At 36.2% G+C, this 72,089-nt stretch overlaps 1 long non-coding RNA gene across 1 annotated transcript; it reads left to right on the top strand.

Annotated features, from left to right (window-relative positions):
* The first annotated feature begins 14,913 nt into the window (after positions 1-14,913).
* Positions 14,914-32,641, top strand: LOC141414045 (uncharacterized). The gene is made up of 5 exons (XR_012439148.1): positions 14,914-15,089; positions 15,318-15,489; positions 21,880-21,955; positions 24,463-24,737; positions 32,293-32,641. It is a non-coding gene; the product is annotated as an uncharacterized lncRNA (long non-coding RNA).
* The last annotated feature ends 39,448 nt before the right edge of the window (positions 32,642-72,089 follow it).

Below are 72,089 nucleotides of genomic sequence, written 5' to 3'. Positions count from 1 at the left end.
TGTAAGCTATGTTGACACAAATTATGCCCTTGAGGAAGTGCATAACAGACTTAAAATATCATTTCAAATTTGGTTTTTGAAGTATTTTGCCAACTTTAAGGCTTTTTATCAATGTACAGTTTAGTATGGTTTCATTGATTAATCACTAGCTCCTATCCTGCTAGCAGCCCTCTCTTGATTTCACTTGGTTCATGTTGGGTTAGAAAATACCTCGAAATAAGAGAAATGGATGTACATGCTAGCTTGGAACAAGTCTGGCTTTCAGCACTCATACTTCACACGTGTGATTCTTTCAATTAGTGCTGAAAGTCTTGGCCCAGGAGTCAAAAGACCCATCCTGAGTCTTGCCTTCATCACTGCATGCTCTGAGATCTTAGGCAACTTTTTCTTAAATGTTCTGAGCCTTGGTTTACTCACTCATAGAAGTTAGAAAATTCCTGCACTGCCTAACTCATAAGTTTTCAGGGACTTTAATAGCATGAATGATAAAGTACTTAGTAAATTAGAGAGAAAGCACTATATAACTGTGAGGAATTACAGTATTTCTATTTTAATCAGTAACTTATCTCCCTCTAGTAATGATTGCTTATTCTCTTTTGGTTGTTGATATTGCAATGTTACTAAATATGAAGATGACTTAGAACGGTGGGGGAGGTGTATCTATATGTAAATAAGATTTATAGTACTCCTTGATTTTCTAATAAGTACAGCCTGAGACAGTTGTGGTTTTCCTAGTGGCATCTTTATATGACTTGACTGACTCTTTTGCCAAGATTTATATCTGCTGGAGCAGGCTCCCTGAACCACAATCATAGCCCTCATAAATCTGTAGCATATTTGCTGTGACAGTAGTCATGTCCCCTGTCTCCTTAAGAGACTGAAGAAGGGTCTCCTAGATGCTGTTTAAAGATTTCTTAAAATTTTGCTGTGTTTGCAGGGAAGCCCAAAGTTTTTGGAGAAAACCTAATAGCACTGAATTTAGGTCAATCCCAGTGGACATGCTGTTAAAAGCCAGATGGTTTTTCATGATGATTCTTTACTCAGTTGAGACTTGAAAAAGTCAGAGGGTGTAAGATGATGAGTGCTTCCTCTCCTTTCTGCGACTTAGGGTCCCTAATGCAAAATTAAAGGATAAAAGTCATTCCCCATTTCCTGCATGAAGATTTTAGCCCCAGCAGCAAATATTGAACCAAGGAAACCTGTTCACTGTATGGAAACATAACTGCTAAATCAGTAAAATACCCAATGTTTGACCTATGCTTTGGCGGAAAAAAACTCCCACAAATGGGCTTTTCTTGCCTTTTATGACTGACAGGTGAGCCCAGAGAGAAACTGTGACATCTCATTCTCTGTAAATATTTGTTCACTATGTAGGGAATGGATTCTAAATTTGTTAACATTGTGCTCTCAATCCCCCTTTCCAGTCTAATTTTTAGCCACGTGGTACACACCCATTGTATATTGGCAGCAAACAATTGCTTGAAACTTTATAAACGTGAAATTTCTTGTTTCCACCCTTTGTTTACATGCTTTTCTGCCTACTGAGAATTATGTTTCCTCCTTGTCCACCTTCAGTATTCTTTTTCACTTTAAAAATCCAGCTCATCTATTGTATTAATAAGCTTTTGTGTCTTAAAAAAAACCCTCCAACCTCCATGGTGGTTGCAGCTCCACAGGCATTTATTCTTATGCTCACGGTTCTGCTGTTTGACTGTCCAGACTAATATGAAGCTTTACTTAGGCCTCCTAGGCAGTGTTAATGATCCTGCCTTTGGTGTTAACTACATTTTATAATGCATCATATTGAATGTTTTTTATTTAAAAAATGTCTCTTCCAAATGTAGTAAATTATAGTCTTCTAATTTTTATTTTATCAGCATATGGAACCATACTTTTTTTATAATGGAGGATCAGTATGTTTGTTAGAATAGATGAATGAATGATCCATACAACAAACTCACGTATTAATCCTTCCCCTCAGAGTCCTTCTAATATTTCAGACAGATTTTACTCTTTGTACATATATAGCTGCTCCTCATGAGGTTATGTCCTGATTAACCCACTGTGAGTTGAAAATGTGCTAAGTTAAAAAAAAAAATCCTGCATTTAATATACATAAGCTACTGAACAATGTAGCTTAGCCTAGCTTGTCTTAAATGTGCTCAGAATACTTACATTTGCCTATGACTGAGTAAAAATCATCTACTTCACAATACAGTGTTGAATTTCTCATGTAATTTATTGAATACCTGTATCCAAAAAAACTGACACCAGTACACTGTGGAGTACCAGCTGTTTACCATCCTGGTCACATGGCTGCCTGGGAGTTGTGTCTTGTGCTGCTGCTCATATCAAGAGAGAGCATTGTACCATATATGTCTAGCTCAGTGAAAGATCAAAATTCAAAATTTGAAATATGGTTTCTAATAAATATATACTGCCTTTCCATAACTCTAACTTTAAAAATTTGCATATTAAGCCATTTTAAGTTGGGGATTGTGTATAAAAGAAATCCAAATGTAGAAAATCTCATTTTGTACTAGTTTTCTTTTTGTACAGTAAGTTTCTGATCTCACAATGAACAACTAAGTCCATAGAGTCTGGGGTCATTTCAAGTGGGAATGGGTGACATTGTCTCAAGCCCAGCTATAAATACTCTGAGCAGTAAGTTAGTTTATTGCTGCAGTCTACTAGGTGTGTGGTTCTGGTTGTCAGTATAGTAGTTTGAAAGATTAATATTTATCCATACACTCCTTGTCTGAATCCATAAAATAAAATATTCACGGGTTGGTGTTAAGCCAATGAGAAATGCTATCATGAAATGAGAATTCTCTTTCTATTGTAATTTAAAACAAATTAACAGTGACAGTAATGCTATTTTGGTTGTCAAAATACTTCTTCATCCTTTTTGTCAACAGTTTTCTTAGATTTTGTAGTTTAAACTGATTTTTGAGTCTTTTATAAAGGGAAGAAAGTGGATAAATTCATTTTTCATTCTTATATTTTCAACTTTAGTGGAAGAACAAAAGAAACATTTACATTTCATTTAAAAATTCAACTTTTACAAAAATCTACCAATGAAAAATGACAGGATATATATTATGTCTATATTAAAACCAGAACTATTTGTTTTCAGAAAAGCAAGGAAACTAATTTACAATGGAAATCTGCTTCTAATCCCTTTGGAGGAAGAATCTTGGAATAACAGACTCTAATTCATGGTTTTCTAACAAGATTAGACAAAGCTAAAAAGCAAAGCATCTGCCATACTAATTAATCTGATGTTGGGAATTACTATTACAATATGGGTTTTGTGAAAGCAAATCTCTGATGCAATTTTAAAGTTACAAGCAATCTCAATTCAGGCTTTGCTTAAAATGGAAAAGGGTTAACAATATGAGTAAGATATTCTACTTCCCCACCCCAAACTCCCCTCTAACTCTACTCATTCTTCTTTGTTCATACGGCATCTGTACTTCTTTCTTCCTCATCTAATCTGCAACCGTATTTGTTTCCTAGTTCTGAACATTTATCCATTACTTTGATAATTAGATTTTTTTTGCCTGAAAACTCATTTTCCACTCCAGCACAAATGCTTCCAACAGCTGGGCATGGTGGTTCACTTCTGTAATACCAATACTGGGAAGGCTGAGGCAGGAGGATCTCGAATCTGATGTCACCCTGAGATAAATAATGAGACCCTGTTTCAATGAGCAAACAAACAATCCCCAATGTCCCCAATAAAGCACAAATGCTCCCAACCACAATTCCAACTCTACAGAGTAGATTTATTTACTCTGCTTTCTCTTCCCATTGGCTTTTACCTTTATATGCACTTTCACCTAGAAGTTAGGGCAAGGTGTTTCCATAGCCTCTCTGCATGCCTATCACACCAAATAGATGTGTTTTTGGTGGTGGTGGGGTTTGAACTTGGCCTCATGCTTGTTAAGCAGACGTTCTACCACTTGAGCCACCTCTGCAGCCCCCAAATATACATCAAGTAAGGACTCAATATCTAGCCCATAAAAGAACTCAGTAAAAAAGTTTGAGTAAAGAGTTATTGGAAAAACATAGTACATTATTCCTAGGATGAATTTCATATCCCTAGGAATGTCTCATGGTTGCAGCAGTCTAAATAGAAAAGCCTGTGACGTCAGCCAGTTGTTTTTTCTCCTATTTCTCTCTCAGTGCTTTTCAAATGGTGAATTTTCTCTATTCTATTCACCAGCTTGAAAAATAGAATCTGTGCTGTAGCCTTCACTTGTCTTTAGTTAAGCATGGTGAGATTCTCAGTAATTAGTGCTTGTAAAACACTGCAAGGTTTTCAGATGAATTAAAGTGTGAAATCTTATTACCAGCTGTATATTGCTGGAGTAACAAACAGACATGGCAAATTACACCATTTCCTAGTCTCTATTGCTTTTAAGGAACAATGCAATTCATAATTATCCATAGGTATTGACACAGTTGCCTCCTGCTATCTCCACTGCCAGGTTAGCTCTCCTCCCTGCACTTGGTTGGTTTTAGGCTTTGTAAGAAAGTGTTTTTTCTTTCAAATACTGTTTTATTTGGCTACCTCAGATGTTCATGTCTGTAAAGAAAGCTTTCTGCACAAGCACAAAGAAATTATTGTGTCCACTGGAGACAGAATAGTTTAAGATAATACAGAATCTCCTTAGTTACCATTAGCGAGCCGTTATAGTTCACAAAGTAATAGATATTTTAGGTTGCCTCCTCACCTCCAAAGAGAGGGCTAATTTTTGCTTCTAAAAAGCAGTTTGCCATATTAAAACTAGAGCATCCAAACACTATGCAAGATAGTAACAGAAAAGTGAGTTATGCACAAAGTGTTATTATTACACTGGGTTGGCGGGGGTGGGGACTGGAAAGTCTAGTAAATCCATGTGTCCCTGCTTAGCAACCAGCTCAAATGCTGAAGCCATAGATCTACAAAGAGTTAATTGGTATTTCATCCTGAGGTGTGGGAAAGAAAAGTAACATCTAAACCCCAGCAATAATAGATAATTTAGTAATTACTATAAAGCACATGAAGCTTTAAATGATTTATAGTCATAAAGGCTTTTGTACAAATAACTATGTCAACAAATCTAGTAGCAGCTATTTTATCAACAAATGGAGTTTCTAGGATTTCTTCTGCTTTTTTGGACTCCCAGTAGTCATCATTAATATAATAAAACCCCCATTATAAAATCATTAGTGTAAATGCAAATAAGGTCTTGCATTGTTAATGCCCTCACCAGGCTCTTCGTCACTTGAAATGTCACACTGCATTAAGTACAACATCAGTGTCACACTGCATTAAGTACAACATCGGTTACATATGATAAAAACATGCCATACAAAAAATATTAAAGTGGTCTTTTCAAGCTATTATTTAGCACTGAAGGGTTTTAAAAATTAATTTCTTCTTGGAACTTTGAACTTTTTGGAGGCTAAAGATCTCATTAATTTATCAGTAAAAGCTTTGAGTCCCAAAAAAGACCTTTTGGTCTTTTCTCATTTTTCTACTTTTGTCTCAAAGCTTGCCTATTCACTCTTCTGTCCTTTTAAAATGTTTTCCATATTGAATGGTAACTGGGTGGAGGAAACTTTCTACAACATTTTAAGCACACAAAAATAGTTTAACTTTGAAAGCATAATTCAAATACCTTAATGTTTGATATTCTGAGAGGTTTTTGTTTGTTTTTTTTAGGAGGGGATGGATGAAGGAGTGTTTCAGATATTAGGATGATTGCAGAAAATATAAAAATTTGATCATAATACTTTTTGTGTAGTGAGGGATTTGTTGAGTATGATAAAGCAACTAATATGCTACACTAACAACAATGGTTTAAGATTATAAAGCCTATTAGAATTCATACAGCACTTCAGTCTATATTATCAGATTTGAACACCACTGAGGTAAATCAAAACACTCCTCACTTAAACTTTAGTTACTGAAATTTTTTAGTAGTAATTTAAAGTTGTTTACTCTGTCAGGGAAAAACTTAAAAATGATAAAATAGGTCAAAAAGAAGAAAGAAAGAGCAAAAAAAAGAAAGGAAGAAAGAAAGAAAGAAAAAGAAAATTTATTACCTACTGTCCTATTCTGAGCACTCTTCTATATGATAACCACCTTTCTTTTTGTTTCAGATAATTTGCAATTCTGTAAAAGTAGAAAACTTAAATTAAGATATAGAATTCTGATCCATGGACGTACAATTAATTGTGCCTGGTGAAATGCAATTGATTGATCTCTTCATTTAATTTAATTCTATTTTAAGTTCATTTCAGCATTACTTTTATGACTGTGTATACTGTACTTTGAATTCTCCTTTGAACTTATTCTAAAACCTCACTGTTCACTTATTAATTAATTAGTTAAGTGAATGCATGATATTAATTCATTTTATGTTTGTATGAGTGTCATGATTACATCATTAAAAAGCAATCCTTTAACACTGCATGCTAGTGAGCATGCCTATGAAATATCCTAATGGAATTTAAGAGGATTTAAATTCTTATCCTATACCTCATCTGTCCTCATATTCTTTTGTGTTTTACCAGGGCCTCCATAGAAAATGTGGTATCTATACACAATGGAATTTTATGCAGCCATGAAGAAGAACGAAATGTTATCATTCGCTGGTAAATGGATGGAATTGGAGAACATCATTCTGAGTGAGGTTAGCCTGGCCCAAAAGACCAAAAATTGCATGTTCTCCCTCATATGTGGACATTAGATCAAGGGCAAACACAACAATGGGATTGGACTTTGAGCACATGATAAAAGCGAGAGCACACAAGGGAGGGGTGAGGATAGGTAAGACACCTAAAAAATTAGCTAGCATTTGTTGCCCTTAATGCAGAGAAACTAAAGCAGATACCTTAAAAGCAACTGAGGCCAATAGGAAAAGGGGAACAGGAACTAGAGAAAAGGTTAGATCAAAAAGAATTAACCTAGAAGGTAACATCCACGCACAGGAAATCAATGTGAGTCAATGCCCTGTATAGCTATCCTTATCTCAACCAGCAAAAACCATTGTTCCTTCCTATTATGGCTTATACTCTCTCTACAACAAAATTAGAAATAAGGGCAAAATAGTTTCTGCTGGGTATTGAGGGGGTGGGGGGGAGAGGGAGGGGGTGGAGTGGGTGGTAAGAGAGGGGGTGGGGGCAGGGGGGTGAAATGACCCAAGCCTTGTATGCACATATGAATAATAAAAGAAAAAAAAAAAGAAAGCCTGCATGGTCAGAGAATTTCATCCCTTGACACTCCCTTGGCATTTCCATGTTTATAAGTCAGTGGACACTAGGTAACTCAAAAAAATATTAGAATATCATGGTGGAGCTGCCATCTGGAATTTAGAGATTTGCTATCAAGGATTTAAAGATTCTGCCCACCTAAAAAGCTTGTTGCTTGCCTTTCTATACCTTTAGTAATCAGATATGTGTTTGTGCTTTTCCGGGGCTCAACGACTTTGGAAGCAGTGATAACAGAACACCAAAAAGCAGATTTGAATGACATTCTGCTTGGCTGTCCATTTTACTTTATAGAATTTAAGTCTGCCATTTGGCCTAGTATTATCTAAAATTCTTGTAGCTCTTCTGCAGAAGTTACAAAGCCAGGAGCACAGAACAAACAAAACTCACTTCCTTCAAATATGGGAAGAAACAATTTTCAATCAATTTTTTAAGAAAATCAAACATGCTAGACAGGAATCTTCAATTTCCTTTTAGGAAATATTCTTAGATTGGTCTTTTGTACATAGAAGCCTTTGTAAGGAAAGTACAACTATTGTATGGCATAAGTTAAGAAGTTATTGCATAAATATAAGCTACATTCAGACATTGGCAAATTATAGATATTCTACTGGCAACAAGGTCAGATTTCAATATCTACTAGACAAAAATTGTAGGTGAGGTAGGCACAGTGGTTCAGCCTATAATTTTAGCTTCTTGTGAGACAGAGATCTGGAGGATTGCAGTTCAAAACCACCCTGGGCAAAATGTTCTCAAGACCCCCCCCATCTCAACCAATGGCTGAGTACAGAGGTGTGAGCCTGTCATCTTAGCTACATGAGGAAGTTCAAATAGAAGGACTGCAATTCAGGCCAGCCCAAGCATAAAGTGAGACCCTATCTCAAAAATAACCAAAGCAAAAAGGGCTAGTGCAGTGGCTCAAGTGGTAGAGTGCCTGTCTAGCTAACCCTGAGTTCAAGTCCCCAGTGGTACAAAAGTAAAAGAAAATAATAAAAGAAGTACAGATGAGGAAAAGGGAATGTGGTACTTTTCTTCGCCCATCATAAAAGGTCATGGCTAACAACCCTATAACAAAACACAGGTCAACAACAGAAAAGTACAACAAAATTATTTTATTGTTTTGCTGGGGTACATTGTGGCATTTACAAAAGTTCTTACAATATATCAAATATATCATACTTGAATTCACCCACTCCATTCTTGGGATAGTTTTGACATGTCTCATTTTTCCATTTACATACATGTGTACACATTATTTACACTATATTCACCCTCCTACACCCTTTCTCCACATTCTTTCCCCTCCCACTGGTACCACCCCCACCGCAAGACCTGTTCCATGCTTTACTTAGCATGGGAGCCTTCAAATTGAATACCCAAAAGCTCAGGGTAAACTCTCCCTTTTATCCTTAGGTTCAGTGAAGCTCAAACAGTCATGTAGAGATGTGATTGGACAACATAGGTATGAAGTCAAGGAAAAAGTCTGAGTGGGAGAGCCCAAGTCATCCTGTGTGTCCAAAATCTTCTTGGATTGGACATGGGGCAGAACCCATCTGGAATAGGGGTCTTAACTTTTTATGGTCAGCTGTTAACAGAAGGGAGAAAAAATTCTGAGTGATATTTTTAAGTTATGTGGCTGCCTTTGAGTAGCAAGAGTCTGGTTGCTATGACCTGCCTCAGGAAGGAGGAATTCTGATTTTTATGGCTTGTCCCTGAGAAAAATGGGGGTCAAAAGATAGGAAGGCAGGAGAAGGAGGGAGAGAAACTTTGCTTCTAAGTTCCTCTTGAGCTCTTCACTTTGGAGTGTAATTTTCTGAGCCTCAACAGAACAATCTCAAAGGAGACTTTATTCCTTTTAGTACTCATTTCACAAAGATGCTTGACTCTCAGATTGAGAATTCAGAACCAAATTGTTGATGGGTAAGAAAACCTTATTCTCTTGTTTTCAGTTCTTTTGTTCTTTCTTTCTTTTTCTTTTTTTTAGTGCAGTACTGGGGTTTGAACTCAGGGTCTTCGCCTTGAGTCACTCCACCAGTCCTTTTTTTGTGAAGGGTTTTTCAAGATAGGGACTTGCAAACTGTTTGCTTAAGTTGGCTTCGAACCATGATCCTCCTGATCTCTGCCTCCTCAGAAGCTAGAATTACAGGCACAAGCCACCCGTGCCTGGCTTGTGTTCAGTTCTTGACTGACAAGAGACCAAAGTGTTTAAGAGTATCTTCTGGAGGTAAGATACAAGGTATAGGAAGTTGGCCAATAAATACATAAGCGACAACCTAGGAGGACTGTTTCCTAGAAAACAGCAGAATCCTGTAATTTGTAAGTCAAGTGTTTAGAGTTCTTGGAGTCATTGTGTTTATTTCACTTTTGCTATCCCTTTGTGTTTAGAGAAGTCTTTTAGGAAACTCCAGTCTGTATTAACTACACTAAGAGGAATCAAAAGAGATTTGGTTCAGGTTCAATCAAAGTCTTAAAGGGATTCAAGCAAACCCTGAGGCCAATATGAAATGGCAGCAGCAGAGTGACACAGAAAAATCTCAAGGGAAGGAAAGGATCAAGATGATAAATGCCTGTTCATTAGTCATTTCTTCATACTAATATTTTCTCCTACTTGTTAGAATATCTGAATTTAATGTATTAAGAATGCTCATATTAAGTACAGCATTTCTGTCAGAATAAAAAAGTGGGGATAGGTTGACAAAGGACTCTATCATGGTCTAGAATGTATAGTACATTTGTACCATAATTTTTTTTGATGGTACTGAGGTTTGAACTCAGGACTTCATACTTGTTAGTCAGGCACTCTACTGTTTGAGTCATGCCTCCTGCCCTTTTTGCTCAAAACTTTGGAAATAGGGTCTGGCATTCTGCCCAGGTTGGCCTGGACTGTGGTCCTCCTGTTTTAGGCTGCCAGCCATAACTGGGATAACAGACAAATGTCACCATGACAGATTTTGTTGTTGTTGAGGTAGAGACTCATGAAATTTTTTGGCTGGGCTGATCTGGAACCGTGAAGCTCTTGATCTCAGGCTCCCAAGTAGCTAGTAGTGTGAGCCTCTAGTGCACGGCTCACAACATTTTTTAAAAGAAAAAATTTAAAAAGAACACTTTAATCTACATTGAGCATTTAACCTTTGCAACATACATGAGATAAAATCATCAGATAAATAAATTGATCTTGGTGGCTTCTGGTTAGTAGATATTTGTGTTAGAACATGGGATGCCATTGACAATCTGAATTTCTAGATGTGAGGATGCATCTTTAAGCACACAAGTAGTGCTCTGAAGAGCAGCTTCCTCTTCAAGAGAAAGAGAAAGAGATGGAGAGGAAGAAGGGATGGGAGGGAGGGGGGGATCAACAGAAAGGAGGTTGTAGGGAAGGAAAGAAAGAAGGGAGAAAAATTGTGCTATGAGAAAGAATATATAAAGTGGAATTTCCTTTCAACTTTGAGATTCTGTGATGAGGGAACAGGTTGCACAGTAGCATGGAAAACAAAGGACACACCTGAGAATTATGCCTGAATAGCAGAGTTTCCTGTGAGTGCTAAAAAAATTTGCAAGTGGAGCAATTTCATCAAGTACTCAATAATCAAATTTTGAAAGACATCTCAACTTTTTAGCAATATCAGCAAGGTGATGAGAAAACAAAAAAAAAAGCCTAGAAAGCTCAGAAATTTCCAGCTTTTATGTTTCTCTTACAAAGTTATTATTTTATCTAGCTACTTTTCAATAATGTTTTATTTACTCTAAACAAAACATTTGAACAAAACACACCAATACCATGTATCAAATGCTACTTCCTTTTTTTCGGGGATCACAGTCATAAAGCAGATGAAAATATCTGTTAGATATACTTTTCTAGCTTTATAATTGTTTAAAGCAAGATGGCTTAAACTATTTCTTGCTATTGTCTAGACACATTTTGTTATTAAGAATAGAGTGTGTGATGATTATTGGAGCATACTAATAAATACCATCATTTACTATTGGGTATTAATATTTCAATTTTTCTATTCCAAATATAGATGAGAATAGTTTTGAAGCAGTTAGTTAATAGTAACGGTAGAACATCTTCCAAAGATAGTGTGTTGCTCTTTTATTTTGCAGCAGAATTTTAATTTATATAGTTTCCTAGTTTGTGGGTGAGGAAAGAGAGGGTGGGAAGCTAATACCTTAATTACTGAATATTAGGTATAATTAAGGAATCAGGGAAAAATTGCAAAAGCAGCTCTGCTAGCTGATAGAAATCATTTAGACCACAGCTTAATTGTTTATTAGCCATGAAATTACACTTCATTTCTCTGAGCCTCAGTTTCTGTGTAATATAGATGAATAACACTTGCATCATGTAGTTGTTTTGAGGTTTACTTAAGAAGTTATATTTATAAAGAATTCTTAAAAATATTTTAAAATTCTGGTTTTCTTGCATTGGTTTGATTGAAGAATCATTGAAATTTGTGAAAGATTTATTAAACTTCATACATGCCATTTCTTTCAAGGCACAGAATTTAAGAAAGAGAAACATGTTTCCATACAGCATTTCAGAAAATCATAAATTTTTCTTTTCCTCAACATATTCCTTTTTCAAAAGTGACCCTTATTTAGCATCTCTGAAGGTTATTCTCCATTTGACTTCTCCCATCCATTCCCTATGCTTCTCTTCCTGTTCTGACTCCAGAGAGGTGAGTCCTCTAAGATAGAACACTCAGGTTCCTTGCTGGCTATTTCAGTTTAGATTTGGACAATGAGAGAAATCGTCAAGAGATTGTAGGACAAGGATCAAAAGGAGGTGAGAGACTTTCTGTGTTTCTGGTTTAGCTCCTATTTTCCTTTGATGTATCCTTCTGCTGGCCTGGTCTATTGCCATGCCCCACTTCCCTCTCCATAGCTCCAGCTCTCAGCTCTCCTAAACATAAGACTCTCTTCCATTTGTTTCTTTGGGCCTATAGGTGGCAAAGTTTCCTAGCTGCAGGTGAGTCTACATGGTTCCTCCAACCTTGAGCATGCACATTTCAAAGTACCTTTGTGAAATTCTCTTTGGATGTTTTGGAACTTGACTGTATTTCCTGTGGACACTGTAAGAAAATATTGCAAATTTGGTGGTTGAAACTACAGAAATTTATTATCTTTCAGTTCTGGAGGCCAAAAGTTCAAAATCAAGGTGTTGGTAGGGCTATGATCTCTCCAAAGACCCTAGGAAAAATCTTTCCCTGCCTCTTCCAGCCCCAGGTAGCTCCTGGGCATTACTTGGCTTGTGGCTGTATCACTCCAGTCTCTGTTCTATGTTCCTCATGTGTTCTCTATATCTTTCTCTCTTCTATCTCCTATAAGGACACTTGTCACTGGATTTTGAATTTACCAGGATGATCTCATTTCAAGGCACTTAATTCAATTATGCTGTAAAGACACTTTTTCCAAATAGGTCACATTTACCATTTCTAAGAAACAATCATATCACTTTTTGGGGTGAGGGAGGAAACCACTATCCTTTCTGCTGCACTAACTCATGCAAGCTCTTAATATCTCAGGCAGGTAATAACTAACCTGTTCCTCTATGGAAGGAGGGTAATTGGGCAACATCAACTGAGCTTTCCTTCACCATTATTTGTGATGTGTAAGCAAATAGAAGTCAAAAGACCAGAGGTTACTTACCTAGTGCCACAAACCTAGTAAGTAGGACTTTTAGGCAGCATACTTCCTTAGGAAACCTTTTCACGCCTCTTATTTGAGAGGCTGAGTGCCTAATCATATGGTCAATATCACTTGGTGCTAGTGAGACACTAAATTAAGCATTGATGGCAAGGTTAATTCTTGCTTTCCATGTGTTTTCTATTTAGTAGAAAGAACTATTATGATTATTGCCTCTTTAGTTATTTCTAAAGTCACAACTAAGGTAAAGAAATATGGCAGATTTCCTTGAGCTGAATTACTGTCAAATAAAGAGTGTTAAATGTATTAGTTTCCCCCTCACAGTTCTGTAAATTAAAGGAAATTGAAGTAAAGAATGTCAAAGCAACTTCTAAATTTGTTTTGGCAACAGACATCAGGACATTCTAAAGTTACATGGAAGAAATACCTTCTCCTTGTTTGATGGAGTGATTCTTAACATATGGTGTTTGCTATTTCCACTGGGATTTCCAAAACTAAAAATCAGAGAGAGCAGCAGTTTTTTAGATTGTCAAGTTGGCTCAGGTATGAAAAGGAATTGTCTCCACAGCTGGTATAATGTGTCTGAAGCAGGGAGGGGATGGGAAGCTGGGAAATTCTTAGTCTCTCCTTAGTATGGATTGCAGTAGTGTCACTTGTGGTTTTTCTATCTCAAAATGTTTGAATTAACTTTCTGGATCATGGTCTACTAATCCAGGCAAAAACAAATATGCTTGTTTACTCTCAGGAATTGTCTAAAAGCATGAACGACACTCCTAGGATTTCATATCCTCTTCATTATGTTTCAAAGTCTGCTAGGCTAGTGTCTCTTGATCTTCAGTGCCCCAGTTTTGTTTTTTGAATGCACTTTGGCTGAATAGCACATTCTATCAGGCAGTGCAGATGGAAGCGCCTATTTAAAATATCCAGAAGAGAAGAGAGAAGCAAGCCTAAAATAGCACTTTCCAAGCAACCTTTAAAATGCTAAGAATAAAATTTCTTTGTATTTTTGCTCCTGATAATTTTATATGGGATTTATGGGGCAAGATACCAACTTTTATTGAAGGCACTAGTTATTGTTTCTTTAGTACTTCATCTAATTTATTCATCTCACAAAGAATTATTGAGACTATATAAAACAAACCATGTTCTTGGTTCTCTGATTGATGGGGTATTCTAGACAGAGAGACTCCTGTTCTCATGAAAATTACTCTCTGGAAATAATAACAAGAAAATAAACAAGCAAAATATTTAAGAGAGAGGAAATTAGTCAAGTATGGTGGTCCAAGCCTGTAATCTTAGCTCTCAGGAGGCTGAGGCAGGAGGATTGAAAGTTTCTACGTAGCAAATCTCTATCTCAAAAATGAAAGAAAGAAGAGAGAGAAAAAGTAAAGCGAGACAGTCGTATGTGTGTGTGTGTGTGTGTGTGTGTGTGTGTGTGTGTGTGAGAGAGAGAGAGAGAGAGAGAGAGAGAAAGAGAAAGAGAGAGAGAGGAGATAAACAAGATATAAAACAAAACAGATTAGATTATTTTTGCATTGGTGGTAAAAGTCAGGACTGTATACATCAGTACCTTAAAATTAGGAATATGAAAATCTTCAAATCTTCAGGATTGGGTCAGGCCACCAATGCATGATGTTACATCTGTTTCACCGGGTATAAAATCTTAATCTTCCCCCAACCACAAAAGGAAGGTCCCAGTTTCTCTGGGATCCACCAGGCTGTAGGGACAAAAGATTATGTGACATATATAATCTTCCATAAATGGAAACCACAGGATTATTATCTTGTATCATTTTCTTCCTCACCAGATTTTAGGAGTATTAGGAAAGAATCTTTAAATCTTTAAAGCTTGTTTTTCTTTTTTTTCTCATCCATAGATGATGAGTCTATATTTTATTCTCTGAGCAAATGAGTCTTTAAATTTCTTGCTAGAAGCTTACTTACATCTTTGCCTGGACAGATTTTGTTTTCTTAGTGCAATTCAAAAATAGAAAGTTTTTCCTTACCGTGCTGAGCCTGAAAACACCCCCCTGTGAAACAGCTCCCTGCCTCCCAGGCACTCACTGGGCAGCCCCTGCACGCAGCCCACAGGGCCACATGGCTGCAGAGAGGGTGACACCTGGATTCCAAGTGAGAACTAGAGGACGGGTACAAGTTCTCAGAGAACCCACCAGGCCTCTGTGAGTAGCACTTCCCCAGCTAAGCTCGTCCTGTTCTCCCTAGTGGGTATAGGTGGTGCCTCTTGTGGGCCACCCCCAGCAAGGGAGGAGGGTACAGCAACTAGGAAAGGAAGGGGTTATCCTTTTCTGTATGACAGAGAACCAGGATTCTTCTATTATAATTATCATTGTTGAGAAGAGGAAACCTAAGCACTGGCAGAGGGGGCCTTCTGAACTTTTATCTTTCAGGTTTGATTCCTGGCACTGGCTATGAAACTTGGAATTTTGAGGTTCAGAGCATTCAGAGAATTTGGTGGCCCAGTGTGTCAGGAAAAAGGGAAGTCTGGTAGCTTGACCCTGCCTGATGTGTTTCTGGAAGTGGATGGACAGTTGACTGGACCTTGGGCTGTTGCTGAGAATGGTGAGAACGATTCTCATCTTGGTTGAACATCTGTCAAAAATTCTATCCCCTGAAAAAGAAAGATTATGATGGGTTGGGGGTGTAACTCAGTGGTAGAGTGCATGCTAGCATGCATGAGGCCCTAGGTGTGATCCCAGCACCAAAAAAGAAAAAAGATTATGATAAAGAATTATTTGGAATAAATCACAAGAATAAGTTTAGGAAGTGTTGGATTTCAGATGAATGTGGCTTTCATCTGAAAGCCCCACCCCGAACTGTAGCACCAGTCTGACGAACGATGAATGCATTGCGAGCAACGGTAGCATGCATATCAAACATACGCTGAGGAAAAGCAAGGTCTGGTGTGGGAAAAGATTAAATATTTCTGCTTTCTGAAAAGGGTTATTTTATGTTTTGTTTTCTATTAAAATGTATTTAGTTTCAAAAAGAAAAAAAATAAAGTTTTTCCTTAACAGGTCTAATATACCTGTGCATTTTAAGAAGGAGCAGCCTAAAACAATTACAGCAATTGAGCTGATGCAATCACCTGGTCCTGTAAATGTACATCTCCACATTGATGAATGCTCTCCATTTAATTAAAATATATTGATCATGGCACATTTGTCTTTATCAGAGTGGCCATGCGTGGCCTTTTGAGGAATTATTGTTTATTGCTCTGAGAAACTAACAGGCAGCTTAAAAAGAATATGTAGGCATTCAAATTTATTTTCTGTCTTCCAACATGTTACATATTGCTCTTAGTTAAAATATGCAGTCTTGACTGCTTAAAGCATCCCTTGGAAGATATGTAGGCTGCAATAAACACAATTAATTTGTGTGACCATTCAGCAAACTGCTTTGGAAGAATCCAATGATTTGCCTTACAAATATCAGCTCTTTAGTGGAATGTCTGATGGGAAGTGATTACAGATTTATAAAGGATATACACATAAACCAAAGTTATTAAGTCTCTTGTGATCAATTCACCCAATGCCACAGGAAAACCATTGAAGGGGAAGCTGTCCTAAATTAATATGTTAGTAGAGGTCACACTTACTGAAATTTGCAGTTGTGCTTGGGGATATAGTTCATTCTTTAAGCGGAAATTGGCTAATAAAAAGAAAATTATAATTTACTTTTAGAAATAATTCAGAAAAATATATATACCTAGCTCATTTTATGAACAAATTAGCATCCACTTTGTAAGTCCAAATCTCTAATGAAATGTGCAATATCTAAGCTACGTAGAATAAACAATATTTTAGGACATATTGACATGCATAGAGAACTGTTAAACAAAACTAAATCCTTAAGTCATGACCAATTCTTAGTGTCTGCCCCAAAGTACTATCTGAGAAATACCCCAAAAATTTAAGATATTCTTCTTAAATAAGTATAAATTTTAATCTGTGATAAGGACTAAAGAAAGCAATCCAGACTCTTGTTAGAACAGTTGAGGGATCACCTAAGGGGTCAAGGAAGGTTTCCCTAAGGATGTGACCTTTGTTTTGAGAGATGATACCTTTTGCCTCTGCAGGTAATTCTCCATTTTAGGCTTGTGCATCTTGTACTGGTTAGTGGCACCCCAAAGCCATTTAGAACCACTTCTGTCTATTTGCCTCTTCTTTCACTGAGTGGTCCATGTAGCTTAGACCTAACCTATGAGACAACAAAAATCTGGCAACATTTGCTTTTCTGATCAAGATAGAAGGAAAGAGCTGGGAAAGCCCTCTCTCCTTCTAACAGCTTCCTAGTTTTTACCTGGTGTCCAGGACAGCTGTCATGTTATCCTCAGAAACATAGAGAATATGGCCAAGGCCATATAGGTTTATCAAACAAAAACAACCATGGTAACAGCTGCAACTGCCTACCTCTGAACTTTATGTTATTGATGTTTCTTTTTTTGTTTATTTAAGTGTTGTGTTGGATTTTTTGTTACTTGAAGCAGGAAGCATTATTAAGTTTTACAAATGTAAACTCTGTTTAAGTAACAGTGTGATTAGCTCTGACATTTCAATACCATGTTAGGTTACGTTAGTAGAAATAGAAATGATGACAGATACTAATATGCTAATAGTTACTTATCAGTTTTCCGGCTCAACATTGGGGAAAGGGAAAAAGCCAGTAATATGTGAGTGTTAAGGGAAGGGAGGCAGAAATAGGAAGGTGATAAAGCCATTATTTGAGTTTTTGGAGCTTTCTTGTGAAAGTATTTTTAGAATGAGATTTTATGTTGGAAAATTGCAAGTGTAAAACATATTTTATAAGTAAAGTTTGTAAATTTTGTCTCTAGAGTTCAGTTACATTTGGGTATTATGACATTTCTGCTTCAGGTCAATCTGGATTCAATTAATGATTTCATCACTAATTGTATAACTTACAACAAATTAACTTTTTTGTGTTTTTAGCATTCTTGTTTGTAAAGTCATTCTCATTTATTAAAATAAGCATATATCACTGTATCTATTGTGTGAGGGGTACCTGAGATTTATTTATAAGAATGTCTACCACACTGTAAATGTTCAGGTGGTGTCAGCTGTGACAACGAATGACTGGCAGGTACTCTCTTGCTTGTGCAGGTGGAAATGTTGTGGTAGCCATGTTTGTTCCTTGGCCAGTCAGTTGCTATTTCTGGCTCCTATATTTCTACTTTTCTAGATTTATATCTTTTTTAAGATAACGAGATTAATGAAAAGAATGTTAAGGTTCAAAATACTCTGTCGCATGTTTATCTCCTTTTAGAAAAATAAATTAGAAGTTTATTAATCTTTACTCCCAAAGTTTTTTTATTTCTTCTTTTTCAAATTTCTTCATCCTGTTTACTGAACTCATATTATTCAAATGCAACTTCTAGACTCTCTTGGGTACAGATATATAAAAGATACAGCCCCTGTCCCCTGGAATTTATAGGTAGTAAGAGACATAAGATAGCTAGAATAATGATTATAGTATAAATAAAAACACCGTATGCTGCTTACCCTCAAAAAAGTGCTGTAGGAAGCCAGAATAAAGACAAAATTTATACCAGCTAAACTGGTCTTGGAAAATTTCACAGAGAAAGTAATTACAATAGAATCATATGTGGTGATTGGGGCTTTCATACACGCACACACATACACACACACACACAAGGAAAAAAGTGTTTCAAGAAGATGAGAAGAGCAGAATAACAAGAGAATGTAGTCAATGTTGTAGCAGAAATTAATATTCTCTCCTGAGATTTCCTGAAGCCTTATTTGGTATTTGGAGGAGAGCAGGTGTTCCCCCCCCAAGACATCTAAATTTTGCCGGAGCAGATAAATTTTTCAGTGATCTTACTGTATACTAATTTATGTCTTTTTTCCTATTCAGATTTCTTCCCCCATTGCACTTTGCCATTGTAAAGAAGAGAAAGTTGATGAGGCCATTTAGCTTGTCAAAAATCTATCTAAAAAGTAGATAATGAAAACACATCTGCAGAAAATGCAAATGGAAAGTATTTAATTAAGGCAAATTATTTTGAGATGAATCCTTTACATTTGGGGGAAGAAAGTTTCTAATATTGAGCTTGGCTCTGTCTCAACATGACTTACCTACAGATTTAACTTCTTATTTTTACAGCATGCCTTTTTCTTCTGTGAGCATTCATCAATTTACTACCTAATGCATAATACACAGACATTGTTGACACATGGATAATTAAAAGTGACACTCTAACTAGGTGCCAGTGGCTCACACATGTAATCCTAGCTACTTGTTCAAGGCCATCCCAAGCAAATAGCTCACAAGACCCCACCTCCAAAATAACCAGAGCAAAATGGACTGGAAGTGTGGCTTAGGTGGTAGAGCATCTGCTTTGCAAGTGCAAAGCCCAGAGTTCAAACCCCAGCACCACCACTAGAAAAGAAAAATGTGACACCTTTAGGAAGCTCACCACCAAGAGGAAAAACTAAAATAATGCCCTCTTATATTTTCAAGAATGAACATATTAAAGGATGAATATCTAGCATTACATCTTTCTTGAAGGTGAGGAGGGGTGATAGACTTGAGCATCTTCAAAACTGCCTTGAAAGGTGCTGGTTGAACAAAGTGTTGAAAAATGAGAGTGTTTTCCAGACAGTGGAGGATACGAGAATGAGGTTGAGCATTCATAAACAAATTTAAGGAGACAGTAAATTGCAATAGCTGTTTAGGAAACCATAAATAGGTCAGAGCTGAGAAAACACAGTGAATGAGGCTACAGAAGTATGCAGAAGCCTCAAGAGCAAGCGGGCAGGTTCATGGGCAGATCTTCTATAGACTCCAGATGGTAGCTCCATGAATGCAACTCTATTGAGCTCTGGAGTAGGTGATGTGGGTCTGAGTTCTTGATTATTTAAGCACAAATGAGTTTAAAGGATATAAGTGTTTGTGACTTTTTATTTTGCCTCATTTAGGAATGAATCCTGAAAAAGCCATACATCTGCATCAACAATTTTCTTTTTCATTTTTTTACTATAATTTTTTTATTATTGTTGTATTGGGGGTACATTGTCACATTTACAAAAGTTCTTACAATATTCCATAGTTGAATTCACTCCTTCCATCATTATTCTTTATCTCCCCTCCCCCCATTCCTGGAATAGTTTCAACTGGTCTCATTTTTTCCATTTACATACATGTGTAACATTTTTCAGTATGAATAACCACTGCCAGGTATTCTGCTGTGTGGATGTAGCATAATTTATTTAAGTAGTCCTCCACCATAGGATATGAAGATTGTTGGAATTGTGTTAGTATAGATAATGATTTGATGTGTTTACCCATTTGTATAATTTTTCAAGGATACATTTAAAAAGTAGATTTGTATGATAGTACAAGATTTTTGTAATATTGATAAGTTGTGATTAATATATGTAATGTATAAACTTACATGCCTACCAACAATATAGCTAATAGAATTTATGGAATTTCTTTTCTCTTTCCAAGTTGAATTATTGCCTTATCTATTAACTGACAAATAGGTTGTCATAATTTATTATCTTACTAAGCAACCATCTTTCCCATAAAATCTACAGGTAAAGAAAATGTTATTAAAATATCATTTATTTATTAAAATTGTTATTGTCATAAATTAATTGTACAAAGGGATTTCATTTTGTTATTTTCATATATGCATGTAATCTACTTTGATCAAATTCACCCATCTATTGCTCTTTCTTAATCCTCTTTCTCCCCTCCCCCTTTTAATAATTATTGGTAGATTTCATTATGCTGTTTTCTTACATATGTAATGTACTTTGATCATATTTATCTCCAATCATCCCCCTTCCCCTCCCACTGTTTCCCTACCAACTGTACCCCTTTTCTAATAATAATAATATTATTATTATTTTAAATTTAGGCCTAGATTCTGCATATGAGTGAAAACATGCAATTTTCTGTATGGTAATCTCATCCCACCAATTTCCCTACAAATTATATAATTTAATTCTTCTTTATGGCTGAATAATACTCCATTATGTATATGGCAGTATTTTATGGAATTTGAACTTAGGACCTTGCTCTTGCTCCTTAGGCACTCTACCACTGAGCCATGCCTCCAACCCTGTTTTCCTTTAGTTATTTTTCAGGGAGGGTCTAATGCTTTTTGCCTAGGTGACGTAGGTAGGTGCTATGCCTCATGTGTAGCTGAGATTATAGTCATGCATGACCACCACACTTACCTTGTTCTTTAGTCCTCTTTTTTTTTTTTTTTTTGCCACACTGGAGTTTAAACTCAGGGCCTCCTGCTTATTAGGCAATGTGCTTTTACTACTTGAGCCACTCTGCCAACCTTCTACTTGCCTTGTTCTTTGAGATAGGGTATCACTAAATTTTGCCCAGGCTGGTGTCAAATCATGAACCTCTTATCTCTATGTATCATGTAGCTAGGATTACAGTTGTGAGCCACTGAACCCCAAAAGAACACTTAAACTGTGTCCCTCTTAAAGATCCAACAGAATTTCATAGCAGAAAAAGGAATAAAAATATTCAATGGCAACTTTACCTTGGAGAATGCAACTAAAATTATTCTAAAAGGTCAATATCTTTGAATTTACATGTAACTAAAATATGTCCAATTACTAGACTGAACAAAATACTAACCTTTTGGTGTTTAAAAATATAGTAGAAATGTGATTTTGCAACAAATTTATTTGCAATACAAAATACTCATACATAACCATTCTTCTCAAGGCATTTGTCCCTTTTGTTATTCAATTTTATTTCTCTTATCAAATGCATGTCTTGTAAAAATTCTCAATAAGTGTCTGTGTTCTGCTCTATTTTCCTAGATTCTTACTTATTCAGAATGCTGCAGGCAATTCCAGTTCTTTATCACTTTCTTTGCTTTCATGAAATCGTATGTCCTTGACTATACATATTTTATTTGGTTACCTTTTGATATTGCAGATATAATAACCAGTAATCAGCAAGGAACATTCCCAGAGAGATGTGCAGTGATTTGGCGGGAACAGACATTGGAAAGGTGGGTGGAGTATTACAGTGGAAACAAGGGACCAATTAACTCACTGACCAATTTCTTTGGAAGCATTTTTGTCTAAAGAAAACTTTGTTTCTCTGCAAAATAGAGAGACTCCTAGGCCATATGCATCTTCGGACAGTTCAGTTTTAGGGGAGCACAGTCCCCAAACTTACCTCATAACATAACCTGTTGATCATACATGACGCCAAGCTATTGGATAAATTCCAAAATCTCTTTATGGTTATAATAACAAATTACAAGGAACTGGATGGACAATTCAGCCAACAAAAATAATAATGAGGGTACTAATAGCAAAATTTTCAAATCAGTCTGGGAAAAATGTACAATGTAGTCTATTGCAAATTGATAAAATGCTTAGCTCACTAAAAATCACTTTAACCAACAAGGCAGGCAGTCCTGATAGTGAAGTAGCCTGAATATTTCTGACAGAAAGAAGTCTCTTTAAACATTTTAATTTTATTTTTGATTTATCATACATTAATAATATGTTAGATATTTATTGTAATAATTCCATATATGCATACAGTGAACCTTAAACAAGTTTAATCCCTCAGTTACATGTCCACTTCCCCTCTCTCTCCTTCCCCACCCTTTTCAATTTTTGGTGGGTTACATTATGCTGTCTTCAAATGTACATATGTGGTGAACTTCCATCTTCATCCCTCAGTACCCTTTTCTTTCCCACTCACTCTACTGCTGATTCCCCTCTAGAGAGTCCCCTATGCACATTCATGTCCCACTATTACTATTATTGTTGTCATGTCATCATTTTAGGTCTAGATTCCACAATGAGTGAGAACACTCAATATTGGCTTTTTGAACTTGGCTTATCTCACTCAGCTTTATGATCTCCAGTTCCATCCTTTTTTTTTGTAAATGACATAATTTTGTTTTCTTTATGACTAAATAATATTCAATGGTGTATATAAGATGACATATAAAACATACTTTCTCTGCCCAGTATGCCTGCTTTTATTCAGAAGTATAAATAAGTCCTTTTATTTTCCATGGAAAATATCTCTTTTCTATTCACCTTCAAATTCCTGCCTTCAATCAAATTGAAATCAAAGTCATCCCTAGAATGAGCCTTTGCTTGTTCCCTGATGTGATTTTTTTCTCTGTGTTGAACTTAGGTAGTTTTTAGGTCATTTACTTACTCATTTCAGTACTTATCACAATTCTTCCTTATATTAAAATCATAACTGTATGTCATCCCCTTTCTACAAAGGGTAATGAGGATATTTTGCTTAGCTTAATAATGTTTTCCACATTTTTTCTACTTTTTTATTTAGGAAGGTTAAATTAGTATTGAAAAAAATGAGTAAAAATTGTAAGTGAAATGGACTAATGACATCTTGTACTTAAATTATTTCTCTTTGATAGGTAAAACTTGTCCATAACACAATATTCAAAAGTGGGAAAAGTGTATAATATGACTCAGTCTCTTGCTTACATTTGTCACCTCATGCAGACCATTTCCTTCCCAAATGGCACTAGTATTACTGTAATCACACATTATTCCAGAAATTTTTTTTAAAGAAAATGTATATATATAGTATAAGATATACACACATATGTTATATATGTATATATTTAAAACATATAGTATATATAAATACAATAATGTATGTACAATACAATAAATAAATATAATATATAATATGTACAATTTGCTATTAGTATCCTCATTGTTATTTTTATTAATTGAATTATCCAGTTACTTGCTTATTGTTCATAACCATAAAGTGAAATTTTGGAATAGTATTAATAGCTTGGCCACCACGGATAATTAACAGGTTATTATATATACATATAAATATATATATATAGTCATTTGCTTTATAAAATAATGTATGTTCTTTGTATACTATGTACACATATATGCTACCATTTTGAACTCATATTGTTAACATTGTCCCATGCCTTGTTTTACTCTATTAGAATATATCTTGGCAATCTTTCTATAGCACTATCCAACTGTTTTATCTTTCTTTTTTTAAATCAACACTATACTTGAAGACATCTAAGATATTCTGAATAGGAAGAGTCCTATTAAAATGTGCTATAATGAATATCCCTGTAGATATCCTGCACCTGTGCCAGTGTATTGGTAAAGATCCCAAGAGACAGAATATCTGGGTGGGGAAGTATGCACTGAATTGCCCTTCCTAACAACTGTAACACTTCACACTTTTTCACTTCCATTCCCAAACCAGTATGTTATCTTTTTGCCACTCTCAATGTCATCACAATATTCTGTTTGTATTATTTATAGAAGAAATGAGCATCTTTCCAACCATTTCTCTTAACTTTCTATTTAGCTCCTCTGCTCATTTATGTTTTGGGTTGCTGATTCATATTAGCTTTTAAGAACAATTTATATATTAAAGACAAAAAATCCTTTTTCTCTGATAAAAACTTCAACTATTTTTTCTCATCTTGTAATTTGCTTTCCTACTGTTTATAAATGTTTTTCCTTTTCAAACTAGGTTCCTAAGACATAGCTACACTACCATGTTACCTGCAGTGTCATCGCTACATTCCCTCATACAGTGTTTTCTCTGAAGCTGAAACCAGCTCTGAAGTAAATGATGCTGATCTGAGCAAGATTGCAACTTCTGAAGTTCAGCTGATTGGAAATTCTTCATGATTCATGTGACTTGGCCTTTCTTACCATTCAAATCAACACCACCACCAAATCACACACACACACACACACACACACACAACCAACCAACTTGAACAATGTGCTTTTGAAATTAAGGTATCTAAGCAATGCTTTGATATTTATACAGCATTGATCTGTCCCTTTTTTGTTTTGTGCTAATTAGCTGATTTAGATACCAAAACACTTCTAAGAAAAATATGTGACTAGAAATCAAAGGAAAGAAAATGGTTCAAACATTTCATGGGTTTCTTCACCTCAGAAAATATGAATCAAATCAATATCTTGAGAAGAACACACACAGATAAGCATGTACTCATGTAAGCTTGTACATTTCTTTAAAAAATACATTAAAAAGTTACCAGCATTACTTTAAGATAGTAGATACATTCATACTTTAACATTTATATTAAAATCAGAAATAGCTCAGAAATAACTGATGAGGGATAATCTTACTACTGATTTTATGACTCAGTTCTAGGTGCTCCTACAATTTTGCACAAATATAAGAAAAACCATTATTTTCTATATAGTATCTGTTTAAACATTAAGCATAATCACAAATGCACAAGGCTGCTAGATTCCTAAAAAAAGTAATGAGTGAAAAATATGGAAATGGGGATAATGATTCAGTGGAAAGAAGGGATGGCAGACATCATAATAGAACAAAGACAAAACAGATGGTCAGTAAGAGTTGTTTTGGCAAAGAAACTGAAGCAAGTATAATTGGAAGTTGACTCTCCAGTGGGGAAATTGGTTGTATGTAGTAGTTTCTTATGTAAAGAGAATTCTCTGTACAGCACAAACCAAAAGAGCTTAGTACCATGACTATACACTTACAAAAGCCAGAAGAACCTGCGATAGTCCAAGGGTTTGTATATACTTGCTTCTGAGAGCATAGATAATAGATAGCAGGAAGGACCTTTTATGGTGATGGAAATGCTTTTCTTTCTTCATGGACCAATGCCACCAATGCTGTTTACCAAATGACTAATCCATTCTCTGATACAGGTCATACATCTTTTTATTTTACTATTGCATTTTTTTTATCATTTTATTATTCATATGTGCATACAATGCTTGAGTCATTTCTCCCCCCCACCCCCTCAATACCCGGCAGAAACTATATTGCCCTTATCTCTAATTTTGTTGAAGAGAGAGTATAAGCAATAATAGGAAGGAACAAGGGGTTTTGCTGGTTGAGATAAGGATAGCTATACAGGGAGTTGACTCACATTAATTTCCTGTGCATGTGTGTTACCTTCTCGGTTAATTCTTTTTGATTTAACCTTTTCTCTAGTTCCTGGTCCCCTTCTCCTATTGGCCTCAGTTGCTTTTAAGGTATCTGCTTTAGTTTCTCTGCTTTAAGGGTAACAAATGCTAGCTAATTTTTTAGGTGTCTTACCTATCCTCACCCCTCCCTTGTGTGCTCTCGCTTTTATTGTGTGCTCAAAGCCCAATCCCCTTGTTGTGTTTGCCCTTGATGTAATGTCCGCATATGAGGAGAATATATGATTTTTGATCTTTTGGGCCAGGCTAACCTCACTCGGAATGATGTTCTCCAATTCCATCCACTTACCAGTGAATGATAACATTTCATTCTTCTTCATGGCTGCATAAAATTCCATTGTGTATAGATACCACATTTTCTTGATCCACTCATCAGTAGTGGGGTATCTTGGCTGTTTCCATAACTTGGCTATTATGAATAGCGGTGCAATAAACATGGGTGGGCAGGTGCCTCTGGAGTAACCTGTGTCACACTATTGCATTTTTATTTCTTTGCAATCTTTTTTATGTAGTGTAGTTTCTTATCTCACTTCATACTTGATGAATAGCAAGAAACCATTGAATTTAAGGAAAAATGTTTTAATATTAAAATCCTATTAAGGGATATAATCTTCCTCCTGTTCATAAGAATATTGAGGATTTGCCTCTTCTTCTAGTAATTCTTCACAAGACTAATACTGAAGAGTAGCTTGTTTACCATCAATTATCTTTTTAGACTTAATGGTCAGCATTTGAAAGAGTTCATGAAGGTTTAACTTCCTAAAGTAATCAAGAGAAAGTAAATATAAATACAAATAAATCACAGAAAAGTGTCATTGCAATACCCGTCAAACTGACACAAATATTTAAAGGCTGGCGATGGTTAGTAAGAGATGTTCTGTTAAAGAGTGTGGAATCTTAATGAGGATATGGAGTGATGGAAATGCTCTGGTATTTCTAGTGGAGTATAAAGTGGTATATTTTATTATGAAGTAAGTTTTCTGATAATATTGACTACATAATCAAGAATTTGGTAATCATATTCTCAAATACAGAGACATTTATGTACCTTGACATTAGAATATGAGCAAAACAATATTTATGGCCACAATATTCATAACAATCTCACATTTGAAACAACCCAATTGTCCTTTAACAGGGGAATAGATGAAAATGCCAAAATGTGTTCATATTATAAAATAAATATAATGAAATAAAATATACCTACAAACAACAAATGGCTCAGTAGTAGAACAATTGCCTGACACATGCAAGGCCTTTGTTTTAATTCCAAGCACTACAAAAAATGTTATTTATGTCCTAAAGCAATGAATAAGTAAATAATTCAAAAATTAAGAGATCTTCACAAATTAGTTTTATTACACAAGTTAAAAACGTCAGATGCAAAATACTTAATGTACTAGAAAACAGTAAAAGTGGAATAAAGACCAAAAAGATTTGAGCCAAGTGGTTACTAGGGGCCAGAGACACTGTAGGCAGAATGGATGGGGAAAGTTTGGTTGACAGGTACTGCCTTGCAGTAAGAGAGAAGCAAGGCCCTGGGATGCTATTGCATAGTATCATTCTTTGGCATTCTCGAATAGATATGTCAGGTATTCTGTAGTCTGTCCTTCCATCTGGGCTCTGTTTTCTCATGACTTGAAATACATATCCTTCTCAAGGTACTCAGTCTTTAACAACACACTGGGCTCCCCTCCCATATGAACCCTCTCACTGCTTGATGTGAAGTCCAAGGGGCTTCCTTTCTCACCTGGTTTGCACTCTGTCCTCCAACACTAAGTTTCCCTGAGAGGATGGTCTCATCTTACTGACTAGGCCAGGTGGCTCTCTCTGCCAGTGTTCCTCATACCCCTGATTGGGCCCACAGTGCTCCTCCACACTCAGAGTAAATGTCTGCCTTGCCTTGCTCTATCTATCAAATGAAGGATGCAATTTTTTAGGAGGAAAGGAAAAGAGCAATATGTTCAAGAAAGAGGAAGAAGAATGTAACATTCAAGAAAGAAGAAGAAGAAAAATGTCTGCAGAATGTTCTGGAATTTTTTGAGTAATTTAATAGAGAGTTATCTACATATTCTTTATAAACTGAATCAATTATCATAGGGCATGCTATCTAGAAACCAGAGAAATCAGAATGATATCCACCATACTCTGCCTCCTCTCTGAAAGAAGACTATATTAAACACTGGTCAGCATGGGTCCAGAGCTATCTTCTTGGGCCATATAAGCTTCTTTAGCAGAAAGTGATTCTGAATTTGTCCCTATGGTTTTTCCTATTTCTACTCCAAAATTCTACAGATGTTTCCCAAAGTGCTCTTTATCCGCAGGCAGTGTTTTGCTTTCATTTTTACTTTATCTCTGGATGTGATTATTTACTTAACTTCACTATTTCTACCCATCTCATCTAAACATATATACAGTAGAACTTTGTGATTTTTTTTTTGGACAACATGTAAATACTGTTGTATATTACACAGGGCTTGCTGTTACTGGAAGCATCTCCCTGGAGTCAGCTTTGTGCATGTTCCCAGTAAGCCTGCCATTGACCCTCTCATTTCAGAGCCTCAAAGTGAGGAAATTGTCTTGCTCTGGCTCTTCTTCAAACCAGTACAAGAATAAAGCTAAATATGTTATTGCATGCATTTTCAGTAATAGTCCCAACTTTCTTTGGTCCTAGCTGACCTACATTATGCTTCAACACGGAGAAGGTAAGGGTAGAGGTAGAAGTCAGACAGATAGAGGAGCCCAGCTATTAACATTCCTTTTCTGCAAGGTTAACAGTGTTCTCGTTTGCAGACTGAAGAAAAAGAGACTGGAGTTTTGTCTCTTATTTTGCTGGATTCACAGAGAAGTTGCATTACTGTGTTTTGTGAGAGTATAATCATCTCCATGGTAACAGAGCTGTATCTGTGATGGTGATTTCACTATTGCATCAAAAAGATACATATAATTTTTATTCATATTTTAGAAGGTGAGAGATCCTTATTCCAATATTCTGTAGTGATATCAGGTAAAAGATAAAATGCAAAAGTTTGTGATCAGGGAACAGACCTTTAAACCCAATGTTCTTTCTTAATAGTCAGACCCAATGAGACTGTGTCTGTCTTTTTAGCTTTAATTTTGAAGCTTTCTTTTTCTCACATTCACATGTGGTAAATGGCTGTCTTCTATTTCTATCAGACTGACACAATCAGTCATCCTTCAGATCCCAAACATGTTTGCAAACCATCTGTTACATTTACTAACAGAGTGAAACAAAATATCTGGCACTTGACAGTGTTTCAGATATTAACTTTGTAGCCTCATGAATTTGCTTAAATTTGCTGGTATGCTATACTCAACGATCCATATTCCAGAAACTTATACAGAACCTCTACCCAAAGCCTTGTTATTACTTTTCTAAATGCCATCATTAGAATGCAGAAGGCAGTCTGTAACCAACACATCGCCTTTCACAGACAATTCTGTATTACTCTTGGAAAGAGAACTAGATTTGTAAATATATTATCATATTCTTCTTGAACATAAACATGCAATTATTCAAATCCACCATCTCTGCTTGTACACTTGACCTATGCTATTTGCCAGAGATCCATAAAGTGATGTCAGATGAATAGAATTAGAAGATTAGAGGGTAAACAGCATTTAGCAGTAATTTGGGGGTAGATGATACTTTGTGCTTAGCTAATGGGTTCGCTAGAGTATGGCAAAAAATATTGTTGTGGTTGGAAGGAGATGAGCTACTGGGCAAAGCTTTTCATCATTTTATGGCTGTTTTTTTGCTAGAAAGTCCCATCGAGTAGGGCATAGGACAAAAATATTGTAGCTTGGCACAGTCATGAGTTGTGATGGTTCTAAATCCATACATTAATATGGAGCTTTACTGTTTATAAACTATTCCATCTACATTATTCTACTTATCATTTTCAATGAACCTGTGAAAGAGAGAGAGATCACTCTCTTTGCTACAGATGAAGATCCAGGTTTATACAAGTGATGAATTTGACTCAACATCCCAAAGTTAACAATAAGAGGGAAAGCTGGATGTAGGGTGACCAAAAGTCTTTTGGCTTTTCTGGGACTAATAGAGGTTCTTGGGATATGGGAAAGTGAGGAGTTTCCTGGAATATGAGAATTTCGTTGCTATAATCAGGAAAGTCCTAGATGAACCAAGAAAGTGTGGTCAGCCTGGCAGGAGGAACATGAAGCAAAAAATTATGACCTCAATTCTCTTTCTACAATACCTTGAACTTTCACTGCTTACTTTCAGTGATTCTCAATATACCTTTAGTCTTTCAGTCTGGGAACCAGAGATTTGCCATGGGTTTTATAGGTTTACTTCTTTTAGAGTGTGCACAACAAACCAACATTCATTCTTTGTGCTTCCAATAGCTTTCTTCTTTCATATAAAACCACGGGAGATGTGCCTGGAGGAACACTGAATCTCTGAACTTACAATAAAATTCTGCAAAGAAGTGATTTGTAATGTGCACCTTGCATTTGGAAGCAAACCACATTAACCACATAATGCTAGGTCTCAATGAAATATTTTGTACTGCTGTAAAGCTAGCATACTGATAGTTCATACTGTGAACAGCAAATTAATTCCAGCAGCCAGCCTGATGTCCAGACTCTCATTTTTTACTGTCATGTATACTTTTGTATCAAAGCTTTGCATCTGAACCCTACTTTCCATAAGAATGCTGTGCTAGCACAAGGTAACATAATCAGGATCCTTGAAAGGTAGGAAGGTCTGGCTTGGCATATAAGTTGTTGTGCTCAGAATATTATATATTACAAAGACTTTGGACTCCACTAATGCTACCAGAAGGCACCCTCTGATGAGAAACAACAGAAAAGGAAAGGAATAAACCTTGCCAAACTCAGTTAATTTGCAGTTTCTCTGATTTCATTAGTGATTTTGGCAAATTTTAATATGTTCTGCTGGGAAGTTATTTCTAACTTGTAAACAGATGATTTTCTAAAATAATCAACAAAAAGTTTAACTAATGAATGCTGAACTCATAGAAGCATAGACAAGAATTATTATATTTTTGTCTCCTCAGTAAAGACATAAATTTTCTTTGCACTCTATTTTTTAAAAGTTCAATGTAAATATACACAAAAATAAGATGTCAAAATGTACAAAGTGCTGATAAGAGAGGGCAAAGATATAAATACAAGTATAGAAAATGAAGTGTTCAAGAGAAGGCTCCATATAATAAAATTATCAATCATCTCCAAATTTATGTATAAATTTAGTATAATTTCCATAAATATCCCCACAAGATTTTTGTAGTTATGAAGACTTTTCTAAAATTTATGTGGAAATACAGAGGACTAAGAGTAGCTAAGATCATTTTGAAAAAGAATGAAGTGAGAGCTGGAGTCATGGCTCAACTGGTAGAAAGTCTGTCTAGCAAGCTCAAGGTCCTGAGTTCAAACACCAGTACCGCCAAATATTTAAAAAAAAGAAATGAAGTGAGAGAAATCACTCTGATTTCAAGACTTATTATGTAGCTACAGTAATCAAGAATACATAAAGAACTCTAGAAACTAAATAGAAAAAAAATCACACAATTTCAATTTCAAAATGGGCAAAAGATTTAAGGAGATATTCCAATGAAGAAGGTATACAAATATAAATAAAGCACAGGAAGAGATTGAACACTGTTTGTGATTAAATGCAATACTAATTAAAACCAGGATGAGATATTACTATAATTCTACCAATAAATTAAATAAAGGCTGGTGATAGCACTCAGTGCTGTGACAGACACAGAGAAATTGGGTCTCTCAGACCTTTCTGTAAGGAATGTAAAACTGTATTAAGTTTCTCGGGGAAGCACTGTTTTAGCAAGCCAGATATGCCATGACCACTTGGCCCAGCAACTGGATGTCTTGGCATTTATCTCAGAGAAGGAAAAGCTTATCTTCACACAAATACATGTACACAAATATTTATATCACTTTTATAGAGAATACAGGAAGTGAAAATAACTCACAAATCCTTTAGCAAGTGAATGGTTAAGCAAGCTCTGGTATCTTGTACAAAGAATATTGGTTACCAATAAAAAAGAATAAACAATTAATATAAATAGCTTAGATTAATCTCTAGAGATTTATGCTGCCCAAGAAAATGTCAATACAAAAAGTTTACATAACATGATTCCACATATATAACATTCATAAATGACAAAATTTAAATAAAAAAACAGATGAGTGCTTGTTGGGATAAGTAGGAGATGGGGGAAGAGGGGAAATAAGTGTGTTTATAGAGGGAAAACATGGATGATCCTGTGGTGATAGAAATGCCCTGTATCTTGATTGTATAAATATCAATATATTGGTTATTCTGTTGTACTAGATATCTGCAAGATGTGACCATTTCACAAAAGAAGAGGAGGAACAAGTCCAGTCAAAGGCTTGCAAATGTTCCTTCACACCAAGGTGATGAATAACTCAGGTAATTTTCATCACCTAGAATACTCCAGGAAAGTGCTTTATTTTTGGAGGTTGTGCTTGTTTCTAGATGGAGATAAGAAAGGAGGATTGGGGCCTATTGAAAGCTATGATATCTAGTATTTGTTAATTTGGACAGGCTATGGTGCCCAGTTGCTCAAACACCAGTCTAGATACTGTGGTGAAGTATTTAATAGACATAATGTTTATATTAGTAGACGTTCAGTAAAGTAAATTACTGTACTTGATGTGAGTGGGACTCATCTGATAGCTGAGGCCTGAGGCCATCTGGACCTGAGGTCCCATGCTGAGGTCCCATGAGAAAGGAAGTTCATATCTAGATGGGCTTCGAATTCAAGACTAACACATCAACTCTCTTCAGGCTGCTGGAACTATTCCTCACAACTGCATGAACCAATTCCTTACATATTCTCCATTCTGGGTTGTGCTCTGTCTCTCTCTCACACACATATGCATGCACCCTATTGGTTCTGGTTCTGTAGAAAAGTCTAACTAATACAAAAGCCTGAGGGGAACTTTTTGAGAAATTAAATTCCTTGAATCCCCTCAAAATACCACTGTGGTCACAGTGTTTACTGTTTCTTCCCAGGTTATCTATTTTCCTAACCAAAGTTCCCACTAGTGAGAAACTTCACTTGGGTCTAAGAACAGTCCTCTCTAAGGATTTGATCACATGAATAATGGAGACATAGAGAAGGCTTGTTAGTCTGAAGAATTATTAATCTTTTCGACAGTCTTTTCTAAACAGCTTTCTGAGTTGAGTGAATTTTCTTTAGGGAGGGAGTAAATACTGTAAATAGTCAAAGTTTCAGAGATGAGTAATTTGGAGGAAGCAAGCCAGTGAGGTAGAATGGGGAACCACAGCTGCAAAGCAACAGAGACAGAGGAAAGCCACCATATGTGCTGTTCTTTTAAGACATATGCACATGAATATCCACACAAGCTGTGTTCTCATATCAACAAACGGTGGTGGGGCCTCAGGAGGAGACTTCTTACAATTAGCTACAGCCCCCAAAGAAGACCTATTGTTAAAGTGAAGGACACTCGCTTCCTGAAAGAATGAAAGCCACATAGGACTGGAAATTGAAAACCAAGAACTCCAGTAAGTACACATCATTGAAATGCTGAGGATCTCTCTTCTCTAGTAGGTGGCAGTAAAGGTTATGTTTTCATCCATATAAACAAAATGTTGCTAAGAAACATCTTGTTTCCAGAACATCTTGCCAGTTGGTTCTGAAAGGGGAAAAAAAAAGTCAGGCAGCTCTGGAAAAGTGGGCAAGAGAACAAAAGCAATAGGAATTTTGCCCATGAAGTAATGTGAAATTTATAAATACCCATTGTAGAATTTACACACCCAAATGAATATTATCCTTCAAGTGGACTACTTTGTGCAAGGCTGTGAGGGATGGAAAAGTACATTGTGGTTATACAAAATGTACTTTGGTTCTTCTTTGGAAGTCACAGCTGGAAGCAGTGTGGAAACCACACAAAGGTGGTGGTCACATTATTTACTCTATCACATACTAAAAAGAACACAATCTTTGGAAATTATTTAGCCTTTTGGGTGTTTGTTTCCTCATCTGTAAAATTGATCTCATACTAGGCTGAAAATGTCATTGTGATAATCATGAATAATGATAAAAACTACTGTCCTTAAGGGCGTACAACAAGCACAATTCTCAGCACTCTAATACATAGCTAGTTGAACCTCACAACAGCCCTGTGAAACAAGTGCTATTAAAAATTTCCATTTAAGAACCCAAGAAATTGGCTGGGTGGAGTGGGGGTGGGACAAGAATGTTATCGAAGGTCATAATATGGTAATTGGCAGAACCAAGAGATGGTTCCCCTTATCTCTGACTGCTAAGTCAATATTCTTTACCATTTTGTAATACCTCTCAATAGTTAAAATAAGCAAAAAATCTGTTATGCTGTGTGTATATATGCACATATGCATATATATTAGTTTTTAAAAGTTAATTCATAACATACTACCATCTGTCCCCTCTTTTAAAAGCTTAATGATGGCTGTGTTGATTTGCAATGTTTCTATTTAAATGTAAAAATGCCTGGATGGATGATGAACTTTCAGCAAATTTATAAGTGATTGCTCTGGAAACAAGGTTCTCAGACAATTGAGTTCATCTCATCTCAACAGCACACAAGTAAACATAGGCAGGCAAATCAACTTGGATTCCATCTACCTGCCATTGCAATGAAGCCAAAAAATTTCCTCTCTTTTTAGTTTCTCTCACAGGAGTTTGTCAAGTGTAAAATAGGTCACTACTCTCATGGGTTAGTCTACCTTCTGGAACATTTAATTGGTTGCCTTAGTGCATTAATCTGGTTTCTGGTATTGTGCATTTGTAATATTTCTCTGAATAGAGAGAAGGAAGATCCTGAAGTTATATCTTTCAGAAACTGAAGGCATATTTCACCTGTGATAGAACATGGTAGTGGGTGGTATTTATATTTTAGAATCTGAATTGATTCCATTATTAGTCAAAGACATTGCAAGAATAAATGGTGGGATAGTTTAATGACTTGCATAGGAAATTAGATTATGTCATCTAGTAATTGATGCCTCATCACTTGAAAAAGACATCAGGCTATGGTAAAACCCTATTCTCCTTCCCTGTAGATCTAAGAGTCAACAGGTAACTTGGAGTTGGCTATACCAATCACCTGACTGGTTACTACCTGATCCTTACCAGCTTTTAAGCATTTTTCATATGCATAAATACTGATGGTGCTTCTATAGCCAAAAGTAGAATTAAACCCAGATAAAAGTGGGTTACTGGTGATGAAAAAGTTGTTGAGCTGGAAAATGTGAGGGCTTTGGAGAGGGTGATGATTCCATGTGACCTGCTATTTTCACTTCAATTCCACTAAAGGAATTTCCTTAGGTCAGGAAAATAACTCCCTTCACTTATTCTCATAGCAGAGAAACAGCTATTGTTACTTATGGTCAAATACAAAAAGACATCAATTCAAGAAACATTTAATGGCAGTAGGTTATCTGGCCACCAGCAGAGTGGAGGCCAACCTGGGACTCTCTGAGGAAGACACTGGATAAACCTAAGAATCATATAATTCTCATGCATGCAAACAGTGATGGCTGCAATTTTTCACCAAGAAAAGCATTATAGTACTACATCATTCAGGGAATTTTTAAAATGTATATGTTGCATCATAGATAATATTTATAACATTTTTATTATAATAAATTTTTTTTCTAAGCCAATATGGTTTAAATTGGGATGGTATAAGTATATTCACTTGGTGAATATACTATGGTGGTTTTAGAGTATTTGGGTAGATATTAGACTCAATAAAACATGTGATCTCATAAAGTAACCTGGAACATAGTCATATTAGATGCAAGGGATCTATATTCTACCAAAAGCCTGCATTGAAAGCCAGTCCAAACCACTTAAAATCTATGAGTTACATGACAAAAATAAAATAAGATTGATATGTCATGCTCCACCTCAGAATCTACCAAGATAATAAATGATTTTTCTAGTGAATCTTTTCTCCCTCTTTTCTTTTTCTTTCTTATTTCAATCCCATGGATACCTTTTTGTGCGTATCTGTGGATAATTGTTTCCCTTTCATCCCCGTAACAGTTACCTAAGATCTCATTTGGAAAAACACTAAATCATTTACTAGATGCTACATACTAAAAATTGTGCTAAATGACCTTCAATGGTGTCTATAGAGGCAGTTTAGAGTAATGGAGACTATGGACTCTGGAGTCAGGTAGACCTGGCTCCATCAGATGGACTAACAGTGTTCTATTTGTAAGTTGTAAATGAAACTGTTAGGCTGTTTTGAAGATGAAATGAGACCATACATGCATGTGAGGCTCAGGTAACAGGGTCTGGTACATAGTGGGTCATTAACAAATGTGATCTATTTAAAGGTGGTGTAGCTTATTGAAAAAATCATGAAATGTTCATTCCATTTTAGTTTTTTGAGATTATTATTGATGTTTTAGCATGTCACTTTATATCCCTAAGGTTAATTTCCTCCTCTGTAAAAATGTGGTTCATCTGGCCAGTTTCAAGTCTTATAATTCTAGTGACAATGACTATGAACTATTTCCCTCTGGGAAATATGCACTCAATATCAGAAGGGGCTTGGCTCAGAGAGTTTTCTGAGATGATTGGCGGAACCTAGAGATGGAACCAAGCAAGAGTTGTTTTTTGAAGTCCAATAATGGAAAACATTGGCACAAATGTGCTTGTGGTAAAAAGCTGAACCAAGAAGACAATGGGGAATAACAAGATTTCATGCAAGATCAATCTCTTATTGTTTTCCTGACTCCCTGCTTCCTACTTGTAACCTTGATTTGATTGTCATGATTTCTAGCTATAGTACTAAACAAATTCCCTAACAAGGTGTAATCACAGCAAAAGCAAATAAAAGCAAAATGAAATACCAACAAACAAATGTAAGAAAAAAACTGCAGAGAAAAAAAGTAAGTTCTGCTGGGAGCTTACAGTGCTTACTGAGAAATCATAAGATAAACAGATACTGTCTTCATTCCACAAATATGAATGAATAAATATATACTGATCAATTACTGTGCCCAACACTATGCCAAGTGCTGAGGAAATTGTAATAAATCAGATAACTATTGAGTCTTGGTACTATTTTGGAAAGAGGGGAGCCTACAAACAGCTATAATACAATGAAAGAAATGCCATGAAAAGAGAAATCAAGCATGACAGATGAATCTGAAGGAAAAACATATTGTCTAGATCTGTAGTTCTCAGTTAGGAGTGATTTCTCTTCCCCAAGATCATTTAATGACACATAGAGACATATTTGGGTATCACAACTTGATACCTAAATTCCAGTGACTACTGGAATTTAGTGGGTAGAGGCCACAGTACAGTCCATACATCAAAGAACTATCCATTGCAAAATGTGAGTAGTGCCACAGTAGAGAAACCCTTATCTAGATGTAAAGGCTTAAAAGAAGACTTCCTGGGGGAAATGATGATTAATCTGAGAGCTGATAAGTAGGGGTTAATAATCTATTATTTATCAAGATCTACATAGGAGAGACAGCTTTAAGTGGCAGAAAAAGAAGGGAGTACCTAATGGGTCCAGTGGAAGATTGAGCCTTAAGGCAACAGGAAATTGAGGGAATCAGTAGCAAATATCTATTATTTAGCAAGATGGAGGTTGTTAGTGTCCTTGGTAAGGAAATGCTTTGAGCAGTGAGTAGGGAGTAGAATGTGAAGAAACAGAAATGACCCTTTAATAAAGCTTAACTGGGAAGGACACAGTGCAGAAGCTGGAGTGGAATGGGATGATGCTAGTGGATAAGTACATTTTGCTCTGGTTTTAAAGATAGACAGGATTTGAATATACAAATGCTGACCAGAGAGAATAAATGAAACAGATATGAGCAATACAAGAGAAGCAGAGAGGAAACCAATCCAGTGAGACCTCCACCTACTATATAAATCCATAATGAAATGTCTCAAGCAGGCAACTCTACAGATACCAAAACCAGATGAGTGGCTTTGTAAGATTGGAGGCAGAAGGTGGATTGGGGTGATAAGGAGTAACTGCTGATTGGTATTTTTTGGCAGGGAGTGATGAGTGAACATTTTCCTAATATTTCTTCTGGTGATGGTTGAAAAGTGTGTGAATATACTAAAACCTACCACATTTAATAGGTTGATTGCATTATATGTGAATTATATTGTGATAAAGCAGTTATTTAAAAAATAGAGTGAGAAGGTGGGGACAGAAAGAGAATGTGATATATCAGAGGAGAAGCATGATTTAGGAGTAAGAGGAAAGACAGCTTTTAAGAGACAGTAAAGGAAGGGAGTACCTGATGGATCTAGTTGAAGATTGAGCCTTAAGGCAACAGGAAGTTGAAAGAGTCTGATGACGTTTTTATGTTGTTGTTCATGAAGTAAATGTACAGAAGAATGATCAGTTGAGAGTGGGTGTGTAGGCGGTGAGGTAGGAGATTTGAGATGAGTGCAAGGGTTTATAAATAGTCTCTGCCACATAGTGGCAAGTGATGAAGAAGGGATCAAGGGTCTTACTTGGCATCACCAAGAGAAGCTTCTAATTTGAAGACCATTACTGTATAGAGGCTGTAATCTGGCAGGCTGTTACTTCCAGCAGCACCATTTGCAGACTGAATATTCAAAGAACAAACAGTAAGAGTGAATGACTCATGCTCAGTTTCCTTCAGGCCAGAACCATGAAAGGACCAGGGAGGGGCAGGCTTTCTGAAGAGTGAGGAGAAGTGATAGTCCACTAATATAACCTATGCAGGATAAGAAATGAGTTGTGAGTGCTGAAATTCCATTTGTAGAGTATGACATATGGCATATTCTTAGGACATATTGTGTATCTATTGTATTATCTATAATCTTAATAATTGAGATTTATCTGACATTACAGTGCTAGAATAGCTTTGCATACTTTATTTAAGCTTATTTTAATAATCATGTCTTAGCCCACTTGAACTGCTATAAGAAAATAGCACAAAATATGTAGCCTATAAACAGCATAAATTTATTTTTCTTGGGATTTCAAGACCAAGGCTCTGACAGATTTATCATCTTTTGAGGGCCTGTTTCCTGAATCATTTAATGGGTACTTCCTGAAGGGTTCTTGTATGGTGGTAGAGGTGATTCAGACTTCTGAGGTCTCTTTGATAAAGGCCCTAATTCCATTCGTGAGAGTTCTGTCCTCATGACCTAATCACCTTCCAATGGCTCCACTTCTAACTCTTGACAGATAAGAGGATTTCAACATATGAATGTGGGGGCACAAAAATATTCAGACCATGCCACGTGATGGCTGTTATATTTTATGTATGCCATAATGTATGCACAGAACCATTATAAACTATAGGAAAGGACTCTATCCTTTTAGGAATAAGAATCCCTCCTTCTAACACATACACATACAGTCTTGTACACAGTAGGCATTTCATAAATGATGTATCACAGTTTTGCTAAGTATAGATGACTTAAGCTCAGAATTGGGTACCAAGTTGTCCATATTCATGAAGTTACATCTCTTCCAGTTTAATTGTATGGATTAGGGAAAGTTATTTAATCACTCTTGACCCTGATTCTTTAATCTTTAAAACAAAACAAACTATCCTGACTTTCATTTTTCCTTGGGGGTGTGGGGGGGTGTTTCCTGGAAGAATTGCTGTTCAGAAGCAAGGGCTACTCTCTCTTCATTCTCCTTAGCTGCTGCCTTACCATGTAGGGTGAATCTCAATTTTTGTACATAGTATTTCATTTTCTTCTTCATACTATTTTTGAGCAAAAGTAATGCTCTGATTACCTGTTACTTAATCTAAAGAAACTAAAAGAGATGAATTATTTTTAACTAAAAATTGGATTACTATGCAGTATTAAGACACATATCAAATGAACAAGTCTCTCTGAGCACTTGTTAGATTATCTGACTCCCTCCAAAGTCTTGCTCTCCCTGTGGTCATTGATGCTCAGCTGTCCTTGGCTCAAGACCAGGTTTCCAGCATGCAGCCAAGAAAAGGAAATCAAAAGCTAGGGCCTTGTTGATGAGGTGATGTATTAAGCTATATATCCTGGTCTCCATTTCTTTGGCCTGTTTCATTGTAGCAATTTAATAACATCTTCAGAATTTGAAAGCATTCCTTTAGCATGGAGCAGGGGCTTCATTGTTGAGTTCAAGCAGGTAACATCATTGCTCTTTCAATCAAGGGAAAGCAAGATATTGCTGGTGAATTCAGCTATGGGCAGGACGTTGGAAGCAAAGCATGGAAGCAGCTATAGGGATATTGTTCAGCATTGAATGCAGACAAGTTTAGTCTCTAACTGGGAGCCAAAAATATATGGAACAACCTATCAGAGCAGAGTGCATAAAAATATTCTGCTAGTTCTTGTCTTTTATTGAGGCTGCTTTTCAAAAGCCTTTGCACTGAAATCAAGGATTATTTCCCCAGCTACATAAACATTATTGGGGCAATAGGGTACATTTTCCTAAGCATTAGAAAGACTAATGATATTTGTTGTCTGCCAATGGATATATTTATGCCTTAGAAAGAGTGCTCATGGAATAAAGTATGTGAAATCCTTTTGCAAAGGGCAAAGCATTGTTGCCAGGCATCAGTGGCTCATGCCTGTCATCCTAGCTACTTGGGAGGCTCAGATCTGGAGGATAGCTGTTTGAGACCAGACCAGGTAAATAGTTATTGAGACCCCCATCTCAAAAACACCAGAGAAAAATGGAGTGGAGGTGTGGCTCAAGTGGTAAAAGTGCCTGCTTTGCAAGTGTGAGACCCTGAGTCCAATCTCCAGTGCCAAAAAAAAAAAAAAGGGTAAAGCATTGTAAACCTGTAAAGAATTATTGTTTTTTAATTGAATTGACTCTTCTGCATATCTTCCCTTGTCCCTATGCTTAGCTAATTGTCATAATCTTCTCTAATGTGTTAACTAGTAATAGCTTGAGGGGTAATCCCTTCTTGGGGTGTCTGGTTGTATATTCTCATATTTATTTAATTATAATTATTTTCATAAAATAATGAAAGTAATATGTGCTCATTATAAAAATTGGATAATACATAAAATAATAAAGAAAATAAAATTATCTGTAACCCCTCTACATTAAGACGATCATTTTTATGTCATTGCTTTCAGCTCTTTTATTGCAGACACTAGGATATAAAATATATTTCACACATTGTGATCACCCTGCCTATTAGTTTTGAATATTGCTTTTTCATTAAAGATTGTATGCAGAGAATTTTATCTTGTGATTAAATGTTCAAAAACTACTTTCATGGCTTCATAAGAACTCATTATGTGAACACAACTTATTTTAAAACTAATAATCATATCCATGAATATTTTATCATTCTTAATTTTCAATCTAATTAACATATTTAATTATAAAGTTTTTGTCTTATTTTGTTGTCTTAAATTTCTATTGATGTTTTGACAGTCATGCTTCAAAATGGTATTATTATCTGTTGGGACCTCAATGTGTGTGCATATTTTTGTAGTATACTACAAGATACAAATGAGTTAATTTGGTATGAAAAACTTTAGACATTTTGGTAAGAGCATGATGGAGAGACTGTGTAGCAGTGAGAGCCTCACATATGGATCTTATCACATTTTACCCATCAAAGGAGGTACATTATATAACCTTAGCATAAACCAAGAATGTAGGAATATTTTATGTGTTCTTTAGTGACTTTATATTTCCTTGGTATAGCTTCCAGTCTTCTCAACCTGCAAGCTCATTTAGGATAAATTATTATGAGTACCTGACTTATATATCAACAGACAAATTGTACCTTCTTCTCCTTCTACTTCTGGGAGTATATGAACTTGCATTATTTACAATTTATTGCTTGAGCTACTTTCAGACTTGTGGTATCTAAAGGTGATGGAATGTGTCACTTGTTTATTATAATTGTCTCTGGCTAGATTTAGAAGCTACATATCAGTGAGTAAATACTATTTGAAAGTATCCCTTTGAGCATTCCATCTGTATTTTGATATTATCTTGAAGCTCTTCAGTAGTCCAAGGTTAAAGAGCTTAACCAATACCCTCCCCACCATGAACTCTTGAACCACACATCTTTCCTACATACACACCGTTTGCTATAATATAAACCTAAGTAAATGAGGGTGAAGAAATGAGAGAATATTGGCATTCTGGACCTGATATTTAACCACACCACTAGGGTGTGGTTAAAAATTGTCCTTCTCTTACACTGGTTCTGCTATTCACTCAGCAAGTTCATCATGCTTTACTAATCTATGCATAAGTAAAAAATGATCAATTGATTGATGGAGTCAGGAGATGCATACCTACAACATGATAGTAGTGATGGCTTTTCTATGGGATATATTGCAGCTAAGTACAAATTTTAGTATTGTTTCTCTATTATCTCAGCTAAACCCCTGACTTATGCTTCCCAATTTACTTATCTCATTATGTGTACCTTTAACAATTCCATATTGTTTTAATCAGTTACAGTGCCTTTTTCTTGATAAACTTTTGGATTGTTGCAAGAGGATGTTAATTGTATGAAACTGGGACAACAAAGAGCCCAAAATTGATAGTAGCTCATTCTCATTTATGAGTATAGAGCAAACTTCATTTGTGTTTGCTTGGACATTTAAATTCTGATATTTGCTGGTCTCTCCAAATTTAATTCTGTGATCTAGAGTTTTTATTCCTGTTCTTATTGTGATAACTCAATCCCTACTTGTTTTTTCTTGTCTCAATCCCCAGAATATCACAGAATCACAAACATCAGTCCTGCTGAGACTGGAGAGGCATGTCTGATGTGTGGCATGAGGGTGCGAGTCCAGGTTAGTAACAGAAGGATGATGGAGCAGCACAAAAGTCTCACCCATAGGATGGAACAAAGTTGGAATTGGGCTACAGTCAGATATTAAATCAAAGGGCAAATGGTGACAACTTTGATTAAGTCTATGCAAGAGAAGAAGAATGTTCTTGGGTAAAATTGAAGTCTAAGCCTTTATTTGACAATCTAAAATCAGGGCATTCAATAGCACATTTAATCCACTCTTCTTGGACTGTTCCTGGCTTTGGTGCAAGGATTTGTGAATTTTGACTTCCTTTACCTTGTGAAGTTCCCAGCTGGTCTTTAAAGCACATCATTTTGAAACCAGTGCTTGTCCAGTCTAAAATTTTTACTTTGACCTAATAGCAGGATGAAACCAATCACATGTTTTGAATAAAAAATAGAAGTCTGTAGTGGCCTTCATCTTACAAACTGGTCTAAAACACTGCTCTCCAGTGTTTCAGCTCTCTAATTTAATGGAGATGATGAAAACAAACCAAACAAAGACAAACAGAGGCTACTTATAGTTAAAGACTATTTCTGCATTGGTTGTTACAGATGTTGTGGGTCAGACATCTATTGTCATACATTGTTTGCCCATTGTCTATTTGTATATTAAGTTTCTCAAAATACACAGTTTCTTGTCAGGCAATTTTAGTGAATTCATATCTCAGTATGAATTAATTTCATGTAACCTAACTATCTTAGTGCTAGGGCTATCCCCAGCACTCTCTTCAAAGAGATTATAATTCAATGACAATTGAATAAATAAGCATTTCTTGGTAAATTACCCCAAACAAAATGCTCTATGAATCCATGTATGAGCTGCTATGTGTAATTTTTCAAGAGGATAAATTGATGTTAGCCTTTCAAAATATGTGAAAAACTCTTTAAAATGGGATAGGGAAAGAGGGTGAGGGAGATGGCCCTAGGGTTGAGAGCAGTAGAGTATAGAAGTAGGAGCCCTAAGATAAATTTACTGACTTTCCCAGTCTGTATTGATCTGAGTAACTGTGTTTTGAATTCTCTTATTGATTCTTTACTCCTAGACTGCAAGTCTTTGTTCCTGATTCCTTTCCCACTTCATGTTGTTCAGCTCTGATTTCAACCAGTACCTGCTAATTTTTCTATGAAAGTATACTAAATGGCACAGCTTCAAAACATAAAACATTGCTTAGGTCTGTTTTTACTCAACTCTTCCCAGAAAGAACATGGAGGAAAGGTTTTCAAAGTATTCCACTAATGCAAGGGTTAGGATAATTCTTTGAAAATGGTCCAGATTATGACTGTGTTTGGCTTTGGTGCCATTTTAGCCCAAACACAATGCGTGAATAGGAAAAGATTTTGCCCCGTGGAGGACTTGAATTTGGCCCACAGCCTAGGTTATCATTTGCTGACCCCTTTATCAGTGAATGGAAATTTTCTGGGAGAAACTGGTTTTGTTAAAGCAGACATAAGAATTGAGAGAATGCCGTGACTTTGAAGACATTCCAGAAAGATCTTGAATAATGTTTCAATTGCCCTCATGCAATCTTATCTTTAGATTTCCTTTTATGAACAAAATAAATAGTTCCTTACTAAGAGAAACAAAAGCTTAGTATAGTTTTCTCTTTAGAAACACAATTATATTTAACAGTTGTTTCCTGGGGCTCTACTACTATTGTGAACACCAAGAAGAATAAGATACAATCCTGCCTTTAACAAATCATAGAGAATAATAATAAAAGTGTAAACACAATTTAGGGATATTTAAAGTAAGGAGACGTTACTCAGATAAACCCCACAATTATTTTCCTTCATGAGTATTTGAAATGGAATTTGAAATCTAGCTATTAATGAGTAAAAACAGGAATATTAAAGACAGTGCTGACTCAAGTGGTATAGCACCTGACTAGCAAGCTCAAGACTGTAAGTTCAAACCTCAGTACTAAAAATAAATAAATAAAAAGAACACTACACTAAAGAAAGACAGACTTAGATAAGAAATTTAGGGCATGTGAGAAATAATGTGTGATTTACATTCCTCTTAGGTCTCTAAATCTGTCAGGCTTCAAACATTCCTCTTGATAGTCCCATTGGCCTCATTTCTGATGTTTTAACAATAATTCTGATATTATTTAGATATATTCTTAACAGACTATCTTCTACTATCACATCAGTGGCTCAAACTATGAAGCCTATTATTTCTATTTTTCTCAGCTCACCATTTTTTCCCTGCATCTAAAATATGTTTTTAATTCTACTTTCTCCACCTGTACTTCTAAGTCTCTTGATCCCAGACACAGTAATCTCATGCTTAGACTATCAAATGACCACCTAGTGATTCTCACTACTTCAATTCTTGCCCAGTTCTGAGCTCTTCTTCATACAGTGTCAGAATAATATTTTTAAAATCACAAAATGGACTATTTAAATGACTTACTTGAAACCCTTTAGGAACTATTATGTTCAGGAATATAGCCAAACTTTTAGTTCTTTAAGCCTGTAGCAGTCTTCCCTGCCCAAGAACCTTCAAATGTGCTCTGCCATCTCTGTGGAACACTTTCATTCACATTCTTTGCATGTTCTTTTCTTTTATGTCTTTCAAGTCTCAATTTTTAATTCTTCTGGAACTCCTTCCCTTAGGTCCCTATTGTGGAATACAGTTGTTCATTGGTTTCATAACAGTATTCCTCTATGGCTTGAGAGTCTCCAAAGGCAGAACTTGGCTGTTTGACTCATGGTGGATTTTCAGAACTTAATGCTGTGTCTGAAATTTATAAGTTTTAATTCAAATAGCTATTCCATAACAATTTCTTGAAAATATCCAAGACAGTTACAGATATAATTTGGGAGTGTGAGATGTTGAAGGGAAGGGTGATAGGTGTAAATTTGGCAGTCACTCACATATAGGTGATTGATAATTGAGACAATAAAAGTGGATATTATTATCAAAGGAGATAAGGAAAAGGTTGCAAAAAGAACTTTTGTGCTTTGGGTAACTGTGAGAAAGGTATTTAACTGTCTTGTTTTTCTATTTCTTTGTCTCAAACATAGGTATACTATTATAGACTTTGAAGGCTTGAATTAAAAGTAATGTTATGGTATCTGACATATGGTAGGAGCTTAATAAACATCATTTCCTTTCTTATGTAAATACTATACTTCAACAAAATATAATAGAAATTTAATATGAGTGCACTTATTTTATTACCCTTAAGATAATAAGGAAAATAAAATCCCCTTAAGCAAATATTTATTCAACTAACACTAATTTATCATCTACTGTGAATATCAGTCTTTATGCCAACTGTAGAGAACATTATTAAAAAGGAGTTTATGATTTGGAGATGATTATAGACTTTGGGGAAAATCAAACAAGTAACTAAAATGTAATGGCAAGCACAAGGTAAAATAAACACAGACAAGTTTTTGGCTCTTTTTAAGAACTTAGATATTCCTGTGGGATCCAGTATGGTCTTGACACAGTCCTGAATTTCTCCTTCTCTATGCACTAGGATGTGGAATAGGTAAATTCACTTAACTTCTCTGAGGTTCATTTCCTCACCTGTAGAGTAAGAAAAACAAGAATCACATCTTCCACAATTGTTGTTAGATATCAAATAGACTTTGGCAAATGAGTTGATACATTTTAATAATAAAGGGCTTTACCTGAAGATTTACTATTGTGAATCAAAGGAAATGTTCTGAAATAAGCAACTGCATTAGGTAAAGGACTTATCCAACAGTATTAGCATAACAAAGGAGTTGTAGAACTATTCTTACAAACCATTATAACCTAAGGTTACCACGGTTATGAAAATATTTGTTTATAAATACAACTAGATTAACTAGAACCCTCAATCAAATGGAATCTTTAAGCACATTGTTCTTTAGAGAGTGAAGAAAATTACAGAAAAGCAAACCAATAATGGATTCAAAGTAACTGTAGGCTATGTTTTGAAGATAGTACACATTCAGATCAATGTTTCTTATCTTTATAATTTAGTTTCCTTGCTTCACAAAGAGAGTATATATAGAATGATGACCCTTTGGCATATAAAAGCATCATCAAAGAGCATTTCCTTCATGCTCACTATAGATACAATAAAGCAAAGGCAAGGAAATGGATAACTATATTTAGCTCAGATATTTGAATAACAAAGTCTGGAAAAATATATGAGTCAGCTTTTTGCCAAAAACTTTGACTTAATAATAGTGAGAACGATGGGGAATGAATTAACAAGAGACTGATTTTAGATAGCAGGGAAAAGGAGGGTGAATTCTGAATCACTTGATTCCAAATCACATCTCCTGTTTTCTCTTTTAACACTAGCAAGTTTTTAGAAATACATTTTTATTATTAGTGAAAGGGTTATCATGTAAATAAATTTCCATTTAAGTATAGTATGGGTACAATAGTCGTTAAGTTGAATGCTTTTGACAAATTAAAGTCATCTTGAAGCTGTAACAACCTAATTAAAAAACTTGACTCATATCATTGGAACTTCTCTGTTAACTCTTCTATTTCACATTTCAATATCTTTTCCTATTTTAGCCTTCTGTCTTCTTTTGTAATAATACTCTGTCATTACAAAGTTCAGTTTAAAAGTTTGTTGTAAAAGATACATATTTATGACAAAGAATCCTGAATTTGACAAATTCATAACTGAATTAATATTTAGCGAATTTGTATTTCATGGAAACTTGACCCCAAATCCAGCCTGTTTTTCCAGCAGGTGGCTCCCTAGTACTGCCTACTGATTTATGGCTTGGTGTTTAAAGGATCGCCAGCATAAGTAATAAAAATTCAAATGTAGAATTTTAAATGTGCTCCAGTTCCCCTGCCTCTCAGTTCCTGATGAACTGCTGCCCTAATGCCAGGTTACCACATGGTTTCACTGTTGATACAGTCTCTCCATTTAAGAAGCAAATGACACAAAGAAATCTGTTAACAATTCAACAAAGTTATAGCTAAATAGCTACCTTTGTGATTGTTTGGGGGGACTTAATTGACACTACATGTTGCATAAATAGGGATAATAAATGGCCTGTGGATTATTTCCCTCCTGGTTGTTTATTCAAAGAGCAAAAATTCTTTCAGTGCTTCTCATGCTTATGAATCATTGAAAGGAAAAGAAAACTGAGGGAATTAGAGACTGCATGTTTTTCTTTCTGTTTTACCTCTGATGAACAATTTTCTGTCACTCTTTCGTAATCCTTTAATTAAGAAATTTGTCGATCTAGAGTTTACTCATACATTGGCAATTTCTTCATCGTTTCATGAGAGACAAGATGGTAGGGTGGACAAAATCAGAGGGACAAAGATAAGCATTTCATTTCAGGTAACAATTATTAGCTGTACAACCTGGGGTAACCCATTGAACCTGGTGTTTCATCTACAAAATGGAGTTGCAAATAGAAACCTAGAGAGATCAGAGACCATTTCTGCAAAATGCTTGGAATATGTTTGAAACCAAACACATTATAGTTATTATTCTTATTTTTCTTATAAGCCATCATGTGTAATCCTCACCAAAATCCCATTTTCATGCAATTTATTATTATTTCAACTACTTTTGAAATATGCCAAAGCAGAAATGATTAATTCCATTTGCAAGGAGGAAAAAATTCGAAGCACTTAAGAGACTAATTTTAATCATACAACTAGTTTGTGGATGATTCATTATTATGTTACTGTCAAACAGAAATCAGCAAATCTGGAGATAATTATTGGGTTGACTCCTTTGTTTTCAGGCTAAGAGTTTGTTTCTTTTTTGTCTCAACATTTGCTGGCAATCACAGGAATATTTAAGAAAATACTTTAGTATTGGGGAGAAAGAAATTAACCAAACAATTGTGTGAATTGACAAGGTTCTACAACTCCCATTTTAATTTATCATTTTTTAAAGACAATGTCCATTATCAAAGGAATTAAGGTATGAGCTATATAGAAAACTTCAGTCTAGCATTATAACAACCTAAGTTGAGGATTTTGTACTATAAATTTCATCTTAAGTAACAGTTTCTCCATAAAGTAGTGTAATAACTTTCAAGTCAGCAACTTTATTTATATATGCATCTATTATTTAATTTACACTTACATGTCTCAAGAGCTTCCCTAGTCATTTTTTCTCAACTGAGGCATTTTTAGTTGTAATGTTTTCCTTTTCATCTTTTTTACTTTTAAATAATAAGTTTAAGATTAGAATACTAAAGCAAACACATTTTGGTGGATCAGAGACTTTTTATTTTTCTTTTTGTTAAACTTTTTGTGTGGAAAACTTTAAACATACATAGTGCTAGAGAGAATAGTAAAATAAATCCCTACCTATGCCACTTTTATGTATCTTTAGCATTTTCTACCTCTTATCAATATTCTGTTTTTATTGATGATGGTTTATTGAGACGTGCATATTTCTTATGTGATAGAGTATTTCAAGGTGCAAGTTGGCATAAGATACAGGATCCTCACCTAAATAAAAAGTTAAGACATCTGATCTTGAACTATTCAGACTATTAATATGAGATCCTTTGAGTCTACTGTGAATCTTCTTCATAGTATTTTGTCTCCAGCCTAGACTTAACAGGAAGAGAGAATCTGATAGTATATTTTCTATTGTAAGGATCAAGCTGTGCCTCATCCAATTAATCCTAATGTATGCTAGTTCTTTAAATGTCACAGGCTTCTTAGACCAAGTCCTCTCTAGTAGAAGGATTGTATTATTAATTCAGAATAATACTGTGTGTTTTCATATTTTCTCAGGAAGTATTCCAGAGCCATTAGTACTTGCTGAATAGAAGCTGCTTCTTATGCACACAGCTAATGCTAAATGTACGTGAATAATTTATACTTTTGCTCCTCTTAACGGAACCATGTTTCTTTAATAACTGAATGCTACATTTGGAAACATTTACTTTTCCTGCTTCTTGGCACATTGGGGAAAATGAAAAGGAACTGTTATATTACTAGCTATGATAATTCTTCTTTCTCATACTGAGGGGAAAGAAGTATAAGGAGTTAAGTTATATTTAAATCTGAGTTCTAATACTTGTCTGCTACTTGTTTAAAAATCTTCAGCCTTCTGGATATCATTCCTACTCTCTGTCTACATGTGAAAGCTGTTAGGGCCAACCTGATGTGGTGAGTTATAAGAATGGAAGTTGGAGGAACTTGGGGATAGGGAATTAGAAAGGGAGTAGCAAGGAGGCCATGCCTCTTGTTTTTTAATACAAAAAGACTCTAACTATGGAGAAATCAGACATGACCTGAGCAAAGCAAAAAGACATCCAACTCATACTCAAGAAGGGAACTGGAATCTCTTTGAATGAGTGCTATGGAATTTATAACTAAGATCTTCTTTACTCAAAATAACAAATGTGAAAGAAACGTTCATATTTAGGTAAAGGAAATTGCAACTTTCGAGAAGTAGCTGGGACTTTTGTCCAAAAGTGATCAGAGTATTTGGATTTAATTTTTCATTGATGTCTCTAAGGAAATGACAATTATGACCAATTTACTTTTTAAATTGAATACTAGTCACCACAGTGTAAAGTCTTTGAAGCTGTATTTTTAAATATTTCTGCGGGAAAACACGTAGAATTAAATAACTGGCAGATTGGTCACAAGATGTTGTGAATAAATCATAACATTAGATCCAAAGTGTCTCAGGTGTTCAGTCTATACCCATTCACTTGAGTTTGGCTGCACAACATCTGATTTAGAAACTTGTACCTAGAAGTTACCTGAGGTGTGAAGAAAAATGTTAATCAGGACAGAAGAAGAGGTTTGTGTCAGCTATTCTCTTCTGTGTAAAAGAAGCGCTGGTCTGAGCTCAGGGCCAAGACCTTGTCAAAACCATTTGTTTGTCCTTTTCTGACATCAAGTTACTTGTATATTTTTAGTTCATTAAATTTAATTATAGAGCACCCCAGTCAATGATTACATGAGAAGATCCAAAAGAGGTAAAATAAATAAAACCAAACCTCCAATATTATGTTTCTTCTGCTTAGAGGAACTTCTTACATTTTAATCATATAGATACCTTTGCATTTCCTATTTCTGATCTTATTTATTACCCATGTCCTGATTTTAAATGTTTTCTTTTTTTTTAAGTGGGTAAAAATATTTATAGTTAGACTGTGCTTTTTTTTAGTATATAAAGAGCCCCTACAAATCACAAAGAAAAGAATCAAACAGTAATATGAATAAATGTATAAACAATAAAAAAAGAAACAGTAGAAAGACTGGAAAAAGGCATAAATAGAAAATAAATGCAGATGGTTTTAAAATACTTACTATAAGAGAAATGAAGGTATAACATGCATGCAGAGATAAACATTATGCTCTCCCTGGCACATCAGAAGAAGCAGGCTTAGGTCACCCCTAGTTTGGTGGCCAGAACGCTAAGGTGGCCACTAAAGTAGCCCGTGCTGCCAGCCACAGGCATTGAGTAGTTCCAGGACTGAACGTCATGGATTTAATAGCATGGCTAGGTCCCAGCATATGCCGCAGTGGACCTTAAGTTTCACTGATTGTCTGGAAAGACCTGACTTAATCACACAAAGCTTTCTAAGAGCAGGGAGCTCTCCATAGCTGGTTGAAAAAGAAGAATTTGAAGATTTGAAGTACACAAAGCGTTTGATACATCATTGCTGGCCTGACAGTGGAGAGTGCAGGGAGGCGGAAGTGAGTCTGGACTGCATAAGGAGACCTTGTCTCAAAAAAACCCGAAAAAGACTAAGTGTGCTAGCTTACAGGTATAATCCCAGCTACTTGGAAGGTGGAGATTGGAAGGATTATGGTTTGAGATGAGCCTGGGCAAAAAATTAGTGAGACCCTAATCTTAACCAACAGACTGGGTGTGTTGTGCATGCCTGTGGTCCCAGCTACATGAAAGGCATAGTTAAGAGGAGCACTGTCTAAGGCTGGCCCAGCAAAAATGTATTATCAAAAAAATAAAGAAAAAAAAAAGAGAGCTACAAGTTAAGGAAAGTGGCAGCTTCTAGGAACACAAGGCCCTGAGTTCAAATGCCAGTTTGAGGGGAGAGGGATGGTAGAAGGAGGGAGAGGGGAAAGAAAGGGGGATCAGATTTTCCTCATAGAGTCCAAATAAAAACTCAACATACTGACATTTTAATTTGGGCTTGGTATCCTGAGCAGAAAACCCAGATTGGTTTCTGACCTCTGAACTACAGACTGAGAGGTAATAATGGCTGTTTTAAACTGTTTTTAATTTGATAACATTTGCATAATGTGCAGTTCACCATGTTAGTTCAAGAGTGTAAGTTCAGTGGGTTGTTGCACATTTGCAACATTGTATAACCACCATCACTTTCCAATTCCAGACTTGGAAAACAGTCAGCTGCAAAAAGACATCTTGTACTTCTTAGCTCCCCTGTCCCCAGTAGCCTGGCAACCATTAGCCTATTTTCTGCCTCCATAGATTTTCTTAGTCTAGACATTTTGTATAAATGGAGTCACATGAAATGTGGCCTTTTGTGTCTGGCTTCTTGCATTAGCATAACATTTCAAGGTTCATCAGGTGGTGGCATACGTCAGTATTTCATTCCTGTTCATGACTGGACAATATTCTGTCGTACGAACAACACATTTTGTTTGTCCATTCATTAGTTGAAGGACATTTAGATTGTTTCAACTTTTTTCACTATAGTGAATAATACTGCTGTGAACATTTGTGTACAAGTTTCTTGTTGTTGTTGTTTTCTTTTCTAGTGGTACTGAGGTTTTAAACTCAGGGTTTCATGTTTGTGAGGCAGGAAGTTATAACTTGAGCTACTCCTCCAGCCCTCTGTACAAGTTTCTATGCAAACAAGTTTTCCTCTCTCTTGGGTGCACAGCCACAAGAGGAATTGCTGGGCAGTGTGGTAGCTCCATGATTAATGTTTTGAGACACTGTCAAGCTCTTTTCCACAGTGACTGCATCACTTTACATTTCCACCTGCCAGGTATCATGGCTCCAACTTCGCCACTCCCTGCAGTCTTTTGATTACACCTGTCAGTCCCGTTGGGTTTGATTTGCATTTCTGTAATGACTAACGAGGCTGAGTGTCTTTCATATGCTTATTAGACATTTGTACATCTTCTTTGGAGAAATGTCTACTGAAATTCCTTGGCCATTTTTAGTTGGGTTCTTTGGTTTTGTTGAGTTGTAAGAATTCTTTTTGTTTTATTTTATTTTTTTTCTTTTTATTCTATTTGTTTTTTGAGACAAGTTCTTGCTGTGTAGCCTAGGCTTCATCAAACTTGCAGTCCTTCTGTCTCCACCTCCCAAGTGCGGGGATTACAGGCTTGCATCACCATGTCCAGCTTCTGGGTACTCTCTGTTTCCTCTGTTTCATTTTCTTCCTAATTGTTTTGGTAGAACTTCCAGTACAGTGTTGAATATCAGACATTCTTGTCTTGTTCCTGACCTTAAAAGGATAGATTTCATCTTTTACCTTATGTGTGATGTTTGCTGTTTTTTATGGGTGCTTTTTTTTCTTTTTAATCAGGATGATTTTCTCCCTCTCTTCATAATTGATTTCTTTTAACCATGAAAAGGTGTTGGAGTTTGTCAAATGATTTTCTGCCTCTAGTGACATGATTATGTGTGAGTGTTTTCCTCTTTATCCTACTAATAAGTAGTGTTAAGTTGGTTGACTTTGTTTTTCTTTTATTCATATGTGCATAGTGATAGAACAATAATGTCGCCATTTTGTGAATCAGCCAAAATGGCAGCCTTGCCCTTAAACAAATTCCTGTGCTCTAAGACAGCCCTACCCCTACCAGAGACTACTGCACCTGTACTAACTTCCTTACCCTCCCCCTTCTATAAAAGCCACTGCTCACCCAGGCTCGGGGCTGTGCCATTTTTTCCCCGGTCAGCCTGGCAGTTTGGGCCTGCCATTAAACTTTGCTCTATGGACGTGAGTTTTCTCATGAGCTTTCTTTTATTTTTCATTTTATTTATTTATTTATTTATTTTGTTTTCTTTTATTATTCATATGTGCATACAAGGCTTGGGTCATTTCTCCCCCCTGCCCCCACCCCCTCCCTTACCACCCACTCTGCCCCCTCCCTCTCCCCCCCACCCCCTCAATACCCAGCAGAAACTATTTTGCCCTTATCTCTAATTTTGTTGTAGAGAGAGTATAAGCAATAATAGGAAGGAACAAGGGTTTTGCTGGTTGAGATAAGGATAGCTATACAGGGCATTGACTCACAATGATTTCCTGTGCGTGGGTGTTACCTTCTAGGTTAATTCTTTTTGATCTAACCTTTTCTCTAGTTCCTGGTCCCCTTCTCCTATTGGCCTCAGTTGCTTTTAAGGTATCTGCTTTAGTTTCTCTGCATTAAGGGCAACAAATGCTAATTTTTTAGATGTCTCACCTATCCTCACCCCTCCCTTGTGTGCTCTCACTTTTATCATGTGCTCATAGTCCAATCCCCTTGTTGTGTTTGCCCTTGATCTAATGTCCACATATGAGGGAGAAGATACTTTGAGAGCGGCATTTTTCCTAACATTTGGTGCCGAAACCCGGGATTGGGTTGAATTCCCGGCACTGACCTTGCTCTCCTGGATTTCCTCTGGGATCTGAGCTGCTTTACCGGGACCCCGGATCCTAGAAAGCACCACTCTCTCACTAGCTCACAGGGAAGTTCCTCCACCCCAGAGTGCCTCCAACTGCCATCCACCACTGGTCAATCTTCCCTTAAGGTCCTCTCTCCCTTGGTGAGTCCTCCTCACACTTAGAGCTGTGGTCTCTCATTTCCTTGAAAACCCTAGCGCTGGTTGCAGCTTGCTCTTGTCCCGGGAACTGGGTTCCCCACTTGGGACTGTGGACATCCCCATGGTCAAGATGTTCCCTCTGGGGGTTGTTTTCCACATTTCTCTCTCTCTCTCCTGAGGACCTGATATTTCGGGGATGTCCGCCATATCTCTCCTCAGGTCAGGCCTTCACCATGGGAGTTGGACCGTCCCAAATTCCTTCAGACTCCCCGGTGGGATGTCTCCTGGCCAATCTTGGGCCCCTCCACCTAACGCCTGATCTTAAGCCACAAAAGCTCATTTTTCTCTGTAATCAGGCCTGGCCCCAATATCCATTGGACAATGCCTCCAAAGGGCCACTTAATGGCACTTTCAATCCCAATATTTTAAGGGATTTATACAATCTCTGTGAATGTGCTGGTAAATGGAAGAAACTTTCCTACATCCAATCCTTTCCCTATCTCTGCATCAAACCCTCCCTCTGTACTTTCTGTTCCCCTGCGCAGATTCTTTTAACCTGTAAACCAGTTTCTAAATCAGCGAATTCCTCTCCCAAACCTCCTCCTTCACATGTAAGCAGACTTCTTGCACTGCTTACCATAGCTATCTCCTCCTATCTTCCTGAAAAACTTTCCCCGTCATGGAGTTAAGCAAGCCACTCCTTGCCAATTCTGGCCTCAATGTGGTTCCAGCTCTGGAGAGCTGATGCTCCCTTCCTGTTTGCTGAGACAAAGCCCCAGATTTATTTGGCGACTGGAGAGTGGAGGTTTCATTTTGCTGAAAGCCTGCCAGTACCAATCAATGGGAGCAACCTGGAGACACAGGTGAGGGCTAATCCCTCAGGCATGTGTCATGCCTCCAGGCTCTGCCTTCCCCCTCCCTTACCTAAGATGTCAGCTCACCTTTTTTGCCTCTTCCATGGTCTCACCACGTGACCTTGTCTCTGTCTGCCTTCCCCTCCCTGGGCTTACTGGGATCCTGCCTTCCATGAAAAACCTGTAGCATGGTACCTTATGACTTAAGTTATTCCAACTAGTTTGCCAGGCCTCTCAGTCTAAAGTAACTTTAAGTCAGCTGCTTTACAAAAGTGCTTACAAAAAACTGTGGCTGCCATGCTTACGCTCTAACTCTACCCCCACAAGGGGAGGAAGGAAAGCAAATAGGTGCACCTGTGCACAGGATGCCGGCTCCTGGACACAGCAAAAATGCCTGCCATAGCTAGAAAAATCCATAGAGAGAACCCAGTACATCCTGGGCCACCAGGCACGTGGAGATGGCTGTGGCCCCCCGCTGCCACTTCCCCTAGAATAAAACACGCACAGAGTACAGAGGAAGCGGGGAGAGGCAACAGGCAGCAGGATCAGGCCTAGGCAGTCAGGGTCATTTGTCCCAGATGTGTGTGGAGGGAGTGGCGCCTTGCACAAGTCCTGCTCCTAGCCCCACCTCACACTTCAGGGCATCAGACCCTTGTAAGTCAATTGTTAGCTCAAGGTTATAGTTCCAGAAATAACAAAATAGACATTACTGTGGTCTCTAAACTTCTCATTTGGAATTTTCTATATCTTTGGCCTCAACATAAATTTTTCCCTCCAAATATTAACACTAGTTGTCCCGTATGGCACTGTTATTGGCCTGAAATGTCCTCTAAATGCCCTTCTCTAACTTTACAAATGATTTCTTTGTTAAAAAGGTAGCATTTATTAAAGAGTCTGCCTGCTGTTAGCTAAAAGACAGGATCCTAACATTTTGTTCTTTCTAGATGGGACCTGCATCTTCCAGTCTTCTGGCTGGTAGATGTTGGAAGTTTGTACTGAGGTCGGCCTCAGTATGCCTTGGGTGACCAAGAGAAGTGGCTTTCACAGGGCTCCTTAAATTACAATAGACCTTTTTTATAAAAGTAAAAAAAGTAAACTGAGGTCCCCTATACAAACTACTACCTTCTAAGTCACTCCAATACTCAGAACCTCTTAACGAGTGCTTCCTTCTTCAACAGGCAATGGAAGGAAGAGGACAAATCGTATGTCCCCTTCCAGTTATCAGATCTAAGGGAAATTTAAAGACATCTAAACAGCTGTACTGATGCCCAAATACATTCAAGCCTTTATCTCTGTGACTAGACCAGACTCTTATCTCATTAGAGAAGCAATGGCTTCAGGCCCAGGCCACTCAGGTTGGAAATGATTATATGGCTCAAGCAGTAGAGTGCTGCTTTATAAGCATAAAGTCCTTAGTTCAAGCCCAGTACAGCCAAAGTAAAAAATAATAATAATAATATTTGGGGCTGAGGAAGTAGCTCAATGGGAGAATGTCTCCCCAGCATGTGCAAAGCCCTGGGTTCAATTCCCCAGCATTATTTAAAAAAAAATGGTAAAGAAGTGGCATTAATGTCACTTCAGCCATCTCATAGTGGAAAAACGTAGTTTAACCTAGACCAGATCCCTCATTCTTCAAGTGAGGAAACTGAGGCCCAGAACAGTTCAGAGACTTGCTCTCCAGAGTGTCAGGTGTCAATGTAAAATAACAACTTTACTTTACAGCAACAACCTATCAGAAAGCATACCACAGTGGACTCAGAGTCCCAGGTGAGAGAGGTTCTCCTCAAAGATAAATTTCTAACAGTCAGACCCAGATATTCATAAAAACTCAGACTGTGGCTGAAGGGAAAAGTCATTGAACCAAGTAACACAGCAGCCACATCTGTATTTATGGCTATGTCTGTATGTCCAGGACCTTACTAACAGGAGAGAAAAAGATAAGAGACACCATGGCCTCATTGCTGCTCTCAGAGAGGGCCCCACCTGACTGGGGCCTGTATCCTGAACTTGCTACCATGGTGGACAGGAGAGGCACTTCTGCAGAGAATGCTTAAGGGGGGACAGCCCAGGAGACAGCCCCACCCCCAACTGGGACCCAGCCCTCTGCAAGGGTAACCACTGGAGGCCTAAGTGTCCCCATCACCAGATGGAAGATGAGGTGTCACCTTCCTATGGATTTATGGGTCCAAGCCTCCTGGCCACACTCCACTTCTTGGCATCAATGTTGAGGAGCCATAATGGCAGAAAAACAAAAGGTCATTTTCCTCCTAGACAGTGGAGCCCATTTCTCTGTTTTACCTTTTTCTCCTGGTCCCCGGTCCAATGACAAAAGTTATTGTTCGGGGCAAATCTGGCCAGCCCCTAAAACGCTAGTTTACCTGGACTCTGGCCTGTTCTTGGGGAGACGTCCTCTTCTGTCACTCTTTCCTCATAGTACCTAAAACTCCAGTGTCCCTGCTGGGACAGGATTTACTATCTCAATTAAAAGCTCAAATTCTCCTCCCTCTAAGCAGCTATCTCTGCTGCCCCCTCCTTCAGGGACAAAGAGATTCCACAGTGTGGACTGATGAGATGACTGTAGGGTGAGCCAGGATGGCCCTCCCTATTCAAATAAAACTAAAAAATCCCTCACAGTTTCCACACCTAAAACAACATCCCCTCAAGCTTGAGGGACGATGAGGCCTTATGTCTATTCCTTAAAACAACAAGGGCCACTAATTAGTTGCTCCAGCCCCTATAATAAATTTAAAATTTAATAAAAGTTAATTTTAAAATACAAGTTACAAAGTAAACAACTGGAAGGGATATAGATAGGTAATAATTGTATTTTTTGAGATGTTCAAGGAAAAAGGAATATTTTTTTTTGGATGAGAAGGGATTTTTTTTTTTTTTAAAAAAGGGTTTATCCTAAAGATTGTTTCAAATAGGAAGGATAAAAACAAGCCATCAAAGAGTTTAGTATGTTATATAAAGATCTAAGTAAGTTTTAAAAATGCATAATAAGAAATTTCAGTGTGTGATAAAGTTAAAGTTAAATATAATCTAAGAGTTGCCTAAAAGATTTTTAGGGTCATGTCAAACTAAAATCAAATTCTCTATGTCTATAAAATAACAAGGTTATCTTAATATTGTTCTTCTCTGAGTAACATCTATAAAAAACCATTATAGAGAAAGAGCTTATCAAAGAAATTATTTGTGTTTTCTACTGATGTTGTCAATCTTTAAGTACTACTAAGTCAGAGTTCATGTACATATTTGCTTATGTGTCTTAAATGACCACCTTGTTAACAGTGTTATGTTATACTTTATCTAAATATGGTACAAACATTTAAAAAGTTAAAAGTATCAATTTATATAAAATAATGAGCTAAAGCTCTCTTTTATCCAAGAGTGTTACATTTAAATCCTGACAGTCCCTGCCTCCCACAGGTCACCTACCTAGGTGTGGCCTTAAAGGTACAGACTCACTCCCTGAGTCACAAATGCATCAACCCAATCTTCTGTTTCCCAACCCCCATACCATGACAGCTTACAGCTTTCCTGGCAATTATAGGATTTTGCAGAATTTAGATCCCTAGGTATGTAGTCCTTGAACAGACACCTTTTTTTGCTCCTTGTAATATTCCTATTTGGATCTTAGATAATGTATGGCCACCCATTTCTCTCTCTGTAGTTGGAGGACTCTTGAAATTGTCTAGGGAACATTTCACAGTGGTTCTCCTGGCCGATGCCCATCCTAATACCTGTGTTCTTGCTCTCCTATTCTTAAGCTTCCTCCCTTGTATCATACTGCATGTCTGCTATTGCTGATCAAAATTTTAACCAGTTGTACCTCCAGGGATGCCAACCTCTCCAAAACCGCCCTGAAAACTACTGTGAAGGCCTCATCCAGGACGCCACAGGAGCCTGAGGATCCTGCCCCACACAACGCCCCCTGCCAGCAGGAAGCAGAGTTAAAGAGATCGATTCTTCGCCCCAATTCCTGATCCTCAGCCCCTACCCTCATCATTATTAAAGAGAAAATGGGGGAATGATAGAACAATAATGTCGCCATTTTGTGAATCAGCCAAAATGGCAGCCCCGCCCTTAAACAAAATTCCGTGCTCTCAGACAGCCTCACCCCTACCAGAAACTACTGTGCATGCACTAACTTCCTTAATCTCCCCCTTCTATAAAAGCCACTGCTCGCCCAGGCTCAGGGCTGCGCCATCTTTTCCCCAGCCAGCCTGGCAGTTTGGGCCTGCCAGTAAACTTTGCTCTATGGTCGTGAGTTTTCTCGTGAGCTTTCATTGAGAGAGGCGTTTTTCCTAACACATACAATGTTTGCCTGGTTACCAGGCAGAAACTATTTTGCCCTTATCTCTGATTTTGTTGAAGAGAGAGTATAAGCAAAAATAGGAAGGAACAAGGGTTTTTTTAAGTTCTCATTCAGTGTATTCTAAGGAGAAGGTGCAGAATCACTCAATGGTAGCATTTAGATTCCTTCTTGAAAGTAAACATGGTTTGTATTACAGAACCAGAGGAAGAGTTCCAGTTGCTAGATGACCTTCAATATCTGTATTCCACAGACTCAGTGTAGTTAATAGAATACCTTTCATATCTTTTTAATTAATTGCAAAATTATTATTGTAGAGTAGAGGTAAGGACTTGGGCTTTGATGTCAAACAAGTAAATAGAGAGCATGGCATGGTTATGCACACCTGTAATCCCAGCACTCAGAAGATGGAGATAAGAGGATCATGAGTTTAAGGTCAGCCTGAGCTACATGGTGAGATCCTCTTTCAACACAACAAAAAAGAAAATGGTAAAATCTGAAAAGTTGTAACTATATAATTTGACACCAGTGTCAAATTTCTGTTTCCTTATTTATAATATTAACACAATAATATCCATTTCAACAGATTGTTATAAGAATTCATAGAAAGGGGGCAGAAAAGGTCCTGCCTATGTTTGTGTGGTTGGAATTGGTGGCGGTGGGAAGGGGGAAGAGGTGGGGAAAGGGCACAGGAGGTGAATATAGTGCAAATACTGTGTACACATGTATATAAATGGAAAAATGATACCTGTTGAAAAACTGTTCCAGGAATGGGAAGGGCATAAAGGAGAATGGTGGAGGGGATGATACATTGTAAGAACTTTTGCAAATGCTACAATGTACCTCCACCCATCATCATCATCATCATCATCATCATAATAATGATAAGGTGTTCTGATATAGCTACTGTTTCTTAGTAGCACAAGACCCATCATAGGTTGCTTGCTTAAGGAACTTTGACAAATTATCTGTGGAATTAGATCCACAGTCATAGATCCTTGGGATTCAATGTGACAAATACTGCAGTATTATCACTATTCACCTATATAGAGATATATATGCAACGTTATGTGGTGTGGAGTAAAGAGTTGGATCTGTTATTTCAGAAAGGAACATTGAAATGAAGAATTTATGCCAGTTCTTGAAGGATCAGAAGTATTCTACAGGAGAAATGCAAACAAATATTTCAAGTAGAGGATATAGGAGACTTTCTGCAATTTTGAGTTGTGATTATCATACTTTCTACATAACTCTATTATAGCACATATGTTCATGCCATATGGCGTGTTTCTTAATATAACCAGCTCTCTTTACATCTGTTTATTTTCTTAAGGTAAGGACTGTGGTGATTCATTTTGGTATTTCCAATACCTGGCATACTATTTGGCACATGCTATATATTGTTGAATATTTTTGCTGTAGAGATAACTATCAAACCCCACAAAGGTTGAAAAATACACATTGTGTTCAGGAAAATAGTGATGGTTCTATTAGCAAAATGGTTGGAGCTTGGTGCAAAAATGGGAAGGATTATCAATGCCTTGTTAGAAATTTTAAATGAATCTTTAATAAAGTCAATCTTATGGTTAATGATTAGCCACTGACTTTTTATTTTGGTAGTATTTGGGGTATTGGTGTTTGAACTCAGGGCCTTGCACTTGCTAGGGCATTTTTCTATGGCCTGAGCTACATCTCCAATGTGTTTTGCTTTGGTTATTTTAGAGATAGCATCTTGCTTTTTCTCTAGGCTGGCCTGAATCTCATACTCCTATTTTAAGCTTTGTGCTGTCTCTGGGATGACAGAAATGTGCCACCATGCCCAACTTTTTTTTTTTATTGAGATGGGGTCTTGCTAAGTTTCTTTTTTTGCCACAGCTGGCTTCAATCCTCAATCCTCCAAATCTCAGCCTCTCAAGTAGCTAGGATTATAGGCATGAGTCCTGTGCCTGGCCACTGACAATTTTTAACTAATGTGAGTAAAACACTCTAATAAAGCAAAGAAAGTATGAAATACAGTCTTCTATTTTATTAAATTGTCACTCTATTGAATTTAAGAGTATGTTGGATCAATTTACAAAGCTCCTTTTTTAAAGTGCCTAAATTATGTTAAGTTGTAATTTGTATAAAAATCTAGAGGCTGCCTTGGATTAAATTTTGGTGTATGAAAATGATAGTAATTTCTTATATAGGACAAGTATAATGGATGAAGGAGCACACATCCAAATTGGACTCTAATTAGGAAGCAAAGAGTAAGGGATAAAATTAACATCTGCAATTGTATCCAAGGTGTAATTTAATTATACCCTTTGCTCATAGCAGACTGCAGTGGTGATAATTTTCCTCCTACTTTCTAAATCCATCAGGTGTTCTCAGGGTGCTCATAACCAACAAACATAAAACACACCTGTGAAAGATCTATCACAGTCTTCCTGGGTCCAGAGAGAATTGTAGGACTTCTTGTTTCTCAAAGTGCAAAAAGTTGGTTAAATTCTCCTTTTCTAGAAGGTATTATATTTTTATTCTTTCTTTTGGCAGAAAGAGTCCCAGCATACGTATATTTTTATTGTGGTAGTATTATTTCTGCAGCTGTTTCATGTCTCTGATGACTTAAAACATCTATTCATTCACAGTGAACAGGACAGTTTTACAGATGTTATGGTCTATAATTAGAAAAAAGTCACATATGAAACTGGGTATGGTTATTTATGTGCCAAATAAGTTACCGGAAACAACTTAGTGTTAATCAAAAGAAACAGCTGCCAATATACTCAGAAGAGTGGTAATTAATAATGCTATAACTTTTCCCCTGACTAGTCACTTATGAAGTTTAGAAGAATGAGACTAACGTGGGTTAGTGTAACTAGGATGTGGTGGCAGACACCTGTAAGCCTAATACTTGAGGGGCTGAGGCAGGAGGATTGTAAGTTAAGGGAATTCTGGACTACAAAGCAATACCCTGTCACAACAAAATAAAACAAAAGACAAAATTTTCAAAAGTTAGTATAAGAAAATCTAGGAGTTTTGAAAGATAATGGAAGTGTTGTTATGTGTTTGCTGAATATGGATAATTTCCGTTGTTTATGGAAGCAAGATCTAAAGTTCTGAGCATTGCGGTTATAAATATTTCTTCCAATTTGAAAATGATAACATGACCTAAATATATATGTATTGCAGGTGTATAAACTTACAACTATTTACATAGAAATAGACTCAGAAAGGATATTTGAGAGAAAGTTCAAATTCCTAGTAGAGCCAGGGCATGTGGCCATCTAGCTTCTGGCTGTGATGGAGGAACTCATTTCCACCACTTTGTGGGTGAGTTTATTCCATTTTTGGAAAAGTTGAGTTTGAAAAAGTTATTTTATAATCCAAAGAGTGGTACATCAAGCACCTAATAATGCCAGAGAAAATGTAATAGTACTGATTAGGCATGGTATTTAAAAGGAACTTTTTCTTTTAACTGTAATGTTTAATCTTGTAAACTTACTGCTTTAATATATTAATTATGTAATTAAAACAGATTATACATAAATTAAGCCTCTGCTGATTAAAGTTATTCTCCACTTATTTCCTATAGCTTATATTAAAAAGATACACAAATGAATATGTCCATTTTGAAATAACTCCTTTACAAATATAAAAATAATTACATTTTCCCATGAAAGGCTTTCCAAGAGAGAGATTTTGTTTTCATTTGACTATTATTTATATTTACTACAGCAAATATTTTTTTGGAGCAAAATAAGATATTATTTTAATGAGACATTTAGGTCCAATAATATGGACAACCCCCAAAAATTACAGTAAATATTCCAGAGTCTGTTACAGAAAAGCTGTCAAAAGACAAAGACCAAAGACCAAGGCAATCATCTGCCTGAGAGAATCAGAAGATTTCACCAAGAAGGTGACATTTTAAAAAAGTCAATGAATGAGGGCAAGAGCAGGGACAAATGGCTGAGCTGATTTGAAAGAAGGTGTATGGCAGAATTGACTGAATTTTATGACTACTTAAAAAGGGTGAAATGAAAAGAGGAGCCTGAGTGGCTAAATTAATTTTTCTGTGGAGGAGCCTGGACAAAAAAAATGTAATGAATTGCACATTTTAAAAACACTGAATTATAGAAAAGATAAAAGAAGTCTCTCTCCATTCTTCAGTTATGTCTTCTCTAACTTTTCTCAGTTATTTTTTTGTTTTTGTTTTCTTTATATTGTTCTTGTATATCTTTTGCCAAATTTACAGTATTTCTCCTCTAATAATCATAGTGTCCAAGAAATTGTGACTTTAAATCCCTTTGTTTTGAAAGACAATTTGTTGAGACTGGAATGCACAGACTATCTGAAGCAAGCAGGTAAATCTTATGAATTCTCAGCTTGTTGAGAATATTGAGCTGGAATCCCCTCTTTTTGATGTTTTCTCTTTTCATTCCTGTTAAAAAGGCTAAGCCATAGCATGTCATAAACCCTCAAAGCGAAAGTACTGACATAGATGCTATACAGATCTTATTTTGAACTTTATTTTAAATTAGAATTTTAGATTTCAATGGAGGCAGAGGATGTGAGGAAATGGACATATTAAACATAAGCATACTTCACGTGTGAATTATCTGCAATTTTAAATATCACAAGACAATAATGAGGGTTCTGAGGGCAAGGAAACAGGAAAAGCTGTTTGTTTTGATAAGTGGTTATGAACTCCAGGACAAGGGACTAAGAACATAGAAACAGAGTAATATTCAAGGAGTAACAATGATTCATTGATCAGAGAATGTGTTAATTAAGTTGACAATAATCAGAAATGAATTATCAAATATGGTTTTTCTAAGAGAAAAATTTCTTTTGCACTTTGGAAAATGCTCTTATAATCAAGAATTTTAAACTGCATGGGAGATTTGTGTCAACAAGGAAATAAAATATGTGTAAATAAATTGGTTAATAATCATTGTGACCCTTACCCACAAATGCAAATACCCCCCCAAGTATAGATGACACCAGATTATAATTAGATAATTCACCATAAACAATTTAAAAATATTTTTATTAGGAAATGATTTTATGGTATCTACTCATCTGACTATTCTTTATTGAATGTACTAAAACTTTGTCTTTGGTTATTTGGGCACCAACCATCATGATAACTCCTTTCTTTGTGTTTACAAACAAAATTCATTTATTAAGAATAAAACTCATACCAGAATTCTTCTATATACACAAATGAAGCCTTGAAGGAAAGAGTCACACATGGTAAATATATGGAAAGTTTTCTAAAACGTGCCCTAAGAAACATTTAATTTATTCAAAACTTATTATGGATTATATTTTAAGAAGCACATTTCCCTTCATTTCTGCCTTTCAGTATCATGCACAAGAAATTTGTATAGTGTCTAAGAATTACTGTATTACTTGTTCATAACATTTTTCACTCTTATCACCAAGTGAGTTTGGTGAAACTGAATATATATATAATAAAACTGCCAAACCAATCACAGATTATTAAAAACATGTGAAGAGAGAGAACAAAATGTACTAAAATGTAAATAATCATTGAAGATTCAAATAAGTTACTGGTCTCCTGGAAATCTTATGGAAAATCTGCCTAAACTATAGTGGTTTTTCACTCAATATTAAAATATCAAGATGTTCCAAACATTGGATGTCTAGTGTTCAGACTGCATTTGTGTCACCCTAATAAAATAAACTGGTGCAAATATTTGCTGAAAAAGAATCCCTATTGTAAAGACAGAGAGGCCACTTTGTTTAAAATAGTCTGCATTGATTATGTGTGCTGATTGATTTCACGAGATGATTACCCTCCTACTTCTTCCAGGCTTCAACAAGTCTTACTTTTTCTATTCTTGTGATTAAGCTTCATGCTAAAATGGCTCATTCTCCAATTTCTGACCCTTTAGTGGATACTTTATGCAAAGATTGGCAAGGCTAACTATGCAAAATAGAAATAGGAGGAGAGCTTAACTTCATGACTTCAATATTGAAAATTCAATCTGGAACTTGAGAAGATTCTTGGAAAGAGTACCTGCTAAAATCTGAAAAAAAACCCCAAAACACCAGAAACAAATGTGGTCCTGAAATTTCCAATTCTTTTCATAACACAGATCCAGAGAATGACATACAAAGCCAGAATGGAAGCTGGAACTATGACCACTATGTTTTTCCAAGTTACCCTATAGAGCTTGTCAGATTGTGGCAGATTTTCATTACAGAGTGAACAATAAATGCTAGCAACTGGGAAAGATAAGAAAAATCAGAAGACACAAGAAAGTGGGCTGGTTCTGCATATCAATAACTTTCACTTGTATAGCATTTTAATTACAAAATGCTCTACATAAGCATTTTCACTCTTGTTCATCCTGCAAGGAGCCATGTGCGCCTAAACATAAAAGTGAGAAAGTTCTAAAAAACTATAGCTCTGAGCAGTGCTTATAAATGATAGCTACTTTGCTTAGATAGGGAATATTGTCAATTTCGACCTTCTATTCTTCATTTTGAAACATTTTGCCATAAACCAGATTACGTGTCAATGGGAAGGAGCTATGGGATTTTAGGGAAGGGAGAAGAAAATCTGATTCAGAGTGTCTATAAGGTACAAGATGTTATTCAAGGTGCTAGCATGCAGCTTCATGCTCCCTAGTTCCTAAATGATGTGGTTATAGCTTCTGTCATCTATTGAGAAAGCAAATTAGAAAACCTAACATTTCTATTTCCAGGTGAAATTTAAAGTCACATTTAGAGTGAGTTAACTTCAATTTAATTTGTACAGATCTTATTTTTCTTAGAAGCAATAAAAATAGCACAGCCACACCTTTTAAGAGATTGCACTGCCTATATGAGCTAGACAACCCTGAAACCTTTTATCTTCAAGAGTTCTCCTGTCACTTAGGAAAGTTTTAGTGAATGAAGGTGAAGTTCTATATAGGGAATTCTTAATTCCAATAAAATGGAAATTTATTTAAATCAATCTGCTATTTCTCCAAGAGTCACTTAATATTCTATCCAGAAGGACTGCCATGATACCTGAGTGATCTCCTATTTCTCTATTTTGGGACAGTTTCTCTGGTACTTTTGAATGTTCGATGAAGACATGATCTAGAATGTCCTTTTTAAAAATGTCCTTCCATTCGTTCCTTGTGAGTTCCAAGTCCTTTTCTGCTGAAGGTATTTTCTATTTAGTCCCATTGAAATTGCATCTTGACTTACCTTGTCTTTCTTTAACTTTATGTATCATCACTTGGTGTTATATTAATCATATGTTTTACAAAGTGTTCTGTAAATTGTGCTATAATTAAGTTATTTCATAGATTATTCTGTAGTGTCTGTGGAATGGCATGCTATAATGAAGAGACAGGTGGTTTTAGATTCAACATTATCTGGAGTTGAGTTATCACTGAAACTGATTTAAGGTAAATGATTTATCCTCTGAGTTTCTTGTGTGCATGAAGTTGAGGTGTGCCTGGACTATAGCTTATCCAAATCCCAGCTGCACTAGTTATGTCACATAATCATTCATAGCCCCAAGTTTTTATCAGTAAATGGAGAATTACAATAATGTCTTCCTCACAGGAATCAGTCTTAGGTTTAAATGAGATACTACATGTTAAAGCATAACACGTTTTGTACAATTAATACATGCCAATAAAAACTTCCTCAAAAATGCGTGGCATATTTCTAACATTTATTAAAATTGCTATAATCTGTGAAGTAGAGAAATACAATAACTATCTTAAAGGGTTAGAGTGAGAATATGTAGTAGGATATTGAAAGCACAAAAATTGAATACTCTATTTCAAACTTATCCTAACCTCCCAGTCCCAGACAGACAAAGATACACACACACACACACACACACACACACACACACACATGCACGCGCACACACATATCGTGTTTTTAAACAACTATACAACAGAATTGATCCAGCAGTGTACTCTACTTCCACAGTGGAATTCTATTATGAAATATCATATGGATATAACAATAACCTTCCTTGCTTTGTTCTCATACCAAAAATATAATTCTTTCATATTTTTTAATAGGGCATATGTTCTGAAATCTGTGGTAGGATTTTCTAGTTTTCATATTCCTTGATTGATAATTTTTCTTTTAACCCGAGTCCTCCATATAAAATAGTGCTATTCATGGCATGGATGCCATAACTGCATTCACTCTGGCTTTGGAATTACCACCTGAGGTCTCTTAAACTGCTGCAGGTTGGTCAGAAGGCATGCTGGAGGCAAGTGTTATAGGGAAATAGTTCCCTTGGTAGCAGGGAAGTTTTTATGGGGTCCTGCCTCTTGAGGCCATGAAAGGACCAATTATTAGACTTGTTATTGTTTCAGGAATTGAAATTTTCAGTTTTGTAGATTTAACCATAATCAAATGTTTCTGATCTCTTCGTGTACATTGCATCATTTTTTTTCAGATGCTATCCTGTGGGGAGGACATGGAGCCTCTTTTACAATCAAATGGTGGCTGCCCATTTTTGCACTGTATAGCAGGGGAGCAAATAACAACTACCCAACTTAAGTGCTTACCATTGTGATTTGAGGACAGAACTCTAAATATTTATCATTGCTACTGGCACACACTTCAAAATCAATAGAAAGTCAATATTATTTTGTCAACCTTAAAACCAATGAAATCTGCAGCACTCTTTTATTTGAACAATCCCTGGTAACACAAAACTCAAACTATGCTTTTAATAAAAGATGTAAAAATTGAATTTTAAACCTGATAATCGCTTTAAAACCATAGCCTCAGAAAGAATAGTGGTAGGCAATCAGATCGCCAGAGTGATTTCTAGTATTGCCTCAGGAGCCTGTCTTCAAACAAGTAATGTAACTCCACAGCTAATTTTTTTGACTTTCCCAGGTTTGGCCTGCTCAATACACATGCATGCATATATAATTACACAGCATTTGTGAAATAACAGTCCAGAGCCCTCGATCCTTATGTACCACTCACTTTTCTAACCGCCACCAGGGTTTTGTTAAATAGGCTCGATTTGGTTGATAATTATAACAAGAGGAGATTGTTATTAGCAGAAACCATAGCATACTTATTAATAATTAGTTAATTTTGTAGTTTTCAGTATCAGACTTACCAGTGATTAAGATTTTCATTAAAAACTGTGCTATCTTGTATAAACTGCTTGGTCTCTCTGGGATTTGTATTTTTTCACTTGCAAACTGAGAATGAGAATGCCTTTGAATGGGATTATTGGGAATTTTAAATAATATTATGAGTTAAATGGTCAGTCATCATTAATTGCTATATTTGTTAGTTATAGTAGAATTTAGAACCATGCAAACTCTGCTCCACTAAAGGAACAGTAAGGAATCATTTCATGGAAAAGATTGTTTGCAGAAGTAACAAAGGTCTAGATTTCCCTAGTCCCAGGAATATTGAGAATTTGAATTTCTCAGCAGAAAAAGAAAATATATATTTGATGAAGTAAGTTAAGTTCTCATCTGATTTAGAAGAATCAACATGAATATATATTCCTATGTTTTATGCTTATGGGGGAAAACTTATTCTTAACTTCAGTCATTGAAATGTTTCAGAAACAATGACAAGTTCAGTAGAAATGAGTAACCCTAGTGCACATGCTGTAGTACCCAAATACCATTTCCACTCAAAGGAACCAGAGCTTACTGGAGGGGTGGTACAGGAAATGTTCAAGATGAGCTTGTATTATTTTGTAATGTCCAGAATGCAAATAGGGTAGAAGAGGTAGGTTGTCGTGGTTGTATTAAAAGGACTTATGAGCTCTAGAGAGACTTACAGTGACCAGCAATGGGACAAGGAAGTGTAATAAAACTGAAAGATGAAACATATCACATATGTTAAGACCCATGAGATCATAATGAAAATTAAAGGAAGGTAGAATTAATAATTTCACTTATGATTTTAAAGCTGAAAAGTGAAAGTATCAAACTTTTCCCTATACTCTCTCACTGAAAAACAAAATAGTACATGAGGGAATTTTCTTTTTAGAGATATGTTCTAGCTAAGAATGGAGGAAGGAATGATGGATGAAGATACCACTATTTCATAAATATAATGAATGGGTGGATCTCGGCATTTTTCAATAATTGCTAATATTAAAAAAAGAGCTAACAAGTATGTATACTTTCTGATAAAGGGAAATATTTTTACCAAAAAAGTAGATGAAGCTTGAAACTTATCAATCTTCTAGAACCATTTTATAGGAAATATAGAATAATGAGAATAGAAAGGAGTTTGTGTTAAAAAACACCACAAGGATATATTAAGCAAAATCCAAAGCATGGAAAACTATATATAATAAGTAACTAGATCTCTTCCACAAATAAATGAGAGAGAGAGAGACAGAGAGAGAGAGAGAGAGAGAGAGAGAGAGAGAGAGAGAGAGAGAAGGAAAGGAAAAGGGAAGGGAGGGGAGGGGAAGAGAGAGGAGGAGAGGAGAGAAGAGGAAGAGGATAGGGAAGAGAAGGAGGAGTAGGAGAAAAAGGAAGGGGAAGAAGGGAGAATACTTAACCAATCAACCAATTAAATTCTTTCTAGATGTTACAAAGTTTAAAGACTATTTACTTGTTATTTTTTTTAATGTTGAAATTTCTCAGGGAAAAATAAATCAAACATTGGATTTATAAGGAAATTTCTTTCAACAGTTTGGTTGGGCCTTACTTAATTTCATGAAGTATACTTTTTAAGGACAAAAGAAAGGAAAAGATAATTCATGGAATGCTTTCTATGTACCAAGCCATTTGTATGTTTTTAATTCCCAGAGTGGTGGAAGCGACAGATGACATTTTATCTATTTTCTGGTGGAGGAAATAGAGATGTGGGAATGTAAGGGTAAGACTTCTTAAACTGAGCTCAAATGTGATAAATTGGGATGCACAAGGAATTATCTGACTCCAGTACCCACGTGTGCTCCCCCCTTCAGAAGGCAGATCAGATGCCTGGTCTCTTTCAGAGGCAAGCCATTAGGATCTGTGAACAGAGATCTTCATGTCAATTACAAATCTATTCATGTCAGAGAACCCTGGAAGGCTTGGGTTGTGTTTTACAGAAAACTGAAAGAAGATGGAGGTGATTCTGTATTCAGGTGACTAAGCCATGGTAATCTATAATATCATTATTTTCTTAAGTATTTTCCTTATGAATCACAAATGCAAGCAAGTTTAGAAAAATATATATGAAGTCTTTTGTGGAGACAAGAAAGTGCATATATTGATCTCTTAATGAAAGTGGGTATATTGATTGCATGAATTAATTGGAAATATCTTACAGAGAAGCTTCTATTTAAATGCTTATATTTTCTAACAAATATCTGACCTATTAATAGCACAACCAATATTATCATTTGAATAAAATTCTCTAACTAATGGTCTCATCACTTATTACTTTAACTCATTTCTGTTTTACTGTGCTTACAAGAATTAGGAATGTATTTAGTCTTATAGTACTCTGTATGGCAGATAAAACAGCTGTGGTTTTATCTTCCTAAGGCAAAGTTGATTGCTATGAAGATGTCTCTCAATTCCTTTCACACTACATAGCTCTTTGGTATATTTAAAGATTTTATCTACACTTATTGTTGTTCTTTGTCCATTCCTCTATGGTGCCATTAGAAAATGCAATATGATTACCATGTTTTCCCCATTTTGGTGTTTCTACACAAAGAATATCCTAGTTTCTTTTTAACATGTTCTTAACAGTAGCATTGTTAGTGGCTGAATGTCTCAGCTTGAACAGGAAAATACAGTTCATAGTGCAATAGAAGCAATATTCTTAATTTAAATCTGGGATCCCTGGGGCTGTGTGTTACTGTTCTCAGTTCTGGATATAACTTGAAAAGCTTTTTTGTTGCTGTTTTTTTTTGTAAAGCATTGCTCTTTTGGTATATATCCAAAGATTCGATCTTCCAGAACAAAACAATCCCACATCATGGCTCAAATAAGATAATACATGCTGCGTAAAATTTCATAATGAATAATTTGTAATCTTAAGTGTCTACCATGTCCTTAGAAAAAAGCCTCTATAGCTCAACTTGTGGATTGAACTGTGGCTAGATACAATTGTAAAAAAATGTCACCAAGTTGTCAAGTAGACAATGTCTAAAAGCAGGAGCAAAACAAGCTAGGTCTAGGAGTTACTTAATTTTAACATTTATAACGAGTTTAATTACTTAATAGTATGTACTTGTTTGACTTCAGTGAAAATGTGTGTGTGATTACCTGTCTAAATTGACATCTCCTCCAGAAAGAAGGAAGGTCTTCACAAAGATGGTAGATACTGCAATCATATCATAATTACTTCTCAAGGTCAGGCTATTAATAGCCCGATTTGAGGGATGCTAACCTTTAAGAGGATTTCTCTAGTGGTTCTGACAATTGGCCTCACTTGGAAGATAAAGCTGTTATACCTATGTCTACATTT

This window comes from Castor canadensis, chromosome 11 (genome assembly GCF_047511655.1).
Source record: "Castor canadensis chromosome 11, mCasCan1.hap1v2, whole genome shotgun sequence".
Classification (NCBI taxonomy): Eukaryota; Metazoa; Chordata; class Mammalia; order Rodentia; family Castoridae; genus Castor; species Castor canadensis.
The sequence above is the reverse complement of the archived record's forward strand: the minus strand, read 5'-3'. Positions and strand labels throughout refer to the sequence as shown.